Source organism: Lactuca saligna, chromosome 1, assembly GCF_052625555.1.
Source record: "Lactuca saligna cultivar CGN05327 chromosome 1, ASM5262555v1, whole genome shotgun sequence".
NCBI classification, from domain to species: domain Eukaryota; kingdom Viridiplantae; phylum Streptophyta; class Magnoliopsida; order Asterales; family Asteraceae; genus Lactuca; species Lactuca saligna.
In genome coordinates this window covers 173,027,958-173,100,046 of record NC_136417.1, presented here as the reverse complement: position 1 = coordinate 173,100,046, position 72,089 = coordinate 173,027,958, and the positions used below count along the sequence as shown (strand labels likewise).

At 39.3% G+C, this 72,089-nt stretch overlaps 2 protein-coding genes across 3 annotated transcripts; both read right to left on the bottom strand.

The window, feature by feature from the left end:
* Nucleotides 1–38,520: 38,520 nt before the first annotated feature.
* LOC145013775 (sphingolipid delta(4)-desaturase DES1-like) lies at nucleotides 38,521–39,798 on the bottom strand. The gene is made up of 4 exons (XM_078972202.1): nucleotides 39,766–39,798; nucleotides 39,631–39,645; nucleotides 39,475–39,528; nucleotides 38,521–39,390 (listed from the first exon to the last, which is right to left on the bottom strand). Exons 1-4 carry the CDS (start codon nucleotides 39,796–39,798, stop codon nucleotides 38,521–38,523), a joined length of 972 nt encoding a protein of 323 aa, XP_078828328.1.
* Nucleotides 39,799–53,058: 13,260 nt separating this feature from the next.
* LOC145046137 (defensin-like protein) lies at nucleotides 53,059–56,731 on the bottom strand. Of its 2 annotated transcripts, XM_078994441.1 has the most exons (5): nucleotides 56,559–56,730; nucleotides 55,250–55,303; nucleotides 54,359–54,462; nucleotides 53,825–53,863; nucleotides 53,059–53,475 (listed from the first exon to the last, which is right to left on the bottom strand). In XM_078994441.1, exons 1-5 carry the CDS (start codon nucleotides 56,632–56,634, stop codon nucleotides 53,329–53,331), a joined length of 420 nt encoding a protein of 139 aa, XP_078850567.1. In that variant the 5' UTR covers nucleotides 56,635–56,730; the 3' UTR covers nucleotides 53,059–53,328. The 2 variants fall into 2 exon arrangements, with proteins under 2 accessions (XP_078850567.1, XP_078850573.1); XM_078994447.1 differs by lacking the exon at nucleotides 53,825–53,863 and having other exon boundaries at nucleotides 56,559–56,731.
* Nucleotides 56,732–72,089: the final 15,358 nt, after the last annotated feature.

Sequence of the window (72,089 nt, the reverse complement as noted above, 5' to 3'; positions counted from 1 at the left end):
TTTAGGGTTTAAGATTTTATTGTTTATAATTATACATGCGCAAGATAAGACCTATTACCATTGTTTCTCCACTTCGTGACTAATCTACAACCTAAATGTCATGTGTTGTTATTGTAGAGATGTAACTTCTAACTTTTTTTTCTTTAAGGGAAGAGGAAATGGAAAATAACAGACATACAGGGAAGCCATTGTGACTGTTAGTCCCCATAATAGCGGCTACATCAGCAAATTTCACCACACGAGTGAAGTGACAAAGTTACAAACCTGTCAACTTTCACCAACAGCCTAAGGAAGGTAAATGGTCAAAACTAAAACTTGTTGTACTCATCAATTTAATTCTAATTGTAACTTGTAAGCAAAATAAAAGAAAAAACTTACTTTTGATATGAGGAGAAAAAGCATGATAAGAGGTAAGAGATTTAAATTATTTGTAATTTCAACCATAATAACACAAAGTGAGACTGCCATTCTCATTGAACCTCCTAGAAACGAGGCAGCTCCAAGCAAAGCATATCTGTCAGGTGTCAATTATAAATTATCAACTGGAAATATATATATATATATATATATATATATATATATATATATATATATATATATATATATATATATATATATATATATATATATAAAGAAAAGATAAAAGATGAGTGTGAAGTGAACTCACATTCCTTTTTCAATGTTGAGCTTTTCATAGAGTCTATGAAACAACCCAAAAACACGACCCAAAAATTTTGGTTTTTCAATATAATCTAAACCGTAATATAAGTATCATAACATAAAACATACGCGATGTATCCCAAAACATAGTAAAATATTGTGCGGAAAACTGTATCATACAACATCAATCCAAAACATCAAAAGACATCCCCAGGATAAAACTATGTTGTTGTGTGTGCGATGCTGTCACCCAGAGCTCTTCCCCTTGCTTGCGGAAGTACCTGAAACCAAACTGAAACTGTAAGCACGAAGCTTAGTGAGCTCCCCCAAACTACCACATACCATACAATAACATATAAACACATATTGGGCCTTGCCCACTGCATCGGGCCGAAGCCCGGAAACTGCATCGGACCGAAGTCCGGAACTGACTGGGACCTTGTCCCCTGCATCGGACCGAAGTCCGGAACTAACTGCATCGGACCGAAGTCCGGAACTGACTGGGACCTTGTCCCCTGCATCGGACCGAAGTCTGGAACTGACTGGGACCCTGTCCCCTGCATCGGACCGAAGTCCGGAACTAACTGCATCGGACCGAAGTCCGGAACTAACTGGGACCTTGTCCCCTGCATCGGACCGAAGTCCGGAACTAACTGCATCGGACCGAAGTCCGGAACTGTCTGACTGAACATGGCATCGCATAACACATCAACTAGCATAACACATATACGACATGCTACATCGAGCCGTGGCCCGGAACACATAGTACTTAACACATAAAACATAGCACACAAATCCTGTTCGAACCACGAAGGCATCGAACATACCAACTACTGCATCGGACCTAAATCCGGAAACTACTGCTAACTGAACGGGCCGGCATTGTGGCCTTAGACCCGTTCCTACTGGAAGGAAACTCACCTCGTAAGCTGGATGCTGAGTGTGTGGCTCGGGAAGCTAACGGCGGCTGCTCCTGAATCTCCTCGGCTACAAGTCCATAAACACACTCAATCAAATACTAAACACTGCGCTTGGGGTAAAATGACTCTTTTACCCTCGGTCAAAGTCAATTATCTTCTGGGCTGACTCGCCGAGTTGGGCCACCCAACTCGCCGAGTCCCACTCTTACTTTTCACTCTTACTCACTGCTACTCGTCGAGTCTGGCATCGACTCGACGAGTACCCTCTTGATCCAAGAACTCAGACAATCTTCATCCGACTCGCCGAGTCGTATGAACAGACTCGACGAGTTGTTCTTGATCCCAAGAAGATTGCCTTGGACTCGCCGAGTTGTATGAACAAACTCGTCGAGTCCCTCCATCACTGAGTCTACTCTCAATTCGCTGAGTCCACTTCCTGACTCACCTCGTCCACTCGACACTGATAAAAATGAAGGACTCGGGACTCGCGACCCGACTCGCCGAGTCGTTCTTCCGACTCGCCGAGTCGTTCTTCCGACTCGCCGAGTCGTTCTTCCGACTCGCCGAGTCGCCGCCATGCAACTAATTTTTACTTGATTTTGTTTGAATCCAATGCATACAATTGATAGATCTGAGTCCAATAAGCTGTTTTACCACGTAAAGTTTCCAACTTTACGTGCACAACCTCATGAATAAGGGAAATAAGGCTAAAAGATGCATAAAATGGGTAGATCTATGGTTATCATGCAATATAACTCCAAAAAGACAGTAGATCTGGGCTCTACAGCACCCCAACATTCAGATCCATAGATATATCGACTTAATAAGACGTTCATGCAAGTGTAAGGCTTGAAACAAGCACTAACTAGCTCTTAGGAGAGCTCTAATGGAAGTTTAAAGCATATAATAAGATGGAACTCCGAAAATACCTCAATAAACTCTGATTTGGCCTTGGATCTTTGCACTACAACCCTTCTCCTTGCTTCTTTCTTCTTCTCCTTCTTCACACCTTCACAAAGAGGGCACCAAAACACATATAAGCTCTTCAATGGAGGTTTGGGGCTCTATCACTGCGTTCTCAGGGTGAGGGAGGCGAGAATGGGGGCTATAAGGTGGTATAAATAGAGGGAAACCCGGGGATTTTAGGGTTTCACCCAGACAGATGGACTCGCCGAGTCGGGGATATGGACTCGTCGAGTCCCTGGCTCACGCGTGCCCTCAGACGCGACCCTACTCGGCGAGTCAGGCTAGAACTTGCCGAGTCCCTCTTGAAAAACTCACTATAATTACCAATAAATCAACATACCGGGAACGGGTCGTTACAATTCTCCCCCACTTGTCTCAGACTTCGTCCTCGAAGTCTGCTACGGCTTGATCTACAAATAACTCCGGGTAGTGCGCTCTCATCTCCTCCTCAGCCTCCCACGTCCATTCAGACCCCTTCCGGTGCTGCCACTGCACCTTTACTAGCTGAATTACCTTGTTCCTCAAGGTCTTGGTCTTCCGTTCCAGAATCGCGACCGGCTTCTCGATATAATTTAGGCCGCTATCAACCTGAATGTCCTCTAAGGGAACGACTACTGTCTCATCCACCAAACACTTCCTCAACTGCGACACGTGGAAGGTGTTGTGTATCAGACTAAGCTCCTCAGGAAGATCTAACCGATAAGCAACCCGACCAACCCGGGCCAAAACCCTGAAGGGACCAATAAATCTGGGGCCCAATTTGCCCCTCTTCCGGAACCTGATGACACCTTTCCAAGGTGAGACTTTCAGAAGAACCATATCTCCCACCTGGAACTCCAAGTCCGAACGCCTCCTGTCGGCGTAGCTCTTTTGCCGACTCTGCGCAGTCTGCAGCCTACTACGGACCTGCTGGATCAATTCCGTCGTCTTGAGCACCACTTCGGTGCTCCCTATGACTCGCTGACCGACCTCGCCCTAACAAATCGTGGTCCTGCACTTCCTGCCGTATAACATCTCAAAAGGAGGTCGATCAATGCTCGCATGATAACTGTTGTTATACGAGAATTCCGCTAACGGAAGATACGTATCCCAACTGCCCCCAAAATCTAGAACATATGCCCTAAGCATGTCCTCGAGAGTCTGAATCGTCCTCTCGCTCTACCCGTCAGTCTGAGGATGAAAAGCGGTGCTGAAATGGAGACGAGTACCCATCTCGTCGTGGAATCGCTTCCAGAATCTGGACGTGAAACGAACATCTCGGTCCGACACCACCGATACCGGCAGTCCATGACGTGCCACAATCTCTCGCACATAGATATCGGCTAACTTTTCCGCTGATATACTCTCCTGAATTGGAATAAAATGGGCACTCTTCGTCAACCGATCCACTACTACCCATATCGAGTCCACCCCGCGTGCGGTCCTAGGGAGTTTGGTGACAAAATCCATGGTGATGTCCTCCCATTTCCACACGGGAATGTCTAACGGCTGCATCTTGCCGTGAGGTCTCTGGTGCTCTGCCTTGACCTTCCGACAGGTCAAACATCTCTCCACATACCAAGCGACATCTCGCTTCATGCAGGGCCACCAATAATCAGATCGAAGATCTCGATACATCTTCGTCGCTCCTGGGTGGATAGAAAACCGAGACTTATGAGCCTCGTCAATCAATACTTGTCGTACCCCACCCCAGTACGGTACCCATATCCTACCATGAAGTGTCAAAAAACCCCGACTGTCGTAATCAAATGAAGCTACTCGGCCCACTATCCTCTCACACTTCTACCTCTCCTCCTTGAGGCCCTCCATCTGAGCCTCCTTGATCCGCTCCAACAACGGAGTGATCACTGTCATCCTCATACACAGATCTCTGATAGGGGCCGTCGACACCTTGCGGCTCAGGGCGTCGGCCACCACATTGGCCTTCCCTGGATGATAAAGGATCTCACAGTCATAGTCCTTCAGCACGTCTAACCATCTCCTCTGTCTCATGTTCAAACTCGGCTGATCCATAAGATATCGCAAACTCTTGTGATCCGTGTAAATGGTACAGTGGACCCCATAAAGGTAATGTCTCCAAATCTTGAGGGCAAACACAACCGCCCCCAGCTCCAAATCGTGGGTAGGATAATTAGCCTCGTGAGGCTTCAACTGTCTTGAGGCATAAGCTACTACATGGCCTCGCTGCATCAATACTGCTCCCATACCTATGATCGAAGCATCACAATAGACTACGAAATCCTCTACTCCCTCTGGCAAGGTAAGGATCGGAGCCTCGCACAATCTCTGCCTGAGAGTCTCGAATGCCGCCTGCTGCTCAGGCCCCCAACAAAAAACCACCGACTTCTTGGTTAGTCGGGTGAGCGGCACTGCTATCTTGGAGAAGTCCTGAATAAATCTCCGATAATACCCTGCCAACCCCAGGAAGCTCCGAATCTCAGATGGAGACCTCGGGACCTCCCACTGCATCACGGCCTCAATCTTGGCCGGATCTACCAAAATACCCTTCTGGTTGACGAGATGACCAAGAAACTGCACCTCGCGCAACCAGAACTCACACTTGGAGAACTTTGCGAAAAGTCTCTCCCTCCTCAAAGTCTCCAACACCTCCCGCAGGTGCTCCTCGTGCTGCCCCTGTGTCTTGGAATACACCAAGATGTCATCTATAAACACTATCACCGACCGATCCAACATCGGTCTGCACACGCGGTTCATGAGATCCATGAATGCGGCTGGGGCATTGGTGAGCCCAAATGGCATCACCACGAACTCATAATGACCATACCGGGTCCTGAAAGCAGTCTTCTGTACATCCTCATCTCTAACCCTCATCTGATGATAACCGGAGCGTAGATCGATCTTGGAGAACCAAGATGCTCCCTGAAGCTGATCAAAAAAGTCATCTATCCTCAGAAGTGGGTAACGGTTCTTCACCGTTACTTTGTTCAACTCCCGATAATCAATGCACATACGATGCGACCCATCCTTCTTCCTCACAAATAAGATCGGCGCTCCCCAAGGAGAACTGCTCGGCCGAATGAAACCCTTGTCTAACAGCTCCTGAAGTTGTGTAGACAACTCCTGCATCTCAGGGGGAGCAAGTCGATACGGTGCTTTGGCTATCGGAGCCGCACCAGGAACTAGGTCGATCCTGAACTCAACCTGCCTCTCTGGAGGTATCCCCGGCAAATCCTCGGGAAACACATCCGGGTAGTCACGAACAACAGGAGCATCATCAATCGCCGTCTTGCCTTTCTCCCGGGCATCCAAGACGTAAGCTACAAAACCGGCGCAACCCTGCTGAACATAGCGCCTCGCCCTCGCGGCGGAACAAAAGATCGGTCCTCGCTGGTGCCTCTCGCCCTGAATCACTATCTCTCCCCCACTAGGAGTGCGAACCCTCACTAACTGTAGCTCACAATCAATCACCGCCCCATTGGGGCTTAGCCAATCCATGCCCACAATAACTTTATTCCCACGCAGGGGAATAGGAACCAGGTCCACTGAAAACTGCTCATCAAATATCTGAAGGGAACACCCTCTATGTACTCTGACGACCCTCACGGTCCTATCATCTGCTATCTCAACCTCTAGTGGACAATCCAGCTCCCCTGGAGCTCTGCTAAATCTCTTGCTAAGCGCAAGCGATACAAATGATCGGGTAGCCCCCGAATCGAACAATACCAAAGCAGGGATGCCGTTCACCGAGAACGACCCTAAATAAAACATATCATCAAGTAATATTCAAACGATATAATAAAAATTAAAGATGAAGGAAAGATTCATACCCGTCACCACATCAGGAGTCGCTCGCGCCTCCTCTGCTGTCATCTGAAATGCCCTGCTCTTCGCCACCGGCGCATCAGCTCGGCCCTGCCGGCCATCCGTAATCCTCAGGGTGGCAGGGGCAGGTGCAACCACCTTCCCTGCTGCAGCTAAACTGGGACACTGGGACCTTTTATGTCCCCTCTGATTGCACTGAAAGCAAATCAGATCTGATGCTGTAACCGTAGTAGCAGGGGCCGTACAATCCCTACTCAAATGCCCAGTCCGACCGCACTTGTAGCAGCCGGAACTCCCTGCCTTGCACGCCCCCTCGTGCAACCTCCCACACTTGCCACACCGACCGTGGCTCTGCTGACCCCTGGACCTGTGATCTGAAACCTTGGGCTTTTTGCCCACATTGCCTAAACCCGAAACCGCCTCCGGTTTCCTCTTCTTCTCCATCTCGAGATCAATCTCCCTCTCTCTGGCTCTAGCAATCATGTCGTCCAGCGTTTTACAACTGGACCGGCTCACAAACATGCGAATGTCACTCCGCAGCATCTCATGATAACGGGCCTTCTTCATCTCCTCATCGGCTGCATACTGAGGAACAAGAAGGGCCCTCTCCCTGAACTTGGCGGTGATCTCCGCCACTGTCTCGGTAGTCTGGGTAAGATCCTGGAACTCCCTAGCTAACTGTTGCACCTCGACGACCAGTGCAAACTCCGCTCTGAACCTGGTAGAGAAATCAGCCCAGTTCATGGCATCCAGTGCCGCATCATCCCCGATGGCATGTCCGACCTCCTCCCACCAATCTCGTGCCCTGTCCTTCAGAAGACAGGACGCTAATCTGACCTTGTCCCCCTCGGGACATCTGCTAGTGCGGAATGCGTTGGCCACATCCGCCAACCACCTGGTACTCGCTATGGGGTCTCGTGCCCCATGATAGTCAGGAGCCCCGCATGCCCTGAACTCCCTGAACGTAAGTATGCGCGACCCCATCACGGCCGCCATCTCGGCACGGAAAGTACTCAATCTCTCATCCATCAGCTCTAAAATACCCTCCTTGATCGAACCGAAGATCACAGGAGTCTGCTCTAGTATGATGCGGGTAACCTCAGAAGAAAGGAACTCCCTAGTCTGCTCATCCATCTGCCCGGTCTCCGGGCCTGATCCCGATCCTGATCCCCCTCCGGCATCTGAACTGCCGGCTGCTGGCCTCGGACGCAAAACTACCATTCTGAAACATATCATAACAACATCAGAACACTGAAATATCTCAAGGGATCATGATACTACTACTAGCTTCCTGGTCTTGTCTTGGCCTTCCTTAATTCGAGTACGAATCCTCTGCTTTCAGTAGTATGGGCCCCTACTACCTTCCACATCTATCCGTACTTTCCTCAAGAACTGCCTTGACTCCACTAAGTCACTTCTACTACTGCCATTCTCTGTTACTCTCATCCTAGGCTTGCCCTAGGGAAACTTCAAGCTCAACGCGACTGGTCCTCAGCTGCTGTAGGTCTCCTCATAATGCCAGTTAGCCACCACCTAAACACCATCACATGTGATGAGGATCAGATAATCCTTCAAGTAAAAGATCCGTCCCTACAACGGTTGGACTCAAACAAGAGCTGCGCAGTAGAGCCAGTTCCAGCACTCTGGGATTATTCAAACCTGATCACATGTGGTGTGACGTGTTCACCTAATGGCTAACTCCTACTACTCAGAACCCCACTAAGCACGAAGCAAGCAACATTCGGACACGGGAAATAGACTCAGGCAAAACTATTCTTATAACAAGAAACTGCACTAGCATAGGATGCTAAGCTCATACTATCAGGCATAACCTAAACAGGCTATCCTACTGCTGTCTACTCAATTCTAGCATGCAATACTCATAAAGCTGTAACACATAACCAGGCACATAAGGCATTCTCCTAGATCCTTAGCCCTATACTAGCATGTTGTTCTACTGAAACTGAAACTAAACAAATAACTTGTATGGGTAATTTGGGAGTACTTACTTGAGCTCGGCTGACCGCATGCACACACCTCTATCTTGTTAAAAACAATTCTTTCTTTCCAAGTGCTTTCAAAATTCTTTTTGTAAAACATTTTTATTTTACTAAAATCTTTTATTTCCCTTAGTTTGAGTTCAGATACACCCGGAAGTGTATCTGAATCCCTCAAACCAGGGCTCTGATACCAACTTGAAATGACCCAAAAACACGACCCAAAAATTTTCGTTTTTCAATATAATCTAAACCGTAATATAAGTATCATAACATAAAACATACGCGGTGTATCCCAAAACATAGTAAAATATTGTGCGGAAAATTGTATCATACAACATCAATCCAAAACATCAAAAGACATCCCCACGATAAAACTATGCTGTGGTGTGTCCGATGCTGTCACCCCGAGCTCTTCCCCTTGCTTGCGGAAGTACCTGAAACCAAACTGAAACTGTAAGCACGAAGCTTAGTGAGCTCCCCCAAACTACCACATACCATACAATAACATATAAACACATATTGGGCCTTGCCCACTGCATCGGGCCGAAGCCCGGAAACTGCATCGGACCGAAGTCCGGAACTGACTGGGACCTTGTCCCCTGCATCGGACCGAAGTCCGGAACTAACTGCATCGGACCGAAGTCCGGAACTGACTGGGACCTTGTCCCCTGCATCGGACCAAAGTCCGGAACTAACTGCATCGGACCGAAGTCCGGAACTGACTGGGACCCTGTCCCCTGCATCGGACCGAAGTCCGGAACTAACTGCATCGGACCGAAGTCCGGAACTGACTGGAACCTTGTCCCCTGCATCGGACCGAAGTCCGAAACTAACTGCATCGGACCGAAGTCCGAAACTGTCTGACTGAACATGGCATCGCATAACACATCAACTAGCATAACACATATACGACATGCTACATCGGGACGTGGCCCGGAACACATAGTACTTAACACATAAAACATAGCACACAAATCCTGTTCGAACCACGAAGGCATCGAACATACCAACTACTGCATCGGACCTAAATCCGGAAACAACTGCTAACTGAACGGGCCGGCATTGTGGCCTTAGACCCGTTCCTACTGGAAGGAAACTCACCTCGTAAGCTGGCTGCTGAGTGTGTGGCTCGGGAAGCTAACGGCGGCTGCTCCTGAATCTCCTCGGCTACAAGTCCATAAACACACTCAATAAATTACTAAACACTGCGCTTGGGATAAAATGACTCTTTTACCCTCGGTCAAAGTCAATTATCTTCTGGGCTGACTCGCCGAGTTGGGCCACCCAACTCGCCGAGTCCCACTCTTACTTTTCACTCTTACTCACTGCTACTCGTCGAGTCTGGCATCAACTCGACGAGTACCCTCTTGATCCAAGAACTCAGATAATCTTCATCCGACTCGCCGAGTCGTATGAACAGACTCGACGAGTTGTTCTTGATCCCAAGAAGATTGCCTTGGACTCACCGAGTTGTATGAACAAACTCGTCGAGTCCCTCCATCACTGAGTCTACTCTCAACTCGCTGAGTCCACTTCCTGACTCACCTCATCCACTCGACACTGATAAAACTGAAGGACTCGGGACTCGCAACCCGACTCGCCGAGTCGTTCTTCCGACTCGCCGAGTCGCCGCCATGCAACTGATTTTTACTTGATTTTGTTTGAATCCAATGCATACAATTGATAGATCTGAGTCCAATAAGCTGTTTTACCACGTAAAGTTTCCAACTTTACGTGCACAACCTCATGAATAAGGGAAATAAGGCTAAAAGATGCATAAAATGGGTAGATCTATGGTTATCATGCAATATAACTCCAAAAAGACAGTAGATCTGGGCTCTACAACACCCCAACATTCAGATCCATAGATATATCGACTTAATAAGACGTTCATGCAAGTGTAAGGCTTGAAACAAGCACCAACTAGCTCTTAGGAGAGTTCTAATGGAAGTTTAAAGCATATAATAAGATGGAACTCTGAAAATACCTCAATAAACTCTGATTTGGCCTTGGATCTTTGCACTACAACCCTTCTCCTTGCTTCTTTCTTCTTCTCCTTCTTCACACCTTCACAAAGAGGGCACCAAAACACATATAAGCTCTTCAATGGAGGTTTGGGGCTCTATCACTGCGTTCTCAGGGTGAGGGAGGCGAGAATGGGGGCTATGAGGTGGTATAAATAGTGGGCAACCCGGGGATTTTAGGGTTTCACCCAGACAGATGGACTCGCCGAGTCGGGGATATGGACTCGTCGAGTCCCCGGCTCACGCGTGCCCTCAGACGCGACCCTACTCGGCGAGTCAGGCTAGAACTCGCCGAGTCCCTCTTGAAAAACTCACTATAATTACCAATAAATCAACATACCGGGAACGGGTCGTTACAGTCTAACAACAAACCTGCCAACAAGGTGTCCATATGTAGATCCAATCATTATACCTGGAACAAATTGGCCAGCTGGAACAGCAGTACCAAATGTCACCACAGCTAAACCATACTGAGGAGGAGCAACACACATGCAAAACAATAACAGATTTAACACTCTCATCTTTTAATTTAGTTAGCATTGTATTTTTATATTATCAATTTTAGATTTGTAATTTCTTTGTTTGGTTACTTTTTCTCTTTTACTTAAAATTCAATACTTTTCATTCAAACTTATTTTTTAAATGTTAAAACTACAAAACAAATAGAAACTGTCTTTCACAATACCAAATACAACAAGAGCATAGAAAGGACATCCTTCATACAAGTTGAGAGTGTGGCAACCATTCACGAATAGTAGGGTAGCAGTTCCAGAGATGTTCTGGGCACGTTGAACAACGTGCGTACGAGTTTTTTGCGGGAAGCTTTTGAGTTTAAATAACAAAATTCCACCTGATTTTTTTTAAAAAAAGTAATTATAATTAAAAAAACAGTTAAAAGAATGGAAGTAGAGAGAGTCTGTAAGGAAAATTTATGTTATGGAGGGAAGAGGACTTAAAGTCAATTGGTCAATTAAGTCACGACTCACACAGCCAGGAAGCCTCTGTATTAAGCCATCGAAGTTGGTTCCTTCAGGACCACAAAGCTTCTCTTTTTCAATTTTAGTTTTTATTTCACCATCTTTTTCTTTTTCTTTTTCTTTTCCTTTATCTTTTTCGTCATCATCTTTCTTTTTCTCACTTACAGATGTCTCTGCAGTATCTTGGGCAGCAATCTGATCTTGATCAGACTCAGGTGTTGTTGAGTCCTGCATAATATATTTATTTCATGTCAATTAAAAACTTTGTTACTATTTTTTTGTTAAAAGAACTTACACTTGGTTGATCTGATGCTTTTGATCACTGATCATTCCCTTTTTGCTCTGCTTCTCCCAATAACACAGCAGGAACAAATGCCCTAGAAACAAAAAAAAAATGTGTTTTTTTCTCATTATTACAATTTGTGGTTTTGAAATGTATTATAGTAAACACTTGCATACCTGAGATCAGGTAAACATTCATAAAAACTTTTTTGTATCTTCATCATCCCACAAAGCTTGAGCAACAGAAGCCTCTTTTCCAGTACCAGGAGATGAGACATCATCACCTGTTGTGAGCCTCGTGTGACCATCCTCTGCCATCATAGGTGGTTACATATCAAGTGCTTCTGCTAACCTAATCTCACCAAAAATTTGAACAAAATTAAATATGTATCTGTAAAAAAAAAAGATATATAAATAGTAAATATTTTATTTTTTTACTTACAGAGAAACACCTCGATAAAGTTGGTCGTAATGGATATCATCAACTATAGCATCTTATGCAAAAACTTATCCACAAGTTAAATGCATGAAACAGCAACACTGCATTTTTAATTCATTTAATTGTGTATTATAACAAAACATCATACTTTCAATTATTTTCTAATCAAGGCAATGTGATTGAAAAGTACATGTAATCATAGCATTATTTTTTTTATTAGGGCATCATATATTGAAGTCCTCAACCACACATAGGGACTTTCATTTATTTTTCCTTCTTGGGTAACACAAAAAGTTACAATTTTTTTCCCTAATACATGATGCGTCTTCAGTCTTCACACATACCAAAGTGATAGAGATTTTAGTTAGAATAGAATCTCACAGTTGTATATGCAATAAGGTAATGAAATGCAGTCCAGGCAGGCATCATAGGGACATTACACTAGTTGAATGGAGCTTCACAGAACCTGAATCATTATTGGCCTGCTGCATATAAAAAGTTGTAATTTCTCATAAAAAAAACTCAATGGCATAATAAATATATTACATATACAAAAGTTAGATTGAGATACCTCAAATATCAAGTCCTTTCTGGTGATCATGCTAATCACATGAGAAGTACGTGGATTGTAAGGATTTTGTAAACCAATAGCAGGAGGTGGGGAGGCTGCTGATCGGGAGTGGTTCTTCAGTACGTGGGTTATAAGAGAACCCAATTCACGGGTTGTCAAGTCGAAAACTGCTACTGGTAGTGGTTCTTCAGTATCTAGACCACTTGGATTACAGACCATGGAACTTTCAAGATTCAGCTGAAGCTGCAGATGTGATACCCAAAGAACTTGTGTTCTAAAATAACACATATTAAGAAAAAAATCAGAATTTCTATATATATAATATAGAAATATAATACACACAACAATTTATAACCTAATTAGATTCTCATTTAGCCTTTGGACTAGAGACTTGAGCATTAGCATTGGCCACCTCATTAGCAAACATGTCCTCTTAAATATTCTTCATATTGATAATCATAGTTTTTTTAGTTAATCCAGAGCTTTTTTAGAAAATCGATTCCATGGTGGAATTAGAGACATTTCCTTGTCCATCTCCTTCAATGCCTAGAGTGACCATACCCCAGCTTCAATAACATGACAAATAGAGTTCCTGCTTTGGTTGTCAAACCTACAGCAACAACAAAGAAAGATGTCAAACTTAATAACTAAGGGTATCCTTAATTAAAACAAAATACATTTCACCATCTTTGATGAGCTTGTTAACAAGTTGAATAGCTGCTAACCAGCCATCACAAATAAACATTGATTTAGTAGTAAAACTGAACCTAAATTCCAAGTCTTGTAGTTCAATTATCTTATTCTCGAGTCCTTTTGGTGCATATCGACATGAAAGGTAGCCAAAAGTAGTCTCATCTGGGTGAAAAGCTAACATAGACATTATGTCAAACACCTTGTGGGCGTGCATCAGTAACTGACCTAACAGAGACTGATTCGTGTTCACGGCGATACCCTCCAAATCAGCTTTAAGAGTAGACAAATTAAGTGTGTGATATATCACCAATAGTTCTGATATTACATAAGAAAATGATAAAGTAAGAGAATGAAACCTAGAGTACATACATGGAGAAGAAGAGAATGATATTCAAACCTGGGGCCTCTTCCATTTTTGCTTCCTAATTTCTGATGCTTCCAATCTGACCATGAACCTCCGACTTCTAATCCCAAATCTAAACTTCAACCTTCGATTTATGATCTTCAACCTCTAACTTAATCATATAATCTAATGCTACCATGAAGCCTGATTCCATCTGATCAACTTGTTTTCCAATCATGCTTTGTGAAGCCAACAGCACCCTAACTCCTCAGATTCTTCATCCATTTGGTCATATTCCAACTGTTGTATTAATAAACATTGGGTTGAATTTCAATTAGGATGGTTATGAAATGAAATGGTCTCCAAATCAATTCTACGAAGTCAAATGCTTGACGATTTGGGTAAAATCGAAATATAAGTATATTTTTTTCATGTGCCCACCAAATGACTGATGAAATGCCACAACGAGAGAAATTCAATAAAGTAAGGAATTTGAAGTTGGAGTTAAAGCATGTCTTAGAAGGTTAGCCATCTCTTCAAGAACAGACGTAACTTGTTCACCTCCTTTAAGGAGAGCTTCATACTGAGCAGGAGTCCAAGTACTCCAAGTACACGTTTTTAGCTTAAGACCTGATGCAACAAAACGGATTACACAGTTTATCGGATTACATCGGATGCAGCAAAACGGAGTAACATATAGAACTATGTTTCGTGGATCTGGGATTCAAAAACACAAACCCAATGTTTCGTTCTTTAATCTTGTGGTATAATGGGGCTTTATTGGTGGTGGTGGTGAACCAGAGAGAAGACGAAGGGTGGTGGGTGCCTAGGTTGTTGTCGAACAGTAGGGGGTAGAGAGAGAGAGAGAGAGAGAGAGAGAGACTTGTAGTTGGTCGTGTATTACCTGCATCAAATTGAAATTAAGGGAATGTTGATTTTATAAGATAACTTTGAATCGACCTAGGTTTTCCCTGACTTGTGTTCGAAAAACCATTTGTTGTGGTTAATGGAAGAGAGAGAGAGAGAGAGAGAGAGAGAGAGAGAGCGAGATAGAGAGAGAGAGAGAGAGAGAGAGATTTGTTACAGATATGGCGAAGGCGGTGAACGAGATGTTTGATGATACTGATAAGAAGGAGATCAAGTAGATGTTTGATGATATTGAAGATGAAGATGAAGGACCTAGGTATTTTTCTTGCTAAGTATAAGAGGTGGGGGATTAATTTTTGGGATTCAATAGGCGGGGGTAATTTTTGTCGATTTTATTTCCCGCCTAAAACGCGTGTTTCACTTAAAAATTATAAAGCGACACATTTACATGACGCACACTTTATGAAAGGCGCCTTCTGCATTTCTTTTTTTTCTTTTCTGACACTAATTTTAGGGCGCGCACAAATGCGTGCCCTCTATTCTTCAAATTTTGCAAAACTGACATTATCTTTTAGGGCACTTACAAATGCACGTCGTCTATCAGCGAGTGTCATTGTTTGTGCGTCATTAAAGGGCTATTTTCTTGTAGTGGTACCATAAGGTACACTGCGCGTACTCTCATCCTCCCTGCATTTCATTTAAGCATTACGCCCAGCGTACAAGGGGTTACGCCCCGTGTACGGCTTACGGGCTGCTTACACCTCGGCCCAAAGTAAAAAGTCCCGTTCACAAGTACAGTTCTATTATAGCCCAAAAAAAATAAAATTGAGAATTAAATAAATGTATACCTCGGAAGACGATCGTTACAAATCTCCCCTACTTGAATCAGACTTCGTCCTCGAAGTCCGCCGCTACTGAATCTGAAAACAATTCTGGATAACGCTCCTGCATCTCCTCCTCTGATTTCCACGTCCACTCTAAACTCTTCCGGTGCTGCCACATCACCTTCACTAGCTGAATTACCTTGTTCCTCAAGGTCTTTGTCTTCCGGTCCAAAATCACGATCGGTATCTCAATATAATTCAGGCTGCCATCAACCTGAATGTCCTCTAAGGGCATAACTACTGACTCGTCCACCAAACACTTCCTCAACTGGGAAACATGGAAAGTGTTGTGGATCTGGCTAAGCTCTTCTGGAAGATCCAACCGATAAGCGACCCGACCCACCCAAGCCAAAACCCTAAAAGGACCGATGAACCTGGGGCCCAGGTTGCCCCTCTTCCAAAACCTTATGAAACCCTTCCAGGGTGATACCTTCAGGAGGACCATGTCGCCTACCTGAAATTCCAGGTCTGATCGCCTCCAATCAGATAACTCTTCTATCGACTTTGCGTTGTCTACAGTCTACTGCATGCCTGCTGGATCAACTCTGTCGTCTTGAGCACCACATCGGTGCTCCCAATGACACGCTGACCGACCTCGCCCCAATAAATCGGGGTCCTACACTTCCTCCCATAGAGCTGTTGGATAAAGTGTCTAAGTCCATAACTATTTCTGGTATGTACTTGACCCGACCCGGCATGGTCCATTTGGGTTGCATGGCACCGTGCAATTGGATAGACTAAATGAGAGAAATAACACTTGGAGATTATTAATATATTATAAGTTCTAATATATTAATAATATTATTTGATTAGTTTGATCAAGAATTAATTTAGAATTAATTATGTGATCAAAAGATAACTAATTAAATATATGGGTTGATTATGTAAATCATCCATATCTTGTATAGTGGGCTAAGAGGCTCCATGGATTATCAAGTTGGGTTCCACCCATAGGATGCTCCATGGATGCTCCATGGGAGTTACAAACCCATGGGTCATGGAAATGAAGAGTCATGACACATTAGGATTTAACCCTAGATGTGTCAACGCTATATAAGAAACATGTTCTCCACCTAAAATCGGCTACATTAAGAAACAAGAGGGCTTGGCCGATTTTGAGAAGTGTGTGTTCTCTCATAAGTTCTTCCAAGAGCATTTGGTGTTGTGTGAAGCATTTGAGGCATCACACTTGGGGTGCTAGGCTCACAAGGTTTCAAGAAACACAAACAACAACAAGGTAAGTTATTCTATCTATACTTTAAGTTAAAATTGTTCCCCATGTATGCTAGATAGGAATATAACCTTGGAATTCAACTTTGCATGATAATTAGACAAACATAGATCCAAGGTTATTAGGGTAGCATGTACACTTAGGAAGTGTTAGAATTCTCAAAACCCATCAGTGGTATCAGAGCCTAGGCTTGTTTGCTTTTTATTTGTGCTTAAAAGTTGAAAATAAGTCGAAAATCTTGTTGTCTACGAGTGGAATCGTCGAGTCTATAGGGGGGACTCGGCGAGTTCACGTGTATCTTCAACCAACTCGGCGAGTAAATTCATGCACTCAGCGAGTAGGATCGACTGATTGCAGAATTTCGATTTTAGTTGCTGGAAATGGACTAGAAACATTACCCTAAACTGTTTTGGTACTTGAAAACTTGTTTTGATGGTGTAATGTTCTTTCTAATTCATTCACAACAACTAGTTATCAAAATTACAAAGTTTTAAATGTAATTTTTGATTGTGTTCATATTCATGTTCTTGTTCTTATGATGTTTTAGATGATCATAGGAATTATTTGTAACCTATGTGGTAGATTAATTCTTGATCATAATGTGTTTTAATGGAGTCCATAACTTGTCCTCAAGTTATGGAAAACCAAGAGTCACACTTGAATTAAAACCATTAAAACAAACATAAGAGTTAGAAAAATGAAGAGTCTTCATTTTATTACTCTATTGAACTCATAAGTTACAAGAAATGAAAAGTTTTGAAAGTTACAAAACTTGCCTTCAAGTTTTGGAACAAGAAAAGTTAAGTTAAAACTTTAAGTTCCAACCCCTAGAATTTTAAAAGTTAAAAATTCAATCCTTATACTTATATTATGATGATTTAATAATTATATATATATATGTATAAGAATAAAGTCGTCTTACCGCTAGTACGCCTCATTCACGAAGCCGGTCTATAAGGTGGGTATAAGGTTGTTGCCTATAAAATGGTGACTTAATGGGTGTCTACTCTCACCCACCGCTTGCTTGACTGGTGGAGGGTCGTTAGCCGAACGGGTAAGACAAGGACTTATAAACTCTCATTCAAAGTATGATGAATATTATAAAGTAACTAAATGTTTTATTAAATTCCCAATATTAGTTACTTTAGGAAAATGTGAATAAGGTGCTAATCCATGAAATTACACTTTACACTTTGTCTAAGTCGTTGGTGGAGCGTGTGTGGTTAACCGGCACACTAACTTGGACTTAACAATGTAGGTAAAGGGTGACTTAAGGTTTATTATAGTATCGGTGGAGCGTGTGTGGTTTACCGGCACATCGATTGAGTGATAAACGTTAAGGGTACCAAGTGATTTGCATGGTTACTTCACACCTCGTTTTGTGATCCTCGGTATCCCAGTCACAAAACTTGGAGGGCACTCTCGAGATTGAAACATGCCTTTGAAAAGTTCATTGAATCTCAAAGAATCTAGGAATTTCTAAAAAAACCAATAAAACCTAATATCTAATATTTCGGTTTTCGTGGTGGAAATTGGTGAATCGTCATTCACCTACCTTTCAAATATGGTATAGCTTAGATTACGGCATACCTCTTCTAAGTTATATTATATTGTGATTGGATCCTAGCCTTAATATTACATTTGGGTGTTTTATTAAGGACTCTCTTAAATCTATACTAAACTTGTTCTCCTCTTTCAGATGTCTTCAAATAATGCTTCTGGCTCGAATCCTAATGGCTCCTTTACTCTTATGAGTTTGTGTGGGAAAGTCACCTTTGATGGATCCAACTTCAATGAATGGATCAGAAACATCAGGATGATTACCCGCTACGAGGACAAAGAATATGTCCTTGACAAGGAGCTTAAGGAGATTGATGAGACCACTGCAACTCCTCAGGAGATCGCTGACTTTCAGGCACATGAAAGGGATGCTACGAAAGTAGCATGCATCATGATGGCCACAATGACAGCAGAACTCCAAAAGTCCTATGAGGATTTCTACCCTTATGAAATGCACCAAGATTTGATGGAAAGATACCATCAAAGTGCACGACAAGAGAGGTACGAAATCATCTGCTCCATGATAACAACCATGATGAAGGACGGGGATTCCGTCACGAGCCACATGCAGAAAATGCAAAGGTATGTGGATCGATTGCTGAAACTTAATGTGAACCTCCCTGAGGAGCTAGCAATAGATATAATTTTGCGCTCCCTACCATCGTGCTATGATCAATTCCGCATGACATATCATATGAATAAGGAAGAGGTCACTCTCAGCAAACTTCAGGGACTTCTCAAGATTGCAGAAACAGGTCTTAAGGGGAAGTCGGTTGCTATCACTCCTACTCCAAACTCAACTCCGGTTTTGGCAATCGGGAAAAATCGAGGGAGGAAGAGAAAGAGATCTTTGAAGGGTACCAAGGCTCGGACCCTTGATGGCTCTTCTTCAAGTGGAACCAAGGAAGGTTTCATTACTCCTTCTTCTGACCCAAAAGAGGCTGAATGCTTCTATTGCCATGAAAAAGCTCATTGGAAGCGGAACTGCCCAAAGTACCAGCAGGATGTGAAGGATGGGAAAGTCAAACCCAACCATGCAGGTATTTACACTATCATTTCTAATAACTTACCCCATTCGAAATCTTGGGTCCTTGATACCGGTTGTGGTATTCATATTTGTTGTGACTTGCAGGGACTAAGAAGAAGTGAGGATGTGGAGCAAGGAAGAATAAACTTGATCATGGGGAACAGGAAAGCTTCACTTGTCACCAAGATTGGAGTTTATACTTTATCGCTAAGTAGTGGGTTTAGTTTAGATTTGAATAAGTGTTGTTACTCGCCAGGAATGGCAAGAAATATTATTTCCTTTCATGCTTTGTACAAACAAGGGTTTACCTTTTCGTTTAATAATGAAGTTGGTTCTATTGATGCTTTCTTTAATAATGTTCTTTATTTTAAAGCATTACCTTGTGACGGTGTGTATAAAGCTGTGTCTGTTGTAGATAACTTAGGAAATAATGTTTTGTGTATTGATTCTACTAATAATAATAACTTGGATAAAGCATCATTATGGCATTGTCGTCTTGGACATATAAGCAAGAAACGCATAGGCCAACTCCAAAAGGATGGAGTCTTGGAGTCGTTTGACCTAAAGTCAAATGATAGTTGCGAATCATGCTTACTTGGAAAAATGACATAGTCACCCTTCACAGGCTCGTGTGAAAGGGGTGAAGGTTTGTTGGACCTTATACACACGGATGTGTGTGAACCATTCAAACATGCCACAAGGGATGCTAATCGTTATTATTTGACTTTTACTGATGATTACAGTAGATATGGATATGTCTACTTAATCAAGCATAAGTCAGAGACTTTCAAGAAGTTTAAGGAATTTAAACAGGAAGTCGAGAATCAATTGGGCAGGAACATTAAGATGCTTCGATCCGATCTGGGTGGTGAGTATCTTAGTTCAGAGTTCCTCGACTATCTAAGGGAATGTGTGATTGTCTCACAATTGACACCTCCCAGGACACCGCAGTTGAATGGTGTGGTTGAGAGGCGTAATCGAACCTTGTTGGACATGGTTCGTTCCATGATGAGTCGAGCTTCGCTACCAATCTCATTCTGGGGGTATGCCTTAGAGACTGCCGCCCATATCCTTAATCTAGTCCCTACAAAGAAAGTTGCCAAAATTCCTCACGAGATGTGGAATGGTAAAGTACCTAAACTAGACCACATCAAGATTTAGGGTTGCGAGGCTTTCGTGAGACGCGAGACTCATGATAAGCTCAAACCCCGAAGCGAGAGGTGTATTTTCATCGGCTACCCACAGCAATCCTTTGGTTACCTCTTCTACAGACCTAGTGACAATGTGGTCTTTGTAGCAAGAAGAGGAGTCTTTCGAGAAAGAGAGTTTATAAGCCAAGGAGACAGTGGGAGGCAAATTGATCTTGAAGAAATTCAAGAGTCAAGTGGTGATGGAACTTCAAACTCTAGCCCTCAACTTGAGGAGGAAACTCCTGTTGAGCCAATTGACGAATCTGTACCTCTAAGGCGTTCCACGAGAGTTAGGAGTGCACCTGAGCATTACTATGGATTCCATATTACTGCAGAAGGTGAGACACTTATTAGTGATGGAACACTAGTAAGTCAAGATGACCCTAACAGCTACGAGGAAGCCATGGCAGGCCCCAAGTCTGCTAAATGGAAAGAGGCTATGGATAGCGAGATACAATCCATGTATGACAATCAAGTTTGGAACTTGGTTGAGAATGTACCAGGTCGAAAGACTGTAGGGTGCAAATAGGTCTTCAAGAAGAAGACCGACATGGATGGTAAAGTACACACTTATAAGGCTAGACTAGTTGCAAAGGGCTTCTCTTAGATTCCTGGAGTGGATTATGATGAGACCTTTTCTCCGGTAGCCAAGATTAAGTCTATTCGGGTTCTGTTAGCCATACCCGCATTTCATGACTATGAAATTTGGCAAATGGATGTCAAAACCGCTTTCCTTAATGGAAAGTTGGCTGAAGATGTTTACATGAGTCAGCCAGAGGGTTTTGTCAGCAACAAGTACCCCAATAGAGTGTGTAAGCTTGAGAAATCCATTTATGGGTTAAAGCAAGCACCTCGCAGATGGAATCTTTGCTTTGATGAAAAGGTCAAGGAATTTGGCTTTTCTAGGAGTGAAGATGAATCTTGTGTGTATGTCAAGGCTAGTGGGAGTATAGTTAGCTTCTTGGTATTGTATGTGGATGACATACTACTCATAGGAAACGACATTCCAACCCTGCAGGAAGTAAAGTCCTGGCTTGGAAAGTGTTTCGCTATGAAGGATCTTGGTGAAGCTGCCTATATTTTAGGGATAAGGATCTTGAGAGATCGGAGTAAAAGACTAATTGGACTTAGTCAAAGTACCTACTTGGATAAGGTGCTGAAGAGATTCAGAATGCAAGACTCCAAGAAAGGAGAGTTGCCCATCCAGAGTAACGCCAAACTGAGTAAGACACAAAGCCCTAGCACTGAGGCTGAGATAGCACAAATGAGTCGAGTACCTTATGCTTCGGCTGTAGGATCGATCATATATGCTATGACGTGTACTCGACCTGATGTAGCTTTTGCCCTGAGCATGGTTAGCAGGTTTCAGGGGAACCCTGGCAAGGCACACTGGACTGCGGTAAAGAATATTCTCAAGTACCTACGAAGGACTAAGGACTGGGTCCTTACCCTCGGTGGGAGTGATGACTTGAGAGTTGTAGGGTATAGTGATGCTAGCTTCTAGACTGATAGGGATAATTTCCGCTCTCAGTCGGGCTGGGTCTTTACCCTAAATGGAGGAGCAATTTCTTGGAAGAGTTGCAAGCAAGAGACAGTGGCAGATTCTACTTGTGAATCAGAGTATATTGCAGCTAGCGAGGCGGCAAAGGAGGCGTTATGGCTGAGGAACTTCATTGAGACCTTGGAGTTGTACCAGCTATTAAAGAGCCAATGGAAATTTTCTGTGATAGTGAAAGTGCTGTTGCCTTAGCCAAGGAACCAAGGGATCACGGGAGATCCAGACACATCGACAGAAAATACCATTTCATCAGACATCGGATCGAAGAAGGACTCCTCGTGGCAAAGAGGGTATCATCAGATGAGAATCCGGCAGATCCCCTCACGAAGGGACTGACTCGGGTTAAGCATCTCTAGCATGCTCGGAGCATAGGGCTGAAGGATGATATTAGATTTAGTAGTTAGATAACCTCGAAATTTGTAAAGTGTAATTGACATTTGATGATGAATAAAAATGTTTTATTTATGAGTAAAGTGTTGCTATCTCTTGTCGATCGTTTACTATATTTCTTTTGCATGTTTTGACTTCCAGAATAATTTTGTTTGGTATAACATATTATTCAAACCTCCACAGTCAGTCATATGTCGGAAGTAGGTATGAATCAAGACTGTCATGTTTGGTTGTAGAGGTCTTGAACAAGGCTACAACAATCATGAGTGCTCATAAGTTCTGAGCATTGGACTCAACCCACGCTCACTGGAATCACTTCATGGAATTCTATCTCGAGTGATCGTGAGAAGGTAATATCGTATAAGTCTTCAAACCTAGATATATGATTTGTTACTTACAAGTTGGTTATGCATTGATTTTACGAAAAACGCATTGGTAACTCGATGTTATAAATCGCGCTCTTGTGTGTAATTCAATGAGTGGTAGAACAAACATACGAGTCGAATTTTATCTGTTCCTTCTTGGATTAGAAGCTGATATCTGGGCCCTTCGATGATTTTGTTTTGACCTATGTACCGGTCCCGGTCAGAACTAAATTGATGTGTTCAATGAAGTTCTTTGTCAAACAAATCGGAAATCGGGAAACAAACTGTTGGACAATAAGTAAGACATTGTTCCATGTATTTGTCCGACTGATATCTAGAACAGAGGATTTTATGATCACTTATCTTAAATGGCGTACCATCATCTTCTCAGTTCCGAGAAACCTTGTAAAGAGCTACGATTGCCGATCGGTTCCTGAAGTCATACTTGCAGTAATAGTTATTAGACTTATCCAAGTGGGAGACTGTTGGATAAAGTGTCTAAGTCCATAACTATTTCTGGTATGTACTTGACTCGACCCGGCATGGTCCATTTGGGTTGCATGGCACCGTGAAATTGGATAGACTAAATGAGAGAAATAACACTTGGAGATTATTAATATATTATAAGTTCTAATATATTAATAATATTATTTGATTAGTTTGATCAAGAATTAATTTAGAATTAATTATGTGATCAAAAGATAACTAATTAAATATATGGGTTGATTATGTAAATCATCCATATCTTGTATAGTGGGCTAAGAGGCTCCATGGATTATCAAGTTGGGTTCCACCCATAGGATGCTCCATGGATGCTCCATGGGAGTTACAAACCCATGGGTCATGGAAATGAAGAGTCATGACACATTAGGGTTTAACCCTAGATGTGTCAACACTATATAAGAAACATGTTCTCCACCTAAAATCGGATACACTAAGAAACAAGAGGGCTTGGCCGATTTTGAGAAGTGTGTGTTCTCTCATAAGTTCTTCCAAGAGCATTTGGTGTTGTGTGAAGCATTTGAGGCATCACACTTGGGGTGCTAGGCTCACAAGGTTTCAAGGAACACAAACAACAACAAGGTAAGTTATTATATCTATACTTTAAGTTAAAATTGTTCCCCATGTATGCTAGATAGGAATATAACCTTGGAATTCAACTTTGCATGATAATTAAACAAACATAGATCCAAGGTTATTAGGGTTGCATGTACACTTAGGAAGTGTTAGAATGCTCAAAACCCATCAAGAGCATCTCGAAGGGAGGGCGGTCAATACTCGCATGATAACTGTTGTTATATGAAAATTCCGCTAACGGAAGATACGTATCCCAACTGCCACCGAAATGTAAGACACATGTCCAGAGCATGTCCTCAAGAGTCTGAATCGTCCTCTCGCTCTTCCCTTCCATCTGAGGGTGGAAAGCAGTGCTGAAATGGAGACGAGTACCCATCTCTTCATGAAACCGCTTCCAAAATCTGGAAGTAAAACAGACATTTTGGTCTGACACCACTGAACCAGGCACCCCATGCTATGCCACGACCTCTCGTACATAAATATTGGCTAGCTTCTCAACCGATATGCTCTCCTGGATCGGTATAAAATGAGCACTCTTCATCTACCGATCCACTATAACCCAAATCGCATCCACTCCTCGTGCAGTCCTAGGAAGCTTAGTGATGAAATCCATGGTGATATCCTCCCATTTCCACACTGGAATGTCTAACGGATGCATCTTTCCGTGAGGTCTCTGGTGCTCCGCTTTAACCTTCCTGCAAGTCAGGCACCTTTCCACGTACCAGGCAACATCCCTCTTCATGCAGGGCCACCAATAATCGGGTCTAAGATCTCTATACATCTTTGTTGCCCCTGGATGGATGGAGAATCGAGACTTATGAGCCTCGTCCATCAGCACTTACCGTACCCCGCCCTAGTACGGTACCCAGACCCTCCCATGAAGGGTCAACAATCCTCGACTATCATAGTCAAAGGAAGCTACTCGGCCCACAATCCTCTCACACTTCTGCCTCTCCTCCTTGAGGCCCTCGGCCTACGCCTCTTTGATTTGCTCTAGCAATGGAGTAATCACTATCATCCTCAAACAAATATCCCTGATCGGGGTTGCTGCTGCCTTGCGGCTCAGCGCTTCGGCCACTACATTGGCCTTCCTTGGGTGATAAAGGATCTCACAGTCGTAATCCTTCAGCACATTTAACCATCGCCTCTGCCTCATGTTCAGATTCGGCTAATCCATGAGGTACCTCAAGCTCTTGTGATCCATGTAAATGGTAGAACGGACCCCACTAGAGGTAATGTCTCCAAATCTTGAGGACAAACACCACTGCCCCCAACTCTAAGTCATGCGTAGGATAGTTAGCCTCGTGAGGCTTCAACTGTCTCAAGGCGTAAGTTATCACACGGCTTCGCTGCAACAACACTACTCCCATACCTGTGATCGAAGCATCACAGTACAATACAAAACCCTCTACACTCTCTGGCAGGGTAAGAATCGGTGCCTCGCACAATTTCTGCCTGAGGGTCTCGAATGCTACCTGCTGCTCAAGCCCCCAGCAAAACACCACCGACTTCTTAGTCAGTCGGGTGAGCAGTATAGCTATCTTGGAGATATCCTGGATGAATCTCCTATAGTACCCTGCCAAACCTAGGAAGCTCCTAATCTCAGATGGAGATCTCGGGACATCCCACTGCATCACGGCCTCTATCTTGGCCGGATCTACCAAAATACCCTTCTGGTTGACAAGATGTCCAAGGAACTGTACCTCGCGCAACCAGAACTCGCACTTGGGGAACTTTGCGAAAAGTCTCTCCCTCCTCAAAATCTCTAGCACCTCCCTCAGCTGCTCCTCATGTTGCTCCAAAGTCTTGGAATACACCAAGATATCATCTATGAATACTATCACAGACCGATCCAGCATCAGCCTGTACACGCGGTTCGTGAGATCCATGAACACGGCTGGAGCGTTGGTGAGCCCAAATGGCATCACCACAAACTCATAATGACCATACCGGGTCCTGAAAGTAGTTGTCTGCACATCCTTGCCTCTGACTTGCATCTGATGATACCAGGAGTGTAAATCGATCTTGGAAAACCAAGACGCTCCCTGCAGTTGATCAAACAAATCATCAATCCTCAGAAGTGGGTAACGGCTCTTCACCGTTACCTTATTCAACTCCCGGTAATCTATACACATACGGTGCATCCCGTCCTTCTTATTTACGAACAAAATCGGTGCTCCCCAGGGCGAACTACTCGGCCTGATAAAACCCTTGTCTAGCAGCTCTTGCAGCTGCGTAGACAACTCCTGCATCTCTGGGGGAGCCAATCGATACGGTGCCTTGGCTATCGAAGCCGCACCAGGGATCAGGTCAATCCTAAACTTGACCTGCCTCTCGGGAGGTATTCCAGGCAATTCCTCTGGAAATACATCCGGGTAGTCTCGCACTACCGGAACATCATCATCTGCCATCTTGCCCTTCTCCCATGCATGTATAACATAGGCAACATAACTGACATAACTCTGCTGGAAATAGCGCCTCGCTCTCGTCGCTGAACACAAAACTGGTCCGCGCTGTAGTCTCTCGCCCTGAATCACTAACTCTCCCCCACTGGGAGTGCGAACCCTCACCAACTGTAGCTCACAATCTATCACCGCCCCATTAGGGCTCAGCCAATCCATGCCTACTATGACTTTATTCCCTCGCAGGGGAATAGGGACCAAGCACACAGGAAACTGCTCATCGAACAACTATAGAGAACATCCTCTGTGTACTCTTGCCACCCTAACGGTCCTGTCGGCTGCTATCTCAACCTCAAGTATACAATCTAGCTCCCCCGAAGCTCTACTAAACCTCTTGCTAAGCGTAAGTGAAACAAACGATCGGGTAGCCCCCGAATCGAACAATACTGTAGCTGATGTGCCGTTCACTGAGAACGACCCTATACAAAACATATAACCATAAGTAACAACCAATAATAAAAGCAGAGATAAGGAAAAATATACATACCCGTCACCACATCAGGCGTCGCTCGCGCCTCCTCTGCTGTCAGCTAAAAAGCCCTACTATTTGCCACTAGCGCCTCACCACGGCCCTGAAGGCCGCCTGCAATCCTCAAAGTAGCAGAAGCAGGTGCTGACACCTTTCCTGCAGCGGCTAAACTTGGACACTGGGACTTTTTTATGTCCCTTCTGATTGCATTGGAAGCAAATCAGATATGTTACCGCAATGGTGGTAGTAGTGGCTGTACAATCTCTGCTCATATGCCCAGGCCGACCGCACTCGTAGCAGCCAGAACTCCCTGCCTTGCACACCCCGTCGTGCAATGTCCCGCACCTGCCACACCGACTGTAGCTCTACCGACTCCTGGATCTGTGATCTGAAACCTTGGGCTTTTTTCCCGAACTCCCTGGACCCGAAGCTGCCTCCGACTTCCTTTTTCTCTCCATCTCAAGGTCAATCTCTCTCTCTCTCTCTCTCTCTCTCTCTCTCTCTCTCGAGCCCTAGCAATCATGTCATCCAGCGTTTTACAGCTGGACCGGCTCACAAACTAGCGGATATCACTCTGCAGCATCTCATGATAACGAGCCTTCTTCATTTCCTTGTCAGTCGCATACTGAGGAACAAGAAGACCCCTCTCCCTGAAATTGGCAGTAATCTCCGCCACTGTCTCTATAGTTTGGGTAAGATCCTGAAACTCTCTGGCTAACTGTTGCACCTCAATAACTGGTGCGAACTCAGCTCTGAACCTGGTATTAAAATCAGCCCAGTTCATAGCATCTAAAGCTGCATCATCTCCAATGGCATGTCCAACCTCCTCCCACCAATCACGTGCCCTATCCTTCAGAAGACAGGACGCCAATATGACCTTGTCCCCCTCGGGACATCTGCTCGTGCGGAATGTGTTGGCCACATCCGCCAACCATCTAGTACTTACTATGGGGTCCTGTGCCCCGTGATAATCTGGAGCTCCGCATGCCCAAAACTCCCTAAAAGTAAGCGTGCGCGACTCCATCATGGCCGCCACCTCAGCACGAAAAGTGCTCAACCTCTCGTCCATCAACTCTAATATACCCTCCTTGATCCAACCGAAGATCACAGGAGTCTGCTCAAGTATGGTGCAAGTAATCTCTAAAGATAGAAACTCCCTAGTCTGCTCATCCAACTGCCCGGCCTCCGGGCCTGATCCTGATCCCCCTCCGGCACCTGAATTGTTGACTGCTGGTCTAGGGCGTAATACCACCATTATGAAACACAACATAATAAATGTCAGGAACACTGATATATCTCGATGAATCACTACTACCACAAGTTCCATGGTCTCATCTTAGCTTTCCTTGATTCGAGTACGGATCCTCTGCTTTCAGTAGTACGGGCCCATACTACCTTCCACATATATTCGGACTTTCCTCAAGTATTGCCTTGACTCCACCAAGTCACTACTACTGCTAATAATCTCTGCTACTCCCATCCTAGGCTTGACCTAGGGAAATCTCTGACTTTACCCGATCCAGTCCTCAGCTGTTGAAGGCCTCCTTGTAATGCCAATTAGCCATTACCTGATTACCATCACATGTGGCGAGGCTCAGATAATCCTTCGAGTAAAAGACTCGTCCCTACAACGGTTAGACTCAAACAAGAGCTGCATAATAGGGCCAAATCTAGCACTCTGAGATTATTCAATCTTGTTCACATGTGACGTGACATATTCACCTAATGGCTAACTCCCATCACTCAGAGCTCCACAAAGCACAGAGCAAGAAACATTCAGACACAGGAGACTACTCAAGCAATTCTATCCTCTTAACAAGAAACTGTACTAGCATACAATGCTAAGCTCATACTATCAAGCATAATCTATACAGGCTATCGTTTTGGTGTATACTTAAAACTAGCATGCAATTCTCATAAAGCTTAAACACATATAGCAGGCACATAAGGCATCCTCCTAGATCCTTAGTCCTATTCTAGCATGTTGTTCTACTAAAACAGAAGTGGATAATAATAATATAACTTGTATGGTAATTTGGGAGTACTTAATTAAGCTCGGATGATCGCATGCACCACACCCTTTTTCTTTTATAAAAACTCTTCTTCTTTCTAAGTTCTTTTTCAAAAATTCTTTTCGAAAACATTTTTCTTTGGAAAATCTTTACCGTTTCTTTAGTTTGAGTTCAGACACACCCGAAAGTGTATCCAAATCCCTCAAACCAAGGCTCTGATACCAACTTGTAACATCCCAAAATTCAACCCAAAATTTTTTGTTTAATCATTACTAAAATCATCATGCAATAACATAAAATAAAACCCATACGTCAATATCTCAAAGCCATAACATGTATCACAAGAAAACTGTATCATGACTGAATCAAAACATAACAATGAAAAACTAAATCAACTCCCGGGAAAAACTGAAACTGTGGTGTGTGCGATGTCATCAACCCGAGCTCTTCCCTTTCCTTTCGGAAGTACCTAAAACCAAAACTGAAACTGTAAGCACGAAGCTTAGTGACCTCCCCCAAACTACAACATATCATACAATAACATATAAACATATACTGCACCTTGCCCACTGCATCGAACCGAAGTCTGGAAACTGCATTAGACCGAAGTCTGGAACTAACCAGGCCTTGCCCTCTGCATCGGACCAGAGTCCGGGAACTGCATCGGACCGAAATGCAGAACTGACTGGGACCTTGTCCCTTGCATCGGACCGAGGTCCGGAACTAACTGCATCGGACCGAAATCCGGAACTGACTGGGACCTTATTCCCTGCATCGGATCGAAGTCCGGAAACTAACTGAGCATAACATATCATAGTATGACATATCAACTAGCATAAACACATATACTGCATACTGCATCAGACCGAAGTCCGGAACACATGACACAAAACATGCTTGAATCACAAAGACATCAAAGCAATCTAACTACTGCATCAGACCAAGATCTGGAACTACTGCTAACTAACGGGCTGGCATTGTGGTCGTAGACCCGATCCTACTGGAAGGAAAACTAACCTCGTGATGCTGACTGCTTAACTCCTAAATGAGAAATCCTTGACTGCTGCTCCGGCTACTTCCCAACTATCATGGGAAATAAAATACTAAATCAGAATAGGGATTCCTCTATGGGTAAAGTGACCATTTTACCCTTACTATGGTGTGGGTCACAAACATGGCCCAAACCCTTAATTCCTTCTAAGTCCCCCAATGGCCCACTAAGAGTCCACTAATGGTCCAATATTTTCTACATTGGGCCCAAATCTCATTATTTGGCCTTACATTAGGCCCACATCCATACTTGGCCCATATCCATTGAATTTGATGGCCCCTATGGCCCAAAAGGCTCTAAGTCCAAAGCACAGCCCACACCGAGGCCCAAATACTCGAAGCCCAAACTGACCAGGTACACGTGGAGTACCTCTAGGTACGCTGAGCATACTGGCTGATGGCTGGTACGCTGTGCGTACCTCCTCGTACGCCCAGCGTACAGACCTGCTAAGCCAACTTTCTATTAAGAGCTTATTCCTTCGATTCAGAATCTATAATTTCAGATCCAAGACTTATTCTCTATCCTAAGCCATAAAGTTGCTTACTTGATGGCTTGAATGACTCACATGGGCTCAAATCTCAAAAAGTAATGTCCTAACTCCAAAGAAATGGCTAGATCTCTTGCATGGCCACATGCAAACCTCCAAGATCAAAACTTTACTGCTTAAAAGGTGCTTTGAGCCCAAAGGGTGGAAATCCCTAGCTCAAAAACGGATTTCCATGATAAAGGTCCAACCTTTGGACCCAAAATGTACCAAAACTTCCATAACTCTAGATCTAGCATATGAAGAAGAAAGTTCAGTGCTTTATACCTCTTTTAGATGACAAATGAAGAAATAATCCCAGATCCTTGAGCTCAAGGTACTCAAGTTCTTCTTCTTCCACTTCTCTTCTTCTCCTTCTTCACAAAAATAAGCTCAAAGATCAAACACACAAAAGCAAGGAGCAAAGGGGATGAACTAGGGTTTCTCTGGGGTGAATGATAAGTGAGGAGGCCAAATGGGATGCTATAATGGGGTTTAAATACATCTCAACCCTTAAAATTAGGGTTTGTCACCTGGTCGTGTATGTTGGGCGTACCATAAGGTACGATGCGTGTACGCTCATCCTCCTAGTTTTTCATTTAAGCATTACGCCCAGCGTACAAGGGGTTACGCCCAGCGTACGGCTTATGGGCTGCTTACACCTCGACCCAAAATAAAAAGGCCCACTCACAAGTATAATTCTATTATAGCCCAAAAAAATAAACTTGAGAATTAAATAAATTTATACCTCGGAAGACGATCATTACATAGATGACTCTTAGGATAGATCCTTAAGAGTAAAGAAGATAATAGGGATGGGTAATTGGGTTGATTGTTTGATTGTTTGATTGTTTAAACATAATAATTATATTATTGTAGGTTGAAAACCCTATGTACTCACCAGGTTTCCCAACCTGACCCACTTAGTTTATTTATATCACAGGTGTTGATATGAAGTCACATTACACTAAGAGATTAAGGAGATATAAATCACTAGTGATACTGAATGTAAGTTATGTTTATGCTTATGTTTATGTATTGACGATGATATCCCAAATGTTTTAAAATGAATAAAAATACTTTTCTTAGGAAATGCTTTGATAATGTATTTATCATGTTTTACTGGGAACAAATTCCGCAACATTTTTATTAAAAGATGTACTCTGATTTTTATAAAGCATAAACAAAATCGATCTTTTCTGGCCGTGAAAATGGAGACGTCACAAAGGCTCACTGGACTGCAGTAAAGAATATCCTCAAGTACCTGCGTAGGACTAAGGACTGGGTCCTTACCCTCGGTGGGAGTGATGACTTGAGGGTTGTGAGGTATAGTAAATCTAACTTTCAGATTGATAGGGATAATTTATGCTCTCAATCAGGCTGGTTCTTTACCTTAAACGGAGGATCAATTACTTGGAAAAGTTCCAAGCAAGAGATAGTGGCTGATTTAACTTGCGAATTAGAGTATATAGCAGTGAGCAAGGTAGCAAAGAAGGTGATATGGCTAAAGAACTTCATTGGAGACCTTGGAGTTGTACCAGCTATAATCGAGCCTATGGAAAGTTTCTGTGATAGTGAAAGTGTAGTTGCCTTACCAAAAGAACCAAGGGATCATGGAAGATCCAGATACATCGACAGAAAATACCATTTCATCATACATTGAATAGAAGAAGGACTCCTCATGGCAAATAGGGTATCATTGGATGAGAACCCAGTAGATCCCCTCACGAAAGGGACTGGGTAGGGTTAAGCATCTCCAACATATACGGAGCATAGGGCTGAAGGATGATATTAGTTTTAGTAGTTAGATAATTTTGAAATTTGTAAAGTGTAATTAACATTTGATGATGAACAAAAGTTGTTTTTGTTTATGTGTAAAGTGTTGCTATCTTTTGTCAATCGTTTACTATACTTTCTTTTTCATGTTTTGACTTCCAGAATATTCATGTTGTGTATTACATAGTATTCAAATTTTCCACAGTCGGTCATATGTTGGAAGTAGATATGAATTAAGGTTGTCATGAGTTGGTTGTAGAGGTCTAAGATGTTGGATATGGCCTCAACACTCATGAGTGCTCATAAGTTCTGAGGATTGGATTCAACCCATGCTCGCTGGTATCACTTCATAGAATTTATCTCGAGTGATCGTGATACGGTAATATCATATAATTCTTCAAACCTAGAGATATGAGTTTTTGCCTATGAGTTGGTTATGAATTTATTGTACGAAAACGCATTGGTAACTCGATGTTATAAAATGTGCTTTTATGTATGATTCAACAAGTAGTAGAACAAGCATATGAGTCGAAGTTTATCTGTTCCTTCTTGGATTATAAGCGATATCTGGACCCCTCGATGATTTTGTTTTGACCTATGTACCGGGCCCGGTCAGAACTAAATTGATGTGTTCGATTATGTTCTTTTTCAAACAAATCAGAAATCGAGAAACAAACTGTCGGATAATAAGTAAGACATTGTTCCATGTATTTGTCCGGTTGATATCTTGAATAGAGGATTATATGATCACTTATCTTAAATGGCGTATCATCATCATCTCAGTTCCACTAGACCTTGAAAAGAGCTACGATTGCTGATCGGTTCCTGAAGTCATACTTACAGATATAGTTATTAGACGTATCCAAGTGGGATACTGTTGGATAAGGTGTTTAATCCATAACTATTTTTGGTATGTACTTGATCCGGTTTGGCATGGTTCATTTGGGTTGCATGGCATCATGCATTTGGATAGACTAAAATGAAAGAATTAGAACTTGTGGTTTAATAATATGTTATAAGTTATAATATATTAATAATAATCTTATTTAATTAGTATTGATCAAGAATTAATCTAGAATTAATTATATGATCAAAAGGTGACTAATTAAATATATCGGTTGATTATGTAAATCACTCATACTTGTATAGTGGGCTTAATGCTCCATGGATTATCAGGTTGGGCTAAGGTTCATAAGATGCTCCATGGGAGTTACAAACCCATGGGTCATGGAAATGAAGAGTCATGTCACATTAGGGTTTACATGTTGTAACCCTAGATGTAACACACTATATAAAGAATATGATGTACACCAAAATCCGCCACTAGAAGAACAAGTGAGGGCGAGCCGATTTTAAAAGTGTTATACATTCTCTTTAAGTCTTTCCAAGTGTACTTGGTGTTGTGTGAGACATTTGAGGCATTACACTTGGGGTGCTAGGCTTACAAGGTTTCCAAGGAATCAAATCAACTACAAGGTATGTAATTCTAGCCATTTTTTATATTTAAAGTTCCCCATGTATGCTAGATAGGTATATGAACCTTGGAAATCATATTTTGCATGTATTTAGACAAACATAGATCCAAGGTTTTCTAGGGTTGCATGTACACTTAGGAAGTGTTAGAATGCTCAAAACCCTTCAGTTGATATCTATGGTTTTATGGTTTTTGGTCCCATTTTGACCTCATGAGGAAGATCTAGTGGTTGGACACCACTTCAGAAGCTTTGAGTTGCCACTCTAGGCAGATATAAGGTTATAAGTTTATAAAAATGCTTGCTTGATGCTTGGATATGGTCCATGCATGTTCTTGTTGGGTTTTAATGGATTAAAGTGGTTACTAGGTCTCTTTGAGTCGTGTAAATGCATAAAGGGGTCGACTTTATGCTTTTGGAGCTTAGATGGAAGGTATTATGAGGTTATTATGGAAGGACTTAACAAATTAAGTCATGAAATAAGTCTTAGAAAGTTTGAGGATTATGCCCCGCATAAAAGCAAGAGGCCCACATGGTGGTCCCAATGGGCTTGAGTCTTGTGGCACCTTTGGGTTTTCTGAGAATCATTATGTGGACCAGGATTTGTTGGGCTGCTGGAAGAGGGCCACATGGTGTTGGGACAAATTTGGAAAATTAGGCCATTAATGGGCTTTTATGGATATTATAGTTTTGGGCCTAGTTGGTTTTGGGCTTGGGCCTTGGTTATGAGTCTTGATGGACCAGGGGTAAAATCGTCATTTTACCGCAAGCTTGGTTTATGGATCATGGTTTGGAATTCAGATGCTAATTGGATATTGTTTTGGTAATTGTTAGGATGGGAAATCATCAGGGCAGCAACTAGGGATTTCTTGCAGTGAGCTTCAACACTCGAGGTGAGTTTCCTCACTGTTCGTATAGGTTGAAGGCACCAATGCCGACCCATTTGGTTTTGTAGTATAGGAAGACCCAGAGGTGGCTCCTGGAACATGTATGCTAGTTAAGTAACTGTAGATTGTATGCTACTTGTCTTTGTGATACTTACATAAAAGACCAAGAGGTTGTTCCTAGCATACTGTATGCAAGACCAGAGTCTAAGCTCTGGCAAGTAATTAGTTAAGTAGTAATGATTGTATGCTACTTGTCTTTGTGATGCTTGCATGGAAGACCGGGAGGTGGCTCCAGGCACTCGTCTATAAGACCCAAGGTTTTTGCCCCCGGCCTAGCAAGAAAGACCACGAGGTGGCTCGTGGCATATTGGAAAGACTATGTGCGTCACATAGCACCTTTATTGATTATGATATATCTATGGATCGCGGTTATGTATGGCTTGTATGGATCATTGGATATGTATGGTATGTGGTATTTGGGGAACTCACTAAAGTTTGTGCTTATGGTTTTCAATTTTGGTTTCATGTACTTTTGTTTTAAATGAAAGAGCTTGGGGCGATTGTAGTACATACACCTATATTTTTCGCAGGGGGGGGGGGGGGGCAGACTCTGATAAGTGTTTTATTTGAAACACTTTTCAATTTTTTTTAACAAACTTACATTAATTTTTTAATTATAATAAAAATAAAAGTTTTACCTTGGATTTTTTGGTTGTTTCAAAAGATGAGTTGAGATCACATGATAAGAACCAGACTTGGTCATTGGTAAAGTCACCATCAGAAAAGAAATCATTGTAGAACAAGTGGATGTTTAAGGTCAAAGATAAGATATATGAAACCAAAGGTAGAAATATGAACCGGTGCTTAAAGGTTTGCAACATAAAAAGAGGTCGATTATAATGAGAGCTTTTTTTTGGTTGTAAAAATAATCATTATCAGACTAGTTTTAGGTATAGTGGTTGCATAAAATCTCTATATAGGGGAACTAGATCAAAAAACATATTTTATATATGGTGATTTAGAAGAAGACATTTATATGTTATAACTAGAGGGTTTTTTCATAGTCGGAAAGGAAAATCTAGTATGCAAGTTGAAGAAAAGTCTATATATGTTGAAGCAAACTCCAAGGCAGTAGTACTTGAATTTTGATAGCTTCATGCATAGGTTTAGGTACCAAAAGATATTAAATGGAACATTTTTGTAACCTGAAGAAATTTGGTTCCATATATATCATCCTTTTATTATATTTTGATAACATGTTGATTAATGGATCAGAGATTCATAAGATCAATAGGCTAAAAAAGTAGGTGTCCAGAGAGATCATAATGAATGACCTAGGAGATCATAAGTACATATTTGGCATGAGCATAGCTAGAGACAGAGTTGTAGACACTCTAAAAATTTTCTAAGCAAAGTATCAAGAAAGTTATAGAAAAATTGAACATAGAAGATACTGAAACCAGAAGTACACCTTTGGTAAGTCAGTTAAGACTCTCGAAGAAACAGTCCCCAAAGAAGGAAAGACAAAAAAATATGGGTAAAGTTCCCTACGTCTTAGAAATTGGTAGCTCTATGTATATTATGGTGCACACCAGACTAGATATTGATTATGTTGTCATAGTAGTGAGTCGGATTATGTATAATCAAGGAAGAGCGCATTGGGAAGGACTCACGTGTTTGCTATGTTATTTGAAATGTATTTCTGAGGCTGCTTTATGTTTTAGAAGAAAATAAGTATCCTAGAAATTTTGTTGATGCTTATTTGAGGACTATATGGATTTGGAAAAGAGCACAACCAATTATGTGTTCACAATTAGAGGTATAACAATCAAATGGATGTCTAGGTTACGAAAGAGTGTTGTTCTTTCAACCGTATAAGCAAAGTACATGACAATTATAAAAGCAAGCAAGGAGATTATATGGTTGGAAAACTTCCTATCAGAGATGGGTATGCAGTAGGAAGGTTTTCTACTCTATTATGAAAACCAAAGTGCAACTAATTTGGAAACGAATCTAGTGTTTCATAGAAGGACAAAACATATTCAGATGAGGTACCACTTTATTCGAGAATTGATGAGTGATAAGATTATAAACTTGAAAAAAATCATTGGTACAAAGAATCTAACATACATATTTACCAAAGTTATGACAACAGGGATGTTAAAGATGTGTATGACTTCAACTGGTCTTCCAGGTACTTGAAGAGAATGCGAGACTAAAGAATGATGGGGGTTATAAAATTCTAGATTTTATCGCAGTAGTTGGCTAATTAAACCCCAAGTAATAGATTGTTAAGTTGTAGAGCCTAATTCATCTTTTGACCGTTTAGTTGTTGGTTGGACCAAGCATGTAGTCCCTCTTTGGGCAAGTTCCTTTATAAAATTCGACATCAACTTAGTCATGGACCAGATTTGTTAGACAGTTCGAGGATAACTTTATGTACAAATTTTTGGTCAACTTACTAGCATAAATATATCCGTTGAAATTGTGTAACCTAAGTTATTAAACAGGAAACAACTAGGTGTGAGATCCGTGTACTACACGAGTTTATTAAAAATAAAAGTTTTATATTAAGGTGTAAATATTAAATATTTTTAATGCCTAATTCATTTCGAAGTTTAACAAAATATATTTTATTATATCTTAATTTTGACAATATTGTTTTATAATATTTCATTATTTTAATTATATAACAAAAAAATCCTAATAAATGTTTTTAATGGTAGAAAAAACAAACTATTTATTATTATGTTCATTAGAAAAATATATTTACATTAATTAGAATAAATGTTTCATTAATTATACTTATGATCTGCACATTTAATATAATAAATATTTTAGATATATAATAATAGAGGTGTTAATTAGTAGAATTGATTAATTTTTTATTAACAAAAAAATGAAAATACCACATAATGACATGTAGAATTTAAGCAATTAAAAAAAAATATCTCACATAATGACATGAGGCGAAAATATTGAGGAAATGACAAACGATAAAAAAAAACCCTTCTTTTACTAGAGTTGATAAAATCTCTCTCTCTATCACACACACACTCTCTCTCTTTCTCTCTCTCTCTCTCTCTCTCTCTCTCTCTTATTCGTCCTTAAATATAGTCAATCATTCTGATCCTCTGAACCACATTAAATATTGGGTTCTTGTTTTTAGTTTGGATTATTACTATATGTGTGAAATCGTCTAAACTAAGTGAGCTTTAATTCATAATATTATAGTGAGCTTCTAATGATATATATTAAGTTCCATTTGTCTAACTAAGTGACATATGGAAGTCTTTATGAAGATCGTGGGGGATCAATTACAACAGGAGAACAGATATGTATACATGTATTCTCTTTCGGTGGAAGACACATAATAACGAGGATTACAATAAGAAACCAGTTTGTTCAATTTTTGTTATCATTTGAGATCTTAGTGATATGTATAGTTACAGTTTTTGTATGTATGGTCTGGAGAGAGCATTTGTTTATCTTTGTAATTGTGAGATAAAGAAGAATGGCTGTATATTGAAGAAATAAAAGAGGTTGTTATGGATGTAGATCATATTTGAGTTTACTTTGATTGAACCATATAAAATTTAGGTGTTGTGTGATTGTATAAATATGCAATTCTACATGACTAAACTATTTCATGTCATTAGTTAAAGGTGAATTGATACCAATTATTCGTACAAAGACCCCTATATATATTCATAGTTATTTAAAAAGTTACTATAAGATTTCCAATATAATGCTATAGGTATATCTGTTGGTTATGCCTACAATATAAATTGACATTTTTGTTCATTCTAGAAAACTACATGCTATTAGCTTTAATTCATAATATTATATTCTCTAACCATAAACCAAAGACAAACTTTTTGAGATTTTTCTTAATAAAACATGCATGATTTTGTATGGTTTTTTATTTCAATTTTACGAGATAAACCTTTTAAGACTAACGAATTGGAATCATATGCAAGTCAAACATTTCTTAAACTTTTCATATTAAATATCACAAACCAATGCTTGAAATGATCATATCGGAAATGTAACCTTCATCACTAAAAAAATGTAAGGAAAACACTAAAAAGAATGCAATTTTCATACTTGTTCTTTGTGGAGAGGTTTTTCTTCATCCTGCTAAATGGTCCCAAAGAATTATCTGCTATGTAAGAGTATATCACATGGCTCCAAGACCAATAAGAATCTAAGTTTTCGTAGTATTCGGGTGCGATTTCCCTTACTTTATGAAGCCTACAACCTAGGATTCTTGGAATATCATGGTGCTTGTTATGGTGTCCTACGTGCCATGACATTATATTTAACGGACGATAATATGAATACGTCTCCTGGCCTTCTTTCTTGTTGAATACGTAGTGCTCGAAGATGAAATGCCCCGCCATCGGGTGCATTCCACCTCTAACAAACGTTGAAACGATCATGTAACTGAAAGATCTCCACCCCGAGAAGCAAATCATACATGCATCAAGGCCGATTTGGATGATAAGATTCAAGAATTCCCATTTTCCACGGCGTTTAAGGTTGACTAGTATTGGTCTAAGGGTATAAAATAATAATTGTAAGAGTACCCATATACATTTAGTGACGATGTTTTTTACCAGGCGTGCTTCTATTAGGGTAGGGATGTCTGTGTCAACCCCGTCAACACCTTGGTAACGGTGGTGTTCAAGGTGGTATTTTTGGAAAGTGACTGACATTGGTACCCCAATAGGGAGGTTAGCGAATATCCCAAGGCAACGGTTATAGGGCGGATTAGAGAAAGCAAGATTGTGACTTAGTTCATGAATGGCTAAGAAAAGATTGTGGTTGAGAAAATATCCAAAAAAGTAGGCCACCATGAGTATCTTCGTCCACCCAACGTTGTGGAGGTATACGGCGGTGCATAGTTGAAGCGAAACGACAAGAGTTACCTATGAAAAAACATCAAGAAAGATTCTTCAATTACGTATGGATATACTTAATTTAAAGAGTGTAAGACTAAACATAACACAAACAAAATCAAGAAACCCTAACTTCAGAAACCCAGATTCATTAAGAAAGTCAAGAAACTGATTCAATCACGTAGAGAACGACTACAAACAAAAAACCTAATACAAAAAAACTCTTGCGATAAATAAAAGAAAGACCATCATGAGACACTAAATGCAGACCATCATGTCGCCAAACTGTAAATCATTGTCAAAAAGTAGTTGAAGAAACACTAAATGTAGATACACATATTCATGAGATCGCATCAAGAAATTATTAAAAACTCTTGCGATAAATAAAATAAAGACCATGCGAACCTTATTGTGGTTGATTTCTTGAATAAAGATCATAATGATCTCATCTGTGTTGGATTAGGTGCCTAAGTTCATAACTATTTTTGGGATGTACTTGACCCGATTAGCATGGTTCATTTGGGTTGCATGGTATTGCAACACTTTGATAGACTAAATGAGAGAAATGACACTTAAGGATTATTAATATATTATAAGTTCTAATATATTAATAACTTTATTTAATTATTATTGATCAAATAATTAATTTGGAAATTAATTAAATTATCAAAAAGAAACTAATTAAATATATGAGGTTGATTGTGTAAATAATCTATTCTTATATAGTGGGCTAATGATCCATGGTTTGTATGGATTGGGGTAAAACCCATAAGATGCTCCATGGATAATCCATTGAGGTTACAAACACATGGATCATAGAATATGAAAAGCCATGAAAATTAGGGTTTACATGGTGTAATCCTAATTGTGCTACAACTATATAAAGAACCCCATGCAACCAAAATCGGCACTACTACTTGTACAAGATAGAGGGCTAGCCGATTTTAAGGTTAAGTGAACTTCTCTCAAGTCTATTCTAAGAGTTGTAGTATTGTGTGAGACATTTGAGGCATCACACTTAAGGTGCTAGGCTCACAAGGTTCTCAAGGAATCCAAACTACAAAAGGTATGTTCTTCTTCTAGCATTTATCTTTAAAAGTTCCCCATGGTATGCTAGATAGGTTAAGAACCTTGGAAAATCAAATTTTCATGTATCATACTAAAACATAGATCCAAGGTTTCTAGGGTTGCATGTACACCTTAGGAGTGTTAGAATGCTCAAAACCCAACAGTGGTATCAGAGCCTAGGCTTGTTTTCTTAATATTTGATGCAAACTTGCTGAAAAACTCGAAAAATTGGTTATCTAGACAGTGGACTCGCCGAGCACTACGTATTCGAAATAACCTAGAGATGATACTAGGAGAGAGAGAAAAATGATTTTTTTAATATATTAGATTATTAATATATATATATATATATATATATATATATAATTGATTTGTTAATTTATATGATTAATAAATTAATATGAAATCAATAAGAATTAATTTAGAGTTGATTAGAATTAATTGGAATTAATTTATAGATTAATTAGAATTAATTAATGGTTCAATGGTTGAATTGTAATCGTTCATAATTGATTAAGGAAGGAAAATTCTAGAACCCATAGGGTGGTTGATGATTTTTAGGAGGATTCTAGGGTTTATAGAATATTCTAAAGCTTATAAAGCTTATCATATTTAAATAGATAAAATATTATTATTTTGTTATTCAAATCTACGGTTTATCTTATGTCATCCACACTATAAATCAATGTTATAAAAATCGTTTGGCGGTAGCTCGACGATCGAATGATGTTAGCGATTAATCGAACTAGGCGGCGATTAATCGGAAACCCTAAACTATTAATAAAATTATTTAAAAAATTAATATATCCTAAAAAAATAAGTATTTGAAAATTTTAAATTTTAAAAATTTTAGTATAATGTTTTAAAATTTAAAAGTTAAAATTTTGAATATTTAAACTTTTGGTGTAATATTTGAAAATTAAAGAATTTAATTCTTTTAAATATTTACCGTCTATGACCGCCAAGGGCCGTTAAGCCCGATATTAACCGATTTCCGTCAAGCAACATACAATGACATAAAAGTCAAGTATTGTAACCTATTTTTGAAATAATAAGAATAGCATCAAAATTGAAGTGTTCAAAAATCTCAATTGAGATATTTAAAGTGATAGATAACGTAACAAAGTTTTCAGAAATATAAAGAACGCTAAAATCCGAGTTATAACGAAGAAGATATGACCAATCGAAGATACGCAACAAATCCGATAAAACAATGTTAAACATAAAACGTGAAATTTCAATAAAATACTCTTTAGCCTTAGGTGTCTAAATGAAAGTTGTAGATACCACTAGACCGTAAACGTATATAAAAAAGATGTCCAAATCTGACTTTGTATGAGGAAGTTACGATTTTTTTAAATGTCGGATTTAACAGTAGACAGCTAAAAACTCGAAATAGAGATCGAACGAATTTTAGTCGGCACAACCTAAAAGAGAATCGAAGATCTCGAAAATAGTAGTACAACGGTAAAAAGACAGATGAAAATGGACATTGGATGAATAAGTTATGGATTTTAACGGACTTTTCCAGTCTCGGCCTGTTAAAAATTATAATATGAAAAATAAATTCAAAATTAGCCGACGGAGTCTAAACGAGAATTGTAGAGCATAATCTTACCTACACGTGGGTATAAAGAACGTCAAAAATGGAACTCGTATGTGAGAGTTATGAATTTATGAAGTTCAAGGCACAAAATTCGATATATGTCAGAGTTCACGTCGTGAGTACAGTGTTCACGATGTTAACAGTATGATTGACCCTTCCAGAGCAAGTAGATGGATGACGCACACCATGAGCTCTTCCGGACCAGACTCACGACGTGAGTCATGCATACTCACGATGTGAAAGTCGAAAATTCACCCTATATATCGAAATTGAGGCCTTCCGGCTTTGGTTGCTCATTTCCATCCTCTCTCCTATACTTTCGCACTTTTAAGCACCTCTAAACCACCCCGAAGCCCTAGTAACACATCTAACACACGACGCAAGTCCCGACACCCCGAAGTTCCCGAGAAAATCTTCTTTTCAATTGAAGTGTTGTTCGCACGAAGCCCGGTTCTTCACCAGAAACTCGGGGTGACATCAAGAAAGCACGTTTCTAGAAACGAAACACTGTCCAAATCACCGATTATCAAGTGAGTTCATACCCCTAAACTTATCTCTTAATGATTTTAAATATTTTTAGGGGGGAATACAAGTAGAAAACATTATAGTTATATAATCAATCAAATGTGATTTATAACTATCAAACCAAGGATGTTATTTTTTATATACTTCATGTTGTGTTATCAAACAAACTATTTTAAATCACTTTATAAACTAAAATCAAGTCATCAAAATTTAGTCAAATAGTTAAACTCTTTAAATGTTATACTCAACTCTTTTAACCTTATAATTTTCAAATCATGTTTATACGTATAAATATATATAAAAATAATATTTGAAGGGTTGAGGACTAATGAATTACCTTAATTCCTATTTCTTGTTTAGATGTGGGATTAAGTTGGTGTTATTTGTCCGAATGTCGTTTCCTTATTATATGTATATATATATATATATATATATATATATATATATATATATATATATATATATATATATATATATATATATATAATGGTCTCTATAGTTTAGGGTAATTTACACGTTTGGTCCCTAACTTATTTTTCTAGCTCGAAAGGTCCCTACTGTTTGTTTTTGTTACACGCTTGGTCCCTGTCTTATATAAATAGTCTATTTTTCCTTTGATTTTTTAATTTATTTAAATAAACACACCCCCAACCCCACCCCCTCACCTTACCTTACCTACCCTACCATTTTTCTCTATTTAAATAATTGTATTTTTACGTAAGATAAGGACCAAATACGTAACGAAAACAAACAATAGGGGCCAAACGTGTAACAATAACAAATAGTAGGGACCTTCCGAATTAAAAAATTAAGTAAGGGACCAAATTTGTAAATTACCCCAAACCATAGGGACCATTCGTGTAATTTACTATATATATATATATATATATATATATATATATATATATATATATATATATATATATATATATATATATATATATATATTATACCTATATGAACATAAAATGTTACTTCATTCGGTATCATTACCTTTGTATCATGCTGAACAAAGGTGTTCACCCATGAGAAATAATACTAATCAGATAGAACATATGTCACACCCCTAAACCGGAACGGTGGAAACGTTCGGGGGCAGAGGACGTCATGCTCAATATCATAACCATAGTGAAGAAAGTAAACACAACCATCATAAATATCATTTAAAAGGTTACATTGTTGCAAACATATATGTTTCCAAATAAATTACATATGATGTCAAAATAGTTAAAAATAAATTTGTGCCTTAGCGTCTTGCCTTCAAAAATCTTTTGGTTACCTGTAATACTGAATACTTGAGAATACAAGTTGTTTTTGAAAGAGTATCAGTATAAGCAGTTTATGAATGAAAAATGAATGTTGTTCCTTAAAGTTTGTTACAAGTTTGTTACCAAAAAATCCAATATTTTCTAAAACCTTTGTTGTAGTCTTAACTGGACCAAGACGTAGTATATGTAAGTAAATCGTCATACTTATGTGTGTGGTTTTATATTTAAATAAAACTCCTTAACTCCCCATGAACTGTGTGTTTTGTTAATTCCCCATGTGAGATGTTATAACCATGCTAAGAATCGAAGACCTCGTACTCGACGTTCTTCAAGCGTCGGAATGTTATGACACTTGTCACCCCAGACCTGTCGGTCTAGCTGTTACAAGCAACTTAGGTGCGAGTTTGTCAGACCCAATATAGATCTATACACAACTATCACGCTCTCCCTCCAAGAGATTCTGATTATAACTACAGGACTTTTATGTGGTACTTAAGAGTACCCCGAAGGTGATTGTCTCACAAATTTATTCATTAACAAGTTCACGTAGCTTGTAAGAAAATACCCGTTTTGTAAATCGATTGTGTTAGTGTTTCTTTGTTAAACGAAGTGTTCAAACTATACATAGTATAGTTTATCTTGAGTGTTTTATGTTTAATGAAACCTTGTTATTCATGACTTTGTATTTCAATAAAATGGCATCGAAAATACTAAGTGTAAATCTTACACACCTTGCTCAGCATGTGAAAAGGTGTGAATAACTCTTAAACTTGTGTTTGACAGTTTTACCCTTAACTGTTACTATTTTAGAATATTTATAGAAAAATCATCATAAGTCAAAAACTGAATCCATAAACTCGGAGAGTTTGGAAAACGAGTCTACTATGTTCATAAATTTTCCTATAATTTTTGGTGGTCTCAAACTAGCGTGAAAATGTTCATCTTCACGACTTGGTCTGATTCCGTTGCTGCAGTGATAGGCAGTTTTGTAAAAATCATCATAAATTGAAGAAAAATCATATGGAGATGTGAAAGTAGTCATTTTAAAGGTATAACCTGAAATATTTGCATATTAAACAGTTTTGAAAAATATTAAGTTTAAGTTGGGTAAAACAGTTCGTAAACAGGTCACAACTTTTCTGTTGTAAGCTATCAAGTTAAGTTTTAAATATGTTTGGGTGTTTTAACTTGTATTCCACCCCCCCCCCCTTGAAAATTAAATAAAATTAGAAAATTTAGGGGTATGAACTCACCTTGGGTGATTTCTTGAATAGTGGAAGGTCGAAGAAGAAGAGTATCAAGTCAAGAACACTTGATGAACACTTGAAGTGTTGGATGATCCTAAGAACAATTTTTGGTGTTAAATGTCTCTAGATGATTCAAGGGTGTTATGAAAACATGGAATAACACTTGATTTTAGATGGAATACTTACCAACAAGTGATGTAATAGCTCAAGAACACCTCCAAAAAGTGGCTGGAAGTAGAGAGAAAAAGAGGCTCTCTGGATGGTTTGAGAAATGTATAAGTGTTTGAGAATGATCAAAGTGAACCAAGAAATCCTCCAGGGATTTCTTTATATAGATATTGCTCAAGCAACTTGAAAAGTTGAAAGGATGTGTGCCTTGGTTTGTGTGATGTGGATAAGGTTGGACTAATGAGGAAGTGACACATGGAAGGCAAGTGGGCACACTTGACCCACTTGTGGGGTAGAATATCCTTAGATATTTCTATTAATGAAATAATGATTTTTAATTAATAAACCCTTTAAAAGTGAATAAAATATGAGTTTAGGGGGTTTAAAATGGTAAAAATATGAATTTGGTGAAAAATTCCCGTAAAAAACAGGCTTAGGAAGCGAAAGTAGTCGAAAACCGGGCATTAAGGAGCGAACCTACGAGGTTCGGCTCTTAGGAGGTGAGAACCAAGAGTGGGAGAAGGAGGAACCAAAAGTGGGAGAAGGAACCGAAGGTGCGAGAGGAGCGAAATGGACCGAAGGCTCAGTTCATTTCGGTTGCTGAGGAGGTTCGGTCCGAGGAGGCTAGTTCGGTTCTTAAGCATGGTTCGGCTCTAAGAGGTTCCCTCTAAGAGGGTTTGGTTCCTAAGAAGGGTTTCAGCCCTAACTAGCTGTTTTTCTATATAAATCCCCGATTCAAGCGGTTTTTGGCCAATTTAAGGGTCGGGATGACCCGGATGACTATAAAAAGTTGAGAGAAATTTGGGAGAGATTTAAATTTAGCCATTATTATTGTATAACCTCGTAATGCAAGGTTTGTAAACCTCGTTATGCTTCGTTTATGATTGTTTTAAGTCCCTGAAAGGGTCCATAGTCGTGTTTTGATGCGTTTAACTCCCTTTTTAGGGTTTTACATTGCTCAACACATAAATTCTCCGAGACACTTGATTCTTGACATACAATTACACATTTTTATACATAGAATAACTTTTATCATAGAAGTACAAGTTAAGTTTGACCGGTTCGACTTGTTGACTTTGACTTTGACTTGTTGACTTTGACTTTGACTTGAATTTGAAGGTTGTAACAACATATGAATTATATTAAGTATAATTTAAGATTCAATCCATGCTTTTATCGTAAACAGATATAATTAAAGACTTGTATTTTTATTTACTAAAAAGTTTTTCACTGTAATACTCGTGAACTCGTTGTTAGCATTACATTTTATGATACAATGGCTTTGCGTAGTACCCAACGAAAGTCCCCACTTATAACCATAATCACTTGGAGGGAGAGCGTGATACTTGTGTATAGATCTATACGGGATTGACGATTCGCCACCCTGACTGTTAGCTACAGTCCCCGGGGTGACAAATGTCAACATCAGTACTGACGTCTAGTATGGTTATAAGAACTCACTGCTGAGACAATGACTCATACACATAGTAATATGTTTCTCAAATGAACTTAAGGAGTAGAATCTTTATGGTTATTTTTTTTATATATAAATCGTTTGTATTATGTAATCCTAATAAGGTATTATTAATACGTTCATAATCTAGATTGAGCACATGTTCAACTAGTTTTATTTTATAATAAAACTATAAGTTGTTCAAGCTAAGTATGACATATTTACTTACACTTTTCGGTCTCAGTTCATATTAAACTACAACTCAACTCATGGAAAATATAGGATTTTTCGGGACAAACATTATCATTTTACAAGTGAGTGATTTACAAATTCACGTTCTGGAAATAAATAAGGTTATCTATTCAAAGCTTCATTCTTTAAGTAAAAGAACTTATACAAGTTTTGTCTTAAGGTTCTAAGACTACATTCCATCCAACTAATACGAAAATATAGAATTTTCTGGAGAAACACCGTAGCACTTTCAAAGAATAAAGAATGTATCATTTTTAACACAAAAATGCTTATAAACTCACCAACTTAAATGTTGATACACTTTCAAAAGCGTTTGTATTCTTAGGATAAACGGTAGGCAGGTACATGGACAGATTCTGTGAAGGCGGAGCATTGTAGCATTAAGTCTTTGTTTTGTTATTTACTTTTGGAGTCTATCATGTGTAATTTGAATAAAATGTAAACACTTTAATATTAATGTAATGGATATTGTTGCTTGTTTTACTATTTTACATTTGTTGTGATACTGTACATGACGTCCTCCACCCCCGAACCTTTCCGCCGTTCTGGTTTGGGGGTGTGACGGTTTTAGACGTTCTTTATATTTTCGGAAACATGGGAACATGTACTATAATATTTTAATGTTTGTTTTGTTCAAAACTGCTTAATGTAAAATTTTAGTTTTTCTAATGCATTAATTAACGTTGTCGTTTAAGCGGTTTGATTCGGTTTACAGTTTACACATTTGGATGTAAGGTATCATCTAACATCATATATTATTTAAGATAAACTTATTTATTTTACTTAAGATACACTAAAACTCAGTAATTCGGATTAACACTAGATTCACGAATAGATTGACGGTTATAATAATATCCCTAAATTCCGAGTTGTCACACTTGTAGATTTCGATTTTACTGGGGTTTTGTAGTTCATTGTATGTTGCTTTCAATGTGTGAAGACATAGATCCTTATATGTTGCATGTACCCTTAATTGTTAAGTGTGTTCCGCAAGTACATGATTTTCGCAACCTATAAATTCCTTCAACAAGTTGGTATCAAAGTCATGGTTTAAGTAAATTAGGTCCTTATATTAGATTCCAATACTTAAATTGTAAAGTAAAAAATAATAATTGACTAGATCTCTAAGGTTAAAATAATATATTTTCACCTTCATTTAAACATCTTGATTTCCAAGTATTCCATTTATGCCCTTAGTATGAGAATTGTTTGGAAATTGGTCCACAACGAAATTTTCATAATTTTGGGAATTTATTAAGTATGTTGGGTGTAGCCAAAGAGTATTTTGGGCGTACGTGCTATGGAGCCAAAACCCTAATATTTAGGGTTTTGTGAACTATTTAATCAACTTTATAGCCTTATTGACCTTTCCTTCATCAGCCTCGAGCCCCATGAGGTTTGTTATCCGACTCATGAGGTTATGGAGCAGTGCTTATACAGCAAGGGAGGGTTATTGCTTATGATTCTGGGAAGCTGAAGCCGCATGGGGTTCATTATCCGACTCATGATTTGGAGTTGGGAGAAGTGTTGTTTTCTCTTAACATTTGGCGGCATTATTTGTATGGGGTCCACCGTACTATCTACACGGATCATAAGAGTTTGAGATATCTTATAGATCAGCCAAATCTGAAGATGAGATAATGTAGGTGGCTTGATGTGATCAAGGATTATGATTGTGAGATTCTGTATCACCTAAGGAAAGAGAATGTGGTCACTAATGCTTTGATCCGCAAGACGACTAATTCTGCTATCGAGAGCCTATGTATGAGGATTTCTATTGATTCACCATTGTTAGATTTGATTGGGGAGGATCAGACTGAGGGAGTCAAGAAAGAGAACTAGAAACAGGATTGAATCAGAGGTGAGATTGACAGGTTTTCCACCAACAACCTAGGATTGTTGATCCAGTGTGGTCGGGTTTGGGTACCATATTTGGTGGGATTAGGCAGACTGTGCTGGAGGAGGCACACAAGTCTAGATTTTTTATACACCCTGGAGCCACCAAGATGTATCGGGACTTGATACTTTGTTACTGGTGGTCATGCATGAAGAGGGAGATAGCATGGTATGTCAAGAGATTCTTGACTTGTTAGATGGCTAAGGTCGAGGACCAGAGGCCGCATGGCAAGTTGCATCCATCGGAGGTTCCCATGTGGAAATGGGAACATATTACTATGTATTTCACCACCAAGTTACCTTAGAAGGCTAAGGGATTTGACACAATATGGGCCATAGTGGACCATCTGACCAACAACGCCCCTTTTCTAACTATTCAAGAAAGCTCATCAGCCAAGAAATTGGCCAATTTATATGTGTGTAATATTGTTGCTCAACATAGTATTCCAGTCTCCATTGTATCCGATCGAGATGTTCAGTTCACTTCTCATTTTTAGCAGAAGTTCTAAAAGGAATTGGGTACAAGGTTGCATTTTAGCACTACTTATCATCCACAGACTGCCAGTCAGAGTGAGTGGACCATTCAGACACTTGAGGACATGTTGAGATCTTGTGGCATAGATTTCAGTGGGAGTTGGGACTCATAGATTCCTTTAGCTGAATTTCATACAACAACTATCACTCTAGTATTGGTACACTACCATTTGAGCTCCTCTATGTGAGGAAATGTCGTACCCCAATTTGTTAGGGAGAGATTGGTCATAAAGTCATCAGAAGGACTGAGGTAGTCCTTCAAACGACAGAGCTTATTCGGTAGATTATGCAGAGACTATAGACAACTTAGATTTAGCAGAAGAGTTATGTCGAAAAGTGTCGATCTGAGCTGAAGTTCTAGGTAGACAACATGGTTTTGCTAAAGGTATCACCATGGAAGGGTGTAATATGCTTCAGGAAGATGGGTAAGTTAGGTCCCCTGTATATTCGACCATTTCGAGTGATTTTGAGGGTTAGGAAGGTAGCTTATAGGATGGATTTGCTCGAGGAGCTCAGTCAGATTCACAACACCTTCCATGTTTCTCAAATTCGGAAGTGTGTGGTTGATGCTTCAGCGATTGTTCCTCTGGAGGATATTCAGGTTGATGATCGCCTAAATTATGTCAAGAGACTAATGACAATTTTGTATCGAAAAATGAAGGCCTTGGGTAACAAGGCGATGTCTTTGGTCAAAGTCTAGTGGAAGCATCAGAAGGGTTCCAAATGGACTAGGGAACCTGAGACAAAGATGCAGGAGCATTACCCTAAGTTTTCACAACAATTGACTTTGAGGACGAATCTAGTTCAAGTGGGAGAAAACTGTAACATCTTGATTTCCAGGTATTCCGTTTATGCCCTTAGTATGAGAATTGTTTGCAAATCTGGCCATAGTGGATTTTTCATAATTTTTGGAATTTCGTAAGTACGTTGGGTGTACCCGAAGTGTACGTTGGACGTACGTGTTCTGGACCTAAAACCCTAATATTTAGGGTCTTTGCACTATTTAAACACCTTTATAGCCTCATTAAAATTTCCTTCGCCAGCCTACAACCCCATTTTGACCCCCTTAGCAAACCCAAATCCATTTAAGAGCATTGTTTATCCTTGTATGTGCATTTTGGTGTTCTTGAAGGAGAAAGAAGGAAGAAGAAACCATCTTAGAAGAGTGGATCATTTTGGATCTAAAATCACATCATCATTTGACACCATTTGGAGTTAAAAAGCTCTAATCTTGATAAGTATTGATTAGATCTTGTTTAGCCATAAGTTTGTTTTCATTTTGATCCCATAAGCTTGTTATTATGATGGGTTACTCTAATTCATATAAGTTGTCCTTTCAGATGTTTTGGAGTGTTTAGAAGTATAAAAATGTAATCTCGGACCTTAGTTTCTTTCCATGCATGAACTAGGATGTCTTAATGAGATAAGGAATTGGGGTTTTATGTATTAAGGACTTAATAGCCATGCAAGACCATAAAGTTGGAAACTTTATGGTTAAGAACATCATTTCGGGGTTAGATCTGCATTTAGACAAAAGGACTTAATGATTTAAGAACTTAAAAAGGGAAATGTCTTTTGGTCGAGTATGTTGGCCCTACTTCTGAGTATGCTGGGAGTACTCCCTTGGAAGCACGATTTAGACCTTGAGTATACTAAGTGTACATGCTGAGTACACTAGGCATACTTAGTCGATTCAACTCAGTGGAGTTCTGATTTTCGACTTTGACCAGGTTTTGACCAAGTTTGACCTAGGGGTATTTTAGGTATATTGAATTGTAGTTGAGTTTGGTCATTTTTCATGAATAGGTGATCGGTTGAGCTGATATTCTGAGCAATGTCCTATTTAGATATCTTTTCAGACCGAGATGTGAGTTTTCCTCATTGTACTTGTGGTTCGAAGGCACCAATACCGGCCCACTACGTTATGTGCCTTGATATACATGATGTTATTATGATGTAATGATCTGTTAGATATGTATCCTGGTATATAGGATGTATGTGGTAATAATCTGTAGATATGCTTGTTCCCTGTTGCCTGTTGATTGTTATATGATTATTTATTACATATGTCGACATAGTACGGTTTGGGGTTGAGGCTTTACTGCTATATGCATGAGCCAACAGGCCGGGGGTAATCCAGCCCAATGGTTGTGGACCCGAGGGTATAGTAGTCCGATGACTAATTGGGCTCGTTGTATAGTGGTATTCCAGTCTGATGACTGATTAGGCTGGGGGTAATCCAACCCGATGGTTGTGGACCTGAAGGCATTCCAGTCTGATAACTAATTGGTCCTAACATACATGATTGTATGTATTATCTGTTGTGTGGTGCTACTTTAGAGGAACTCGCTAAACTTTGACTTATGGTTTCAGTTTTATGTTTCAGGTAAGCAAATGCATGACCGTGCACATCCTCTTAGTTTTGATGATACTAATTTGGGACACTCTGATATATGATTTCTACTTTTGAGAACAATGTTTTGTAAACGTTTGGTTTGATTTGTGTTTTATCTGAAAACAATGATTTCTTTTGATTTAAAAATGAAAATTTTTTCTTTGATTTTTTAGATGTTACATATATAAACAAAGTTAGTCAACTATTAGACATTTATTTAATAATTAAACCGTAAAATCTAGGTGTACTTATAACTTTTATTTAGATCCCTTTGACCAAAATAATATGTTTTCACTTTCATTTATATAAAAAAAAAAGGTTTATATTGTTATATCTTTAAAAGTGAAAATTAGGTGTTACAACTGTGCACCTTAGTAGCTTTTAGAACCCTCATAACCTTACATAGATGTGTCACAAATATTGAAAATTCCCTTTATACATTTTTTTCTTACTATTTTGCCCTTCTTAACCCATTAAGTCCTTAATACAAAATATCATACATTCCAACCTAATATGTTACCAAAACCACATATAATCACTTATATTACATTTATGAATTGTGGTGTTATAGTTATAAGTCCGATTTGCTTATTTTTTTTTTTTTTTCTATAATGTATTTTAATGTGATCTCTTAATTTAACACTCCAGAAACACCTTATTTAGATATGTATTGACCGACTTACAGGAGGAGGCATCAAATTCGATTTGTTGATGTTTCTGCATGGTTGACAATTTTTACTTAAGTTTAATTTGTCATAATCGATGCGTTATAAGTCCCTTGTGTCTGATTTGTTTACCAGAATGTGGTTCAATGTTCTCTTAATATTAGTCTTTGGGGACACTTTATTTAAACAGATGGTATCAAATTTAAACATGCGTGAAGATTTATGGTTGCAGAGTAATGATCACTTTTCTTGAGAAGTTCAAGATCAAAACAGCCCTATATAAGTCGAGAGTACCAAATTTTCTGGGTTTTTGGGTTCTAAAACTCGGTTCCACCTATGTATAAGTTGAGGGGGGAAACAATGTACAAGTGAAGTTTTTTATTATTTAATTAAATTTGCTTTTAAAGAAAGAATACAATAGCTTTAAGTACACAAACTTTTAAGAAACTCCAACTAACATAACTAACTTAACCGTTTTGAGCATGTACATGGCACATGAAGATTATTAAAGTGATTTAAAGAACATAAAGCATCGACATCTTTTACACAAATAAAAGAGTCTCAATCCCACCTTTTTAGATTTCGTTACAGATTTAAAAAGTCCAGAGAAACTTAGTATCATAAAATAAACACAATTCAATTATATATAAACAAATCTTCCCACGTCACCAAAGTTTACAAGGCAATGGTATCATAAAAACCTACATAACGTCTTTTTTTTTTAGGGTTTTTTTACCATTTACAGGTAAAAAGATGTCAAAAGTCGTTTATACCCCCGGGTGAGGGGAAAAAACAAAAAACTTAAGTAACCAGTATGTAATCATCTGATTCCTTGGGTTAAATAACTTGAGACAAAATTGACACATTTTACATGTGTCATAAAAACTGTGGTTATGCTGAAGTGCTGGGTACATCTTCAGTGATAGAGCCGGATTTTCGGGGTGGTGGTGGGTTGGTTTTGGCGGCAGGTGGTGGTGGTGGTGGTGGTAATGGCCGGTTTGGATGAACTTCAGTAACTTTTTCAGATGGAATATCAAACTGCAATAAATTGTATTTACGTAGCCATTTCATTCCTCACAAAAGCTAAGAAATTCCAACATAAAACTATGACAAAAGTGCAAAATTGGTCCCTGTGGTTTGCATTTTTTCCGGGTTTTGGTCCAAAAAGTAACAAATAATGGGAAAAAGAAATTAAAAGGGTAAAATAGACTTTTCAATTTTGACAGGGACCAAATCTATAAAGAAACATGGTCAAAAGGATCATTAATTATAAATTTTCACTGTTTGGACCAAAACCCGGAAAAAAAAATGCAAACCACAGGGACCATTTTTGCATTTTTGTCTAAAATTAATCAAAAAAGAAAAGAAAAACAAAAACAAAACTGACCTTATAACCACAGCCCGAGACACAAGCATGAAAGCAATCCTGAAGACAAAGTATTAGAAAATGCAAATTTTCTTTTTTATTTTTTTTTTAATCAGAAAAACTATTTAAATAATAAAAAAAACTGAAAAAGAAAAAAGAAATAAGGGCAAAATAGTCATTATGAAAAAGTTTATAGAAAACTTGACCAAACTCGCAACAAAATGAAAGTCCAAACCTTTTTGGACCAAAGTGGCAATTTTCAGCTAACCACAGGGACCATTTGTGCAGTTTTGTCATTATATAATTGTTTATTTATTTTTTACTTAAACGACTTAAAACAGAAAATCAATAATTGAGGTTTTCCCCATTAAGTCCATATTTTTTACAAATTTGCCCTCATTCCCTAAAACTCATTATTATTAATATGGTAAAATCTTGGGCATATTACTTATCTCCTAAAATCCCAAATTGTTCATATGGGGCTATTTTTTGATGAAATGTGGATGAGGGCATTCACGTCTTTTTACACACACAGAGTTGAAGAAACGAAAAAACCTGTGAGTAAGTAGCAGAACCAGGAGAGCGATCAATGTAAGCACTCCATTGTTGGTCTTTCAAGACTGGATCTTTGTAGCATATCTCATCACACTCACTCAAGCCTAAATATATTTACACTTACACAAAATAAGACCATTGGTGATTTACATTTTAGGTCCCTGAGTTTGGCTGATTTTTTCAGTTTTGATACCAAAAAGTTGTCTCTTGTTCCTTATTGAGGTTCTTGTAACGTTTTTATTCCCTTTTTCAAGTAAAATGACTATTTTTTTTTTCTCCAAATATAGCTGATGTTTGCAATTAGACTAAATTACACGAATGGTCCCTATGGTTTAGGGTAATTTGCATGTTTGGTCCCTAACTGTTTGTTTTTGTTACGCGCTTGGTCCCTATCTTACCTAAAAAGACTATTTTTCCCTTCATTTTTTAATCTATTTAGATATACACACCCCCAACCCCAACCCCACTCACCTTACCTTACCTACCCCGCCAATTTTCCCTATTTAAATAATGTAGTAGTTTTTTTAGGTAATACAGGGACCAAACGCGTAACGAAAATAAACATTAGGGACCAAGCGCGTAACAAAAACAAACAGTAAGGACCAAGGACGTAACAAAAACAAACAGTTAGGGACCAAGCACGCAAATTACCCCAAACCATAGGGACCATTCGTGTAATTTACTCTTGCAATTATGTTCCCAAGAATATTATAGTCAACTTACTTGGAATAGGGACCAAAAAAAAACTCATATAAGGACCAAAACTGCAAGAGAACACTTTTTGGGATGGAAATTTTATAAATCAGCTTAACTCAGGGACGAAAAACGTAATAAACATATTTATTTTAATAAAGAAAACCAATGAAGATTGACAAAAGAAAGAAGCATTACATTCCTCCCATGTATCACCATCAGCATTACACCCTTTCTTACAGAATACCCTCCCTGAAATATTCAGCCACAGGACAGCTCCCAAAGGTTATTATGAATTTATATGTCAAAGGACAATAATCAAATTCAAATATGATATTTTATATGTATTCGGATCAACACATCGATTACGTGTGTTAATACTTAATAATAATAATAGGTCAAAAATGTCCGAAAAGTTGAAAACTATAACAGCAATTAGTGGAAATAGTAATAACAAAAACAGAAAGCATATGCTCAAAAAGTAACAAACAAATAAGCAAATTAGATTCAGTTGGATTTATAGGACATAATGACTATTATGTGTAAATTGTTTTTAGTAAAACAACACTTGTTTTGTAATAACTTGGTCAAACTAATGTTAGTATTAATTTTTTTTTCTTCTCAGAGAAAACCCGTGTCAAGAATTAAGAATCATAAATGTCACCAAAAAATTACAACCTTGTGAATAATAATAATACAATAATAAGAAGGAATTCAAAATGATGTGAACACAGATGGAAACAACAAACGATCATAATGTCGCATCCTACACAGCATCTAATAAAGAAACTTGAAGACAATATCATAAATACATGTAAAGCAGCATTCAGGGAAGATTGTTTTAAAGGAATTTAAGCATATAAATTTCCAATATCATTTCACAAATATTTGACAGAATCAGGAAGTTTCTTTTTGAGGTTCAATATATTCGTTGAAATTAACATTTCTGTGACTCCTTTTTTTTCTCCATTCTACCAGATAATCCATTGAATAACATGATGTTACAAATGCAACACAAAAAATACCAATACTGAAATTGTTAATGCAAGTTGGTGTATGTGTAGAAACATGGAGTTACATACAGAAGTACCATCTTTTTAACAATCTTCATGAAAACAACATAAGTTTGGATATGAATTCCAACAAAAATTTTCAAAATCGAACTTCAGTCAAGATTCTAAGGAAACAAATGCTTAACTGCGTCATAACCTATAACAAGTAACCCATGAAAAAACATCCTTGCAACATCTGCGACAAAATTCCTATCAATTTCGCACAAAAATGAAAATGTAGCTAATTTATGGAAACAAGGGAGCACCGATTTCAATTCATAATCCCCCGATTATATTGGGGAAAACAAACACTGTTACAAAGCAGATATAGCACCGATTAAACTAAATATACAATGTTGCAAACATAAATACACACAGAAACCATCAATTCATGGTGTTAATCCAGAAATGGTAACGCGAATCAAGAAATATACAGGGGAAAACAGAAAACTTACAAGGAATCTGCATCAACGCTGCGTATTTATTGGTGCATTGGTTTCCGCATGGCGGTGTCCATTGTTGAGGAATCATCTTTCTCTCTAGATTCTAGAATTTTGGTCTCCTTGATTTCGAGAGGAAGACGATGGTGGTAAATATGAGGGAGAAATTTTTGGGGGAAAGAGGTGGAAGAACATTGTATGCGGCATGGGTATTTCTGTCATTTCAGTATAAAAGATGACGTCATGTGCACCTTCGGTATCACGACCTGGACCAAACCCTTAGTACAGCGCATTGAACAGTTGTACCATTTGCATAATCGTTTGTACAGTTTGTTACAGGTCAAATAAATAGGTCAACATGGACATCAAATGTACTTCAACAGTTCAACTCGTCCATACTTTCCAAAGTTATTTCTAATTTTAATTTTTATTTCTTCTAAAACCTAGATGGACGTGTAATACACGAGTTTAGAGTAAATTACAGTTTTGATCCATATGGTTTATTCTAATTCGTAGGTTTAGTCCAACCTTTTAAATTTTCATAGGACTCATCCTTGTAGTTTTAAAAAATTACAGTGGCCAGGCATACGACGTTTATTTAAGCCGTCAAGCATCATCATGCGCCCCTCATATGAGGGGCATTTTTATCAATTTGTTTGTGCGTTTTATGTTACTGTCGCCCTCTTAATTACATTAGTATCAATCATTATCCTACTCTAACGTACCTGCTCAAGCATCCCAAGAAACCCCATTATCCTTCCTTCTTCCTCGTCTGTTTGTTAGGGTTACATCATCTGAAGATTGAGAATGGGTCCAACGTTATGGAGTATACGACCTAGAAATTCTCCCACTGATGTCGACAAAATGTACGGTAAGGATTCATATTTCTTCAAATTACCAGTCATGATTGTTTTTTTTCTTTGTTTAGGTTTTAATATGAGGTTATTTTGCCATTATACAGAAGGTTTGCCCCATATTTTCACAATGCGTATTTCACATGGGGGGATGTTCTCAAAATCACCTGGAAGAAGATACGTGCTTGGTAAGGTTAGTTATGTTGACTTTATTGACATCGACGAGTTCTTAGTGCACGAACTCGATGTGATGTTCGAGGAGTTAGGATTATAGTAGACAGGATTATATTTGCTACCATTATTACATTCCTGGGATTGACTTAGATTGTGGACTTCTACCTTTAGGTAATGACCAAGATGTCATCAGGTTGTCAACATATGTATGAAAGTATAAGGAAATTCGAGTTTATTCATAACATGAGTGAAGTAATCTGAATACGTATTTGATGTCTCTTACAAAAGTGGTTATTGAGGAGATTAAGGATAACCCTTCACCAGAATTACATAGAGGAAAGAAAAAGATGAAAGAGAGTGGGTCATGTAGTAAGAAGATTTTGACCTCAATATTACAAATCCAAGCTTATTGGCATTGGTTGTCTATTTAACCAAGAGAAACAAAAAGCCAATACTTCTGACCTATTTGAAAATTCCCCACATGTACAACTATAGAAGAGGACTATAACATTGAGTTTGGAGCGAATGTGGAAGAACATTTAGACAACCAAGATGAACCTGAATTAGTGGAACAAGACGAAGGAATTGGTAACATTGAAAAGGATTTCCTTGATCCAATGTTTGATATTGGGAAAGAATACGAGCCTCACAATTGTAATATAGAAGAGTACTATGACATTGATTTTGGAGCAAATGTGGAAGAACATTTGGACATCCAAGATGATATGGAAGTGAATGATGGTTCTAATTCTGATAAGGATGATGGATCTAGCAGTTATAGTGATTTTCTTATGGATGAAGAAGACCTAGTGGTTGACTAAGAGGTTGACATGTTAGAGTTTCATAGTGTGGTTGATACAAATGTCGAATGGATAGAAAAGAAGAAAAGAAAAAGCCAATGGGTGTAGATCATGAGGAAGAAGAGAAGGAAGTAACTGATGACGACAAATTTGAGTTTTCTGGGTATGAACAGGATAAGAGAGCAAGGTTGTTGAAAGACTTGACTAGGCCAAAATATTTGTAACATCCAAAAATTTTACGCCAAATTTAAACTTTTCAATCATAGATAATACCAAATAGTATTTGTTTACAAAATATTTTCAAATCATTATTCATCAGAGTGTCCCAATAACTAGATCAAAAGGATGAGGAGCAGTACGATCACACCTTCGCCTTGCCATGATCTCCTGAAGTACCTGAAACAATAAACTGAAACTGTAAGCCCAAGGGCTTAGTGAGCTACCCACAACATACCAATACCACACCGATAATACCATATCAATAACAGACAATCAAAAACATGCATACTGGGCCATCGGCCTAACTGGACCGCCCTGCAGGGCCTACAGTCTAACTGAATCTATCCAGAGCCTTTGTGACAACTGTCAATTCAGGTCATTCTCGGACTCATGCATCTTTATAAAAACCATTCATGCACAACATGCCATGACCTAGGAGTATAAATTAGGTCAAAAATCTTGTATAAACTAGGATCCAACTAAGGTCTAGGACTAATATACTTGATACTTACAATTCTAGTAAGTTACTTAGCTACAATAGGAAATGCCAATACTATAATTAGAATAAAGCTTCAAGCTTTGTTATAATTGAAATAGGGTATAAAACTCTAAAAAAATAAATTAAAACATTCTAATTATACTTCAACATGTTGTTGAATATCAAACAATATTCCAAAAACCCTAAAGAGCCAAAAATCCAAATTTATAAATCTTAAAGCTTAAAAACTTTATAAAATTTGGCTATAAACTTCCTAGTATCAAATTTTATTAATCAAATTATGGATTATACCAGTGAAATAGAAATATAAATTACAAGTATTAATCATAATTTATGTGTTGAAAACAAGATTTTTAAATAAATCAAATTGCTTAATAAACATTTTATAAAAATGAATGTTTTTATATAAAATATAGGAGGGAAGTTTATAAAGTTAAAATTTAGGAGAGAGGAGGCCTAAATGCATGCAAGATCCGGCCATCCCCTCTCCCCATCTCCTCCCAAAACTCATGATTAAACTCAAACCCACACTCCACCTCTTCTCTCTTCACTCTTCTCACTTCACTCTCTTCACACACTTCACTCTCTTCTTCCCTCTCTCTAAACTCACGAAAATCCTCTCAATCCTCTGCAAAATTTCCAGATTTTGAAGCCCTTGAAGTGTTCTTACTTCTCTCAAGGTCAAAACCAAGGTAAACAACATCTTCTTCCATAGTTTCATGGTTAAACCTCTTTTTCTTCTTAGTCTTCTCTACTTTTCGGATTCTATGCCTTTCCATGGCTAGAAATCTTTATTCTTCCCTTGTGGTTTGTAGATTCTCACCATAAAACAATGCATGTGTTTGAAATGGTGAAAATCCGGGATCAAACCCATGCAAGGAGTGAAAAAGATGCACATATGATCATGTGACATCAAAATCTAATATTTCATGTTCTTCTCCATTTCTTTTATGTTCATGCATGACCAAAAGAATTTAAACCATTTCTAGTACATCTTGGATGCTCATTCATTCCATGCATGTGTTAGAAATTGAATCTTACCAAAGGCATGCATGATGTTCTTGTTGAAATACCCTAATAATGCATACAAACAAACATGCAATCTGCCAGATTACTTTGTTCGACTTTGAACGGCCATAACTCAGTCATTTATTAACCAAATTATGATATTATTTTTGTATTGGTTAGTTCCACGAGTTAACTTTCAAACCCAACTGATCTCACTGTAAAATATTAAATATCCGATTTTTGGCAGATTTTACAAAAAGGTTGCGCATACAGCTCTTTTTCTATGATCACTATTTTTATCTTGCTTAAACAATGGCCTTAAACCCAACCATAAATCTGAGGAAAAATACCTTAGATACTTAACATATCTAGTGAATTATGGTTGAAATTTCATGGCTTAAAACCTCACTGAATGGAATACACAAATTCATGAACTTCAGCCACATTTACACTTCATGCATTATTGCATGCAACTTTTCTTAAATTGTTTGGAATCATTACCCTAATTTCTCTTCTGAATACATTCTTAACATTTTTACTTTTGAAAGCCCTTGCATGCATGAGATAATCTGGAAATTTTCAAGAGCTTTTGTTATTTCTTTGATTTATTAGAATTATTGCTAAAACCAAGGGCATAAATCATATAAAATACTTCCAGAGGTCAATAAATCCTAAATAAATTCATGGATGATCCTTATGGGTAATAATGACCCCTCAACAAATTTCAGCAATTTTTGTTACTGTTTCATATGATTTCTAATTTTATTTTGTTTAGGGCATGATAAATTACAAAACCACCTTAGAGGATGTGAAAATTGTATCTAACAATTTTCGCATACCTTAACTGTGATGGGTGACTCCAGAAAATAATTTAAAGATTTTTAATCATGTCTAGCTATTTTTCCCAATTTTTGGTAATTATAATGGTCTAAAAATAGGAAAAATAGTTCTGATTATCCAAAATTCATGAAAATTTACCAGGATATCATATTATACAGTAGGAGGTTACATAAAACGTTTTAGGATTTTTCTCTACTGTAAACTATTTTTCTCTTATTTTCTAAAGTTAATTGCATTAAAATACACTTAAATACACATAAATACCCAAAACCAGTTTATACATTATGGAAACCACTTTTGATATTTTTCCCATGTTATTTACACAGTAAATGATGTTACAAAAGTTTATGGTGATTTATTTTAACTGTTTAATATTATTTCTTTAATTTATGACTATTTAAAGGAATAAAACAAGGAAAAATAGAAATACCTACTGAAAAATATCTTTTATATTTTTCCCAGCCTAGTTATGTATAATAACAATTAAATAAAAAGTTTGGGTAATTTTGGAAACTGTTTTCTATTTATTTCAATTTTTATTGGAATAAATGCCCATAAATCATAAAATATAATTAAACAGCTTGAAAATTCATTTTTATATTTTTTCCAGCTTAGTATTGTGCAATAACAGTTAAATAAAAAGTTTGAGAATTTTTATCCCTCGAATGCTATTTTTCGTGAATTTATGTTTTTATAGAGACTTAAAATTTGGAAAATTAACCTTCCAAGGTTGTAATTAATCGCACGACTTGTAAAATTTCAATATTTCAGAAAAAGTGTAATCAATTGATATAAAATCCAATACTAAAACATAAATTGACATTTCCCTATATGTAGAGTTTAGTATATTAGCATTAGATTTCGACATGGAAACTCACTAGTGTGTGTGTTTGATGTCGTAGGATCCCGGTAGTAAGACGTTGGTGCATCCCGAAGTACCGCTTGTGCCTACACGAAACATCGTGAGTATTCACCAATCCCCTATTTTCGATTTTTAAATGTTTTGGGGTGGAAAAGCATGTCCTAAACTATTTATATCCGTTGTATTTATCTAACTCGTATAAACTTGGTTGCTATATTTAGCATACTGTGAGTATTCACCAATCCCCTATTTTCGGTTTTTAAATGTTTTGGGGTGGAAAAGTATGTCCTAAACTATTTATATCCGTTGTATTTATCTAACTCGTATAAACTTAGTTGCTATATTTAGCATACTGTGAGTATTCACCAATCCCCTATTTTCGGTTTTTAAATGTTTTGGGGTGGAAAAGCATGTCCTAAACTATTTATATCCGTTGTATTTATCTAACTCGTATAAACTTGGTTGCTATATTTAGCATACTGTGAGTATTCACCAATCCCCTATTTTCGGTTTTTAAATGTTTTGGGGTGGAAAAGCATGTCCTAAACTATTTATATCCGTTGTATTTATCTAACTCATATAAACTTGGTTGCTATATTTAGCATACTGTGAGTATTCACTAATCCCCTATTTTCGGTTTTTAAATGTTTTGGGGTGGAAAAGCATGTCCTAAACTATTTATATATGTTGTATTTATCTAACTCGTATAAACTTGGTTGCTATATTTAGCATACTGTGAGTATTCACACACTCCCCTATTTTTGGTTTTTATGTTTTGGGGTGGAAAAGCATGTCCAGAAAAACTATTGTTTGCATGATGTATTTAAATTGTTTATTATCAAACTTGATTGCTATTGTATTGCTATGTATCTTTATGTATGTTTATGCAACACGGAACATGAGAACTTATCGTACTAAGGCCCTTCCCTTATCTCTAACCATTAACTCTTTGAGCCAATGGTCATTATGGATAGCGTTATTAGGAATTGACAACTCCTCACTCGCCCGAATCGTTGGAGTGCATGATACCATATTCATCTATGGAACGATAAGCATAGATCTCGATAGGGCTTCAGTCATAGGTTTGGTTGAGACTCATTGTTTGCTCATACACATACAAACTCGTTTCTCGTTATAGCAATAAACTTGTATTCATTAATAGCAATCAACTTGTTTACCATTAAAGCAATGTACTTGTATTTACGAAAAGCCTTGTTGTACGTTCGATTTTATAGACTTGTGAACTCACCAACTATTTTCATAGTTGACGCTCGTTTTACATGCTTTTTCAGGAAATAATTAGTAAGTGGATGTAAAGATTCATCATCATAGAGCATGCTGCATCGTGTTGAAGCTATTATGAAGTTATATTTTGAACAATGTTATTTTGAAAAACTTGTATTTTGTTTCTTTTGAAGCTATGGGTTGCAAACTTTAAATACTGCTATGGTGATGTATCTTTATCTTTTGCAATGAAACCGTTATCGCTGTCATACCTTGCGTTTCCGCTTTAGCGGGGTGTGACAGCCTTTAGCATAACTGGACCGCCACATGGGCCTATAGTCTCCCGGGACCGCTCATAGGGTGTGTTGGCTTTCAGCATAAAGCAGGATTGCCTCAACCCAAACAACAAGCAAATAACCATGTGCACATAACTAGCATGTACTGGCATATATAAACACAGACATATCTATCTCACTGATCATCAATCATAGCAATCTCTCATAACTAGAACATCGACCTAGTAGGTCACTATCACACCAATCCTTGCGGATCATAAGAGCATAACATACTATCTATCTTGATTTTTATATAACTATTCATAACCATAGGTAGCATACCATAACAATAGCAACTAAAGGGCCGGTCTTGGTGCCTTAGACCCTATTGATATAGTGAGGATAACTCACCTTGCAGATGTCGACTCAGTAGATGAACTCCAACACTCGGATCACTGACATACTCCACCACCTATTACCATAATATAATTATACCCATAAGTTCCCAACTTTTCAAGGTATCCCGAAAGCCACTAATTGAACCCTGGTCAAAATCTAGGTCATCAGTCAAGGTCAACAGTCCATGTTAACCTTAACTCGCCGAGTCCCTTGAAGTACTTGCCCACTAGCCGAGTCACGGAGTGACTCATCGAGTTCCTTTGGTTTACAATTGAACTTTAAGGCTACTCGTTGAGTTTCCCTCTTGGAACTCAACGGTTACACTCGCATATATAAATTGGGGAAAACTCATCCGACTCGCCGAGTGGTTCATACCACTCGTCCAGTTCCTTGGCAATCTTCATCAGACTTGTCAAGTTGTTCATCCAACTCGTCGAGTCCAGGTCTATCTTCATATGACTCGCCAAGTCGACCTTGCGACTCGCCAAGCTCCTTCAGTCCATAAGCCATACAGACTCTTTTTAAGCCATGTAGTGGCTCCAAATTACATATCCAAGCTTCTAAGGCATGCATTTCACGTAAAGTTGCAAACTTTACGTGCATGCATGGCTAGAAAGGCTTTAAATGACAAATCCAAGCCTACAATGGGGTTTCATTCTCAAGGAAGGTTTCATACACGGCCAAGTCCATAGATTTCTGACTCTAGAACCCAAGAAAGGTCCAGATCTGAAGTTACAATTTCAGATCTAGCTCATACTCCACATTATCATCTCAAATATGCCATAAAAGCCCTAAATCTCAACCAAATGAGGTCTAGGAGGAAAATGAAGTAAGGGTGGCGACTTGATACCTTCAAATGATGCCAACTGAGGTAGATTTCTAATTCCCGCACCTTCCTTTCTCCTAGTCTCTTGTCCTCCAAGCTCTTCCTTCCCAAAAACTCCTCTCTAAAGCTCAAGACACACAAGGATGAACACCACACAAATTAGGGTTTCTCAATGGACTACAAAAGAGGCTAAAAGGGGCTTATGCTTCTTTAAATAGGGTGCAAAACCCCAGGATTTAGGGTTTCATCTGCCAGCTCCTACTTTTCGAGCCCCTTTATGGACTCGATGAGTAGGCCACTAAATACTCGATCCCACCTTGCTGCTACATGACGAGTAGGGCAACAAACTCGTCGAGTAGGTCTCAAAACCAAATAACTTTTATTTAAACCCATACCTGGGAATCTGGACGTTACAATTCTCCCCCACTTGTACTAGACTTTTCCCTCGAAGTCTGCTAGGAGCAAACAATGTCGGGTATTACTCGCGTATCTCCGCCTTCGGCTCCCATGTCTACTCAGATCCCTTCCGATGTTCCCACTGCACCTTCACCAAAGGTATTTCTTTGTTCCGTAAAATCTTCTTATTCTTCTCCAAGATAACCACAGGCCTCTGTACATAATTCAGGTGCTCATCGACCTGAATATCATCCAATGATATTATCGCCTCTTGGTCCATAACGCACTTTCGCAATTGCGAAACATGGAACGTGCTGTGAATTCGGCTGAGCTCCTTCGGTAGCTCTAGCCTATAAGCCACATTTCCAACCCTGGCAATGATCCTGAATGGCCCAATATAACTGGGACCCAATTTTCCCCTCTTCCTGAAACGGATCACGCCCTTCCAGGGCGAGACCTTCAGAAGTACCATGTTACCAACCTGAAACTCCAAATCTGATCGACGTCTAACAGCGTAACTGTTTTGGCGACTCTGAGCAGTCTGCAGCCGCTGTCTGATCTGATGGATCTTTTCAGTAGTCTGCAAGACTACCTCTGTCCGACCCATCACTCTGTGTCCAATCTCGCCCTAACAAACTGGGGTTCTACATCTTCTACCATACAACAGCTCAAAAGGCGGGGTGCCAATACTGGAATGATAGCTGTTATTGTAGGCAAACTCTACAAGCGGCAGGTGGGAATCCTAACTTCCTATGAAATCAATGACGCACGCCCTCAACATATCTTTGAGGGTCTAAATGGTTCACTCACTCTGTCCATCGGTCTGCGGATGGAACGATGTACTAAAGTGCAACCGCATACCCATTTCCTCATGGAACTTCTGCCAAAAACGGGAAGTAAACCTGACATCCTGATCGAAAACGATGGAGACCGGAACTCCATGGCGAGATACATTCTCGCTGACGTACATGTCGGCCAATTTCTCAGGCGAGGAACTCTCCCGTATGGCCAAGAAATAGGCACTCTTGTTCAACCGATCCACGATGACCTATATGGCATCGAACCCCTTTGATGTCCTCGGCAACTTCGTAATGAAGTCCATCGTGATCTGCTCCCATTTCCAAATGGGAATCTCCAGAGGCTGTAACTTACCATGCGGCCTATGATGCTCAGACATCTCTCAACAAACCAAGCGAATTCTAGCTTCATACCGGGCCACCAGTAACTCAAACTCAGATCGCGGTACATCTTGGTGGCCCCCGGGTGTATAGAAAAGTGAGACTTATGAGCCTCCTCCATCACTGTCAACCGGACCCCTCCGGTCACCGGAACCCAAACCCAACCGTTTCGGGTTAATAACCCGTGGCTATCTTGAACAAACTGGGTGCTCTTGCCCTTAATCCTCTCTAACTTCCAGCTCTATGGTCTCATACCCTCAACCTGAACATCCCTAATCAAGCTCGCAAGAGGGGAATCCACCGCTATCCTCAAACACCTCGTCGGGGTAGAAGATCCAACTGACTTGCGGCGCAAAGCGTCCGCAACCACATTCGCTTTACCAGGATGGTAAAGGATCTCACAATCATAGTCCCTAACAACATCCATCCACCTGCAATGCCTCATGTTCAGATTCGGTTGATCCATAATGTGTCTCAAACTCTTGTGATCCATGTATATAGTACATCGGACCTCGTACAGATAATGCCTCCAAATCTTGAGAGCGAATACCACCGCTCCCAACTCAAGATCGTGCGTAGGGTATCTCGTCACATGCAGCTTTAGTTTCCGCGATGCGTAGGCTATTACTCGTCCCCTTTGCATGAGGACTGCCCCCAAACCCGTGATGGATGTATAACAAAATACTACAAAATCCTCGACTCCCTTGGGGAGTGTCAATACTGGCGCCTCGCATAAACTCTGCTGGAGGGTCTCAAACACCTTCTGCTACTCAGGGCCCCACTAAAAATCCACCCCTCCCTCGTCAGATGAGTGAGGGGTACTGCAATCTTGGAGAAATCTCGAATGAATCTCCGGTAGTACCCTACTAATCCCAAGAAACTCCTGATGTCTGAGGGAGATTTTGGAATCTCCCACTGCATAACCGCCTCTACTTTGGCTGGGTCGACCAAAATCCCCTCCTGGTTAACGAGATGTCTGAGGAACTGGACCTCTCGAAACCAAAACTCACACTTTGAGAACTTGGCATATAGCCGTTCTCGCCGTATAACCTCCAGCAACTCCCTAAGGTGCTCCTTGTGCTGCTCTCGAGTCTTGGAATATACCAAGATATCATCTATGAACACAATGATCGAGCGATCGAGCTCTGGTCTGCAGACTCGGTTCATCAAATCCATGAACACTGGCGGTCCGTTGGTGAGCCCAAACGGCATCACCACGAACTCATAATGACCATAACCAGTCCGAAACGTGGTCTTCTCCACGTCTTCCTCCCTCACCCTGACCAGGTGATATCCGGATCGCAAATCGATCTTGGAAAACCAAGATGCACCCTGAAAATGATCAAAAAGATCATCTATCCTCAGAAGTGGATAACGGTTCTTCACCATTAACTTATTCAACTCCCTATAGTCAACGCACATCCTGTGCGAACCGTCATTCTTCCTGACGAAGAGGATTGGTGCTCCCCAAGGAGAACTACTCGGGCGAATGAACTACTTACCCAGCAACTCCTGTAATTAAGATGCCAACTCCTGAATCTCTAGCGGTACCAGATGGTACGACGCCTTAGCGATAGGGGCCACACTCGGCACTAGATCAATCCTGAACTCTACCTGCCTCTCCGGAGGCACTCCAGGTAACTCCTATGGAAACACATCAGTAAATTTTCTAACCACCGAAACCTCTTAAACTGAAGCATGATCTCCAATCCGCGTATCCATCACATATGCTAGATAACCGGCACACCTGTGCTGAATAAACTGTCGAGCCCTAGCGGCTGAACAAAACCCTGCTCCCACTTTAGTGCCCTCACCATACACCACCACTTCTCCCCCACTTGGGGTTCTAACTACCACTCGCTGTCCCTCACAGTCGATCATAGTGCCAAACCGGCTGAGCCAATCCATCCCTACGATCACACATACTTCCCCCATGGGAATAGGAATCAAATCTATCGGGAAGGATATCACGAAAATCTCCAACTCACATCCCCGGTACACCAAAGAAGCAGAAACCCCGTGTTCATTGGCGATCGAAACTCGCAATGGACACTCAAGCTCATCTACCAACACCCTGAATTCTCTACTGAAAGCCTGAGATACAAACGACCGACTCGCCGCCGAGTCGAATAGAACCAAAGCAGGCAAGGAGTTTACTAGAAACGTACCTAACCATAAGTACAACTGATAAGCTTACCACAGATATAATAACTGAAATAAAAAATAGAAACATACCAGCAACCACATCTGGTGCTGCCTTGGCCTCCTCGGCCGTAAGCTGGAAGGCACGCCCCTGAGCTTTCGGAGGCTCCACCTTGACTGGCCTCCCATTCCCAGTCCTCAACGTAGCCGATGCGGATCCCTGCATCGGCTTGACGGAGAGCTGCGGACAGTTGGTCTTCACGTGACCAACCTGATGACAATGGTAACAAATCCTCATATCTGCTGGAGGGGTGGACTGTCAACAGTCACTGGCATAATACCCATCCTTGCCACATTTGTAGCAACCACCTCCTGCTCGACAAACCCCAGAATGACCCCTGCCACACTTTCCACAAGTGCGGCTCTGCTGACCCCCGGTCCAAGTATCAGCAGTCTTGGACCGCTTAGGTGCCGGCTGAGACTGTACCGGAACCTGACACTGCTCCCTCAACTGTAGCTCTATCTCTAACTCATGCCACCTTGCGGCTTCCTGAAGATCCAAAAGTGTCTCACAACGTTGCGTAGCAACAAACTGTCGAATATCCGTCTTGAGCATACTCAGATAATGAGTCATATGAGACTGCTCTGAAGCAAACTCCAGGCAAAACACATCCCTCTCTGTGAACATACGAGTTGTGACAACCCGATATTTCAACTACATGTAAACGACCTGAAAAGTCAAGTATTGTAACCACGTTAGTTGTAATAAAATTAACTTCGAAAATAAAATATCCAAAAATCACTAATTAAATTACCTATTATGTTAGATGTCATTAAACCGTGATCGTACGTAAAAAGAACGCCCAAATCCGACTTCGTATAAGAAAGTTAGGAATTTTTCAAGTTCGGCTTAACGGCAGACAGCTAAAAACTCGAATCAGAGATCGAGCAACATTTGACCGGAATGACCTAAACAAGAATCGAAGGTCTCAACAATGGTATTTCAGCGGTAAAAAGTCTGGCAAAAACCAACGTCAGATAAAGAAGTTATGAATTTCTAAAGAAATTTTCTTACCGCGACCGTTTAAAAATAAATAATAAAAATAATTTCGGAATTTGCCGACGGGATCTAAACGAAAGTTGTAGAGTATGGTCTCACCTTCGCGTGGATATAAAGAATGTCGAAAACAGAGTTTGTATGAAGAAAATATGAATTTTTGAAGTATATTAAATAATTAATATATAAATTTAATTAAAAACCCTTGGTATTATCCGAAGGGGAGTCACCAGATAGGGCTGAGTTACGCCCAGCGTAACCCCCGTACGCCCAGCGTACGCGAGGCCTTGGCCTCGGATCTTCCACGTTGCGCCTGTGCGAGGCTATGCCCCGTCCCATCCGAGCTCCGAGGCAGTCGAGGACTCGGTCACGCATGACGCACACGTACGCCCCGCGTACGTCCAGCGTACGAGCTCGGTTCCCAGCCCCTATAAAAGGGATGCGAGGGTTCTGGGAAAATCACACCATTTCTCTCATTTCTCTTACGTTCTTGCCTCGTTTTCCATGCCCGTGCAACCCGAAGCCCTGATCACTTTGCTCAAGTCCCGAAGGTCGTTTGTGCTCCCGAGAATCCCAAGGAAATCCACTTTCTCGAGCCGAAATTCTATCCGGTTTTCATCCCGCAACCTCCGATCTTACAAGTGAGTTCATACCCCTATAGTTCACACTTTTAAATGTTTTATGAGTACTTTTACATGCTTTTAGGGGGGGGGGGGGAATACAAGTAAAACACTCGATTATTATCGTGTGTTATATAAACTTTCACTATACGCTTTTTATCAAAGGAATCATATGTGATTTAAAACTATTATAAGGAAACTTTCATATGCAAATTATACCATGACAACATTTTATCTTTTGAAATGAGAAGCAATTTATGTATTTATATAAATCAGATACTTTGCTTATACTACATTTCTGTGTGTCGGTTTTGGCACTACAAAAACTACGCTTTTCATAACAAGTGAACATTTTCACTAAGGGTTTATTATACTAACGAAACACACTTTTAGGAAACTATAATAGGTATAGTTTTACGAGAATACTACGAACTTTTACATACATGGAAATACTATTTCAAGAAGCTACTTTCATATACAATAACGAACGAACGTTTGCACACGTAAAGCTGTTTTATACTAAGTTTTGTGAGACATTAACTTCAAGTACGTTCGAGTACACATTTCAAGTCCTGTATTATATACCAGAATCCCTTGGAGGGGGAGCATGGTGTTTGTGTATAGATCTATACGGGCTTGACAACCCGCGCCCTGACTGTTAGCTACAGTCCACCATTTGGGGTGACAAACGTCAGAACATTCCAACGCCTGAAGAACGTTGTGTATAGGCATTCCTTGTCAATAGTATGGTTATAAAACTCACATAGAGTATTAAAAACACAATGATTTACGGGGTTTTTCAGATATATTGGAAATTTTATACGTACATACATTTACTAGAAACAAACATTGGTCTTGAAAGAAGGCTACATTTATACTAGTAGAAAATATAGGATTTTCTAGGAACAAGTAAACAAAGAACAAAAACATTTCATTTCATACAAACATTGTCATTAAATACTTATGAAACTCACCAGCTTAAATGCTGATCTACTCTTTCAAAACTACTTGTATGTCCCAGGGATTCAATAATTACAGGTAACAAACAGGTTTTGGAGAAGGGATGCTGCGGCGCCAGTTTAATGTCATATTTTGACATCATATTGTAATTGGTTTTGAACATGTACTCTTTTAAACAATGTAAACTTTCAATTATATATATGATGATTGTATTGCTTTCTTTACTATGTATTCATTTGTTACATTACCACATGAAGGCATCCGCCCCCGAACGTTTCCGCCGTTCCGGTTTGGGGGTGTGACAGATTGGTATCAGAGCAATGTTTATAGTGAACTAAGTATATCGAACCTCATAAGATATAAAAACTATAAATGCTTAGGGACTCAATGTCACACCCCGCTAAAGCGGAAACGCAAGGTATGACAGCGATAACGGTTTCATTGCAAAAGATAAAGATACATCACCATAGCAGTATTTAAAGTTTACAACCCATGACTTCAAAAGAAACAAAATACAAGTTTTTCAAAATAACATTGTTCAAAATGTAACTTCATAATAGCTTCAACACGATGCAGCATGCTCTATGATGATGAATCTTTACATCCACTTACTAATTATTTCCTGAAAAAGCATGTAAAACGAGCGTCAACTATGAAAATAGTTGGTGAGTTCACAAGTTTATAAAATCGAGCGTACAGTAAGGCTTTTCGTAAATACAAGTACACTGCTTCAATGATAAACAAGTTGATTGCTATTAATGAATACAAGTTTATTGCTATAACGAGAAACGAGTTTGTATGTGTATGAGCAAACAATGAGTCTCAACCGAACCTATGACTGAAGCCCTATCGAGATCTATGCTTATCGTTCCATAGATGAATATGGTATCATGCACTCCAGCGATCCGGGCGAGTGAGGAGTTGTCAATTCCTAATAGCGCTATCCATAATGACCATTGGCTCAAAGAGTTAATGGTTAGAGATAAGGGAAGGGCCTTAGTACGGTAAGTTCTCATGTTCCGTGTTGCATAGACATACATAAGGAAACATAGCAATACAATAGCAATCATGTTTGATACAATTCAATTTAAATACAACATGCAAACAGTAGTTTTTCTGGACATGCTTTTCCACCCTAAAACATAAAAACTGAAAATAGGGGAGTGCGTGAATACTCACGATTTTTCGTGTAGGCACAAGCGGTACTTCGGGA

What these genes read in the sequence shown, in the direction of transcription:
- LOC145013775 (XM_078972202.1), bottom strand. Translation starts at nt 39,798, where the DNA reads ATGATCTTTATTCAAGAAATCAACCACAATAAG. An exon ending in AGTTAGGGTTTCTTGATTTT is followed by an intron (nt 39,391 to 39,474) that starts GTTTGTGTTATG and finishes GTTTTTTCATAG; the next exon opens with GTAACTCTTGTCGTTTCGCT.
- LOC145046137 (XM_078994441.1), bottom strand. Translation starts at nt 56,634, where the DNA reads ATGATTCCTCAACAATGGACACCGCCATGCGGAAACCAATGCACCAAT. An exon ending in GTTCTGCTACTTACTCACAG is followed by an intron (nt 53,864 to 54,358) that starts GTTTTTTCGTTT and finishes CTTTGTCTTCAG; the next exon opens with GATTGCTTTCATGCTTGTGT. An exon ending in TCTCGGGCTGTGGTTATAAG is followed by an intron (nt 53,476 to 53,824) that starts GTCAGTTTTGTT and finishes AATTTATTGCAG; the next exon opens with TTTGATATTCCATCTGAAAA.